The 52,334-nt window shown below is 33.2% G+C and overlaps 1 protein-coding gene across 9 annotated transcripts; it reads right to left on the bottom strand.

Moving 5' to 3' along the window:
- Positions 1-8,362: 8,362 nt before the first annotated feature.
- LOC18437506 (putative LRR receptor-like serine/threonine-protein kinase At1g53430) lies at positions 8,363-29,744 on the bottom strand. 9 transcript variants are annotated; one of them, XR_016054212.1, is made up of 25 exons: positions 29,672-29,744; positions 29,407-29,548; positions 27,578-27,743; positions 26,246-26,317; positions 21,847-21,915; positions 20,794-20,865; positions 20,645-20,716; positions 20,328-20,399; positions 20,181-20,252; positions 19,656-19,727; positions 19,466-19,537; positions 19,295-19,366; positions 16,359-16,430; positions 16,138-16,203; positions 13,721-13,783; positions 13,528-13,566; positions 13,354-13,403; positions 12,761-13,137; positions 12,318-12,513; positions 12,073-12,233; positions 11,598-11,716; positions 11,109-11,319; positions 10,766-11,003; positions 10,302-10,452; positions 8,363-9,053 (listed from the first exon to the last, which is right to left on the bottom strand). XR_016054212.1 is itself a non-coding variant. In XM_088864959.1 (25 exons), the coding sequence occupies exons 11-25, from the start codon at positions 19,483-19,485 to the stop codon at positions 8,622-8,624; spliced, it is 2,253 nt and encodes a 750-aa protein (XP_088721085.1). In that variant the 5' UTR covers positions 19,486-19,537; positions 19,642-19,727; positions 20,181-20,252; positions 20,328-20,399; positions 20,645-20,716; positions 20,794-20,865; positions 21,847-21,915; positions 26,246-26,317; positions 27,578-27,743; positions 29,407-29,548; positions 29,672-29,744; the 3' UTR covers positions 8,363-8,621. The 9 variants fall into 9 exon arrangements, 7 of the variants coding, with proteins under 7 accessions (XP_088721085.1, XP_006847778.2, XP_088721077.1 ...); XM_088864959.1 differs by having other exon boundaries at positions 12,073-12,219; positions 19,642-19,727; XM_006847715.4 differs by having other exon boundaries at positions 12,073-12,219.
- Positions 29,745-52,334: the final 22,590 nt, after the last annotated feature.

Genomic DNA, 52,334 nt, shown 5'->3' with positions numbered 1-52,334 from the left:
AAATAAAAGAGTATTTGAAGGGTTGAGCATTGATACTTTAATGCTGAAATCCAATATTTTGGCACTGGCAGCAAATTGGTTTTCTACACTTAAAGATGTTAAATTCATCCTTAAAAGCCAGATCATTGTTATTCCTAAGGCAGTCGCTAGTTTATCTTCTCCTAAATCAAGTCGAATGGGTGATGTTTGAACACTACCACCCGCTAATGCACACAAACTGAATTTTGATGGAAGCTCTTTTGGAAACCTAGGTGCAACGGGTTTTGGTGAATTGATAAAATACCATATGGGGCATATTATTCGTTTATATTTTGGCACTTGCAATGTAACTACAGTTAATGAAGCTGAAGCTAGAGGCCTTTGGAAGGCATGAAACTCTTACCAATAATTGAGGGAAAGAAGATCGTAGAAAGGGATTTAGCAAATATTATAGCTTGGAGTAACGACCAAGCTAATATACCATGGAGGTTAACTGTAATTTTTCATAAGATATGTGATATTCTCAAAACTGTAATTGTTAAAATCCACTGTTGTTACACGGAGTCTAATGTTGAGGCTGATTGTCTTGCAAAAGGAGTACACCAATTTTCATTGGTGATTACTTCCTTCCAGTGACTTTGTGTGTATTTTGGAACTTGCTTTTATTTTAATGAGATTTATTTGCTAATATTCCCCAAAAAAAAAAAAAGTGTTTCAAGCCAAGATTCTTTTTCTACTTGGGAATTGGAAGGCGTGTTTGTTTGGGGGGAGTTTCTCTTCCGCTGCATAAGAAACATAAGAAGAACTGGGGTTTTAGAGAGAGAGAGAAAGAGAGAGAGGTTCAATTCGTCCAATATTTCCTCCGCCATTGCACTCAAATATCAAAGATCAAATCATCATAAAAGTTACCTTTTTTAAGGAGAGACCTTTCTTAAGGCGAAAGACAATCCATCCAACTATTCGGTGCTCCATTTGATGGCTATGTTTTTAAAATTTCAACATTCATCTTTCAATGAGAGAAGGGAGGGCAATGGTAGGCTGGCACGAGAGGAGAAGCTTAGAGAGAGAGGACCCTTTTACCTCTTGACCGGGTGAGCTAGTGTCTCATCTATTCTCAAGATCCGGATGGGGATTCAATGGTGACATATTGGGGTCTTATGAAGTTGTGTGTGCGAGGGACTCATATGATCATTATTTTTAGTATAAGGAAGTCACAATCACTCTTGTTTGTGAGATTTTATATCAGGTGGTTGTTAATGTACCATTGAATAGGCTCAAAGTTTAAAAAACAAATTCTTAAGCTCCGCGACTCACTCCAAACCAGTGTTCGCAAAACCGGCCGATTAGAACCGGAACCAGCCGGTCAAATTGCTACCGGTGGGGTGGCGAGTCTGGTTAGGGCCGTTTTTATGGCACACTATGTATGAAAGAACTGTCAAAAAAAAAATTGGGACCAAAACCGACCGGTTTGATGTCGAACCAACGCTATTTAGATCAAATCGGCTAGTTTTTCTAACCGGCCCAATTTACCGTTTTAACACTGGTATAACGCCATTTTAACGCATCAAATAACGACCGTTATTTGACACACCCCCGTTACTTTTCATAGAACAATATTTTGCAGCTTAATTGTTATTCCATTTTTCAGTTGTTTTTTGTTTTTCAGTCAAATATTGATGTTATACACCTGAAAGTTTCTATAAATCACAGATTATTGAATCAAAAATCGAAAAACAAAGAGTTCTTAGTGGATTGAAATGGGGATTTTTTTAAATAAGAAATTTCCGCCATTCTATCAAATGTTGCTTCAATACCTCATAAATTTTCATAAAAATAAAGGGCTTTGATTAATTGTTGAATGATTCAATGTTTAGATATTTCAATTTTTCCAAAAAAATGAAGATTTGAGGGTCTTTTGGGTCCCAAGTACTGTTGGTCGACGAACTGTTTTTTATCCAAACAAATTGATTTTTGATCAATAAATTGAACGATTTTATCGAATTGATCACTGAAGTTTGATCATAAAGGCATCATCTATCAAATAAAATAGTTACTTTGATTTACTATTGATTAAATGTTTTTATTTTTTGCTGTGTTTTTTTCCTAAAATTTTCGTGAAGAGAAAAATCCGCCATTTTTTAAATAAAGATCTCACTAGTCAATTAATCTTCATGAAATATGAGGTATTTGAATCTTAATTGAAGTATCTATCATATCCCCAAGTCAATTTGTTCAAAAAATGAAAGATTTGGGGTTGATTTTGACTATAAATTTATGTGTTCTTTGGCTCGATTTTAGGGCTCTCAAAAAAATTTTTGTTGTTTTAATAAATTACGTTTTGTTTTTTAAAAATATGGTATTTGTGATGAATATGATAAAAAAAGAATATATATATATATATATATATATATATATTATATTTTTTGTGAGCTTGTTGGATTATTTTTTATGTTATATGTTTTTCTACAAAAACATGTTTTTTTGTGATGAATATGAGAAAAACAAATATTTCTTTCTTTTTAATGTTATATATTTTTAGTGAGCTTTTTGGATTGTTTTTTATGTTATAAATTTTTTTAATAAAAATATTTTTTTTGTATTGAATATGAGAAGAAAAAATTTATTTGTTTTTAAGGTTATTTTTTGTGTATGTTACTGTTGTCAGTGTTCTCAACTTCTTGTTTAGCTGTGACATTTTCTTCTAATTTGTTTTTTTATTTGTTACAAGCTATCTATCATTTGTTGCAACTTCATACTCCTTAAATCTATTTATTAGCCTCTATGAAAAAAAAGAGGTAGAAACTAATAAGTGTTTTACTCATCTCTCATGTTTCCACATGCTAAAATGGATAAAAAATTAAACTGTTTTTTTTTTTTTAAAATATGCATCTTGATTCTACATTTTAAAGTTGCCATCTTATATAATTTTTCTTTTTTTTTCATGTTAAAACTAAACTCAAAAGGTTGTTAAGTAAATGAGGTTTGGCCATTTCAAAATTGATTTGGCCATTTGCCAATCTACCTGGCCATATTTTTTAAAAATATGCGACTTGGCCATTTGAAGCAGTACTTAACACATTGACCCACACCCTTCATTTGATAACCAAGTTACCGAGTAAATGATGTGCTTTCTCTTAATACCTTGACTCACAACCTTTCGAAAAATTGGGAACATCATGATACAAAAAAATACGCTCTCAAACCCAATTCTAAACCATATTAAAGGGTTTTTCAATATTAAAACTACTTTTTTCAACATCAACATTAAAACAATATAGAAGCATATATTGTTGCATCATCCATTGTTAGTTGGACTTTGTAACTTCATCAATTGAATTTATGTGAAATTATAAATTATCTTGCATATCTCCATAATATTCAAATATTAAATTATATAAAAAGTTGTTTCAATTTTTTTTTATAAGGTAAATGTATGTAATATGATAGTGTATATTTAATCTAAGTTTTTCTTTTTTTTTTTTTTGGGGGGTGGGGGGGGGTGTTTTACCCTATTTTTTATAAAAAAAATCTACTTGGCTGGTTAGTCAGGTTAATTACTCCGGTTAGTCCGATTCCGATTCAAATCGCTCCCAGCCTCACGACCGGTTAACCGTTCCGGTTCGATTTTACGAACACTACTCCAAACCATCCAATTTAACATCTAATTGTTAAGAGTGATTGTGACCTCCTTCTAATAATGGTAAGTGCTTTCATAGCATACAATGCCATATGCGCCTACTAGTTTACAGCTATAGTAAACGCTTAACAGTCCAGATTGAATCATGCCCGATTTGACAACTACGATTATATTTTGTATTTAAATTTTAATACTTTTTCTATAAATCCAAATGATATAAAATTTGGAACGTCCACTCTTATTGTTAAGGTGAACCAATAAAAATTTTGAAAAAATAATTCACAAAAAAATAAATAGAACAAAATACCCCTAAAACTTTTAATGGTATTTTGGTTTATTTATATTTTTGAATTATTTTGAATATTTTTATTATTACACGTATTTTTAGTTTAGATTTTGTTTTCCTTTTTCAGTTTAGAATTTAAGTTGTAATATTTAATTTAACAAAATATTAGAGAATAATTATCTTTAATATATTTTAATAAAATTACTTTCCTATAGCAAAAAATCTCTTCCTTAAAACATAATTAGTTTTCTTTAGATATGCAAGTTAATTAAGGGTGAGTAAGTTATATTTATTTTTTCTTTTTCCACGATTTATTATTATTTAATTTTTTTATAATCTTATTAGGCCTAATTGGTTGCAAATTTGGTTTTTTTTTTTTAGTTTAGCTTTAGTGATTTTGAGAGAGATTTAGCCATCTGTTGATGCTTATAGTGAAGAGATCGTAAAATTCTGAATTGTAAACCATAATTTGGTTGGATCCTGATCCTTTTCATTGTTCATTGTTCAAGTGAATTTAATTTGCACCCAAACCAAAGAGGGTGGTTTCCGTATTTGTCTACTTGAATTTAAGTATAATAATAGCCAATGGATACTTGAGGGTTTACACTAGGTGGGTCCTAGGAGGATTTGAATCAACAGAATTCCAAGAGGGATTAGGCCGATGCCCGGATTTGAAGAGTTGGATAGGGCTCCTAGGGGCTAGAGGGGCATGGTAGAAAGAAAGTGGCATAAATTTGTAAGGTGTTCATGGCATTATTATTAAGATTGGACCAACCATTGAGTCAATGAGGGATTTGGTCCAATCAAAATCGGTCAAATACTGATCAAACTAGTTGGATTGAATTTTAGAGAAAAAAAAAAAAAAAAATATATATATATATATATATATATATATATATATATATATATATATATATATATTAGTTTACATTAAAATTTTGTCGAATTTATTTAGCAGGTTGAATTAGTTAAAATTGACTGGTCTGACCGTACCAAACCAATCAAATATTGATTTTATACCAGATCGGCCAAGCCACAGTCTATAATCCATCTGGTTGGACCGCAAGTTTGGTCCGATCTTGATAACTATCCTCCAAAGGTCCAAAAGTCCTTTTGGGTTTAAGCAACACTAGGTAGTTATAGACAAAGAATGGACTAAATGGCCATTTGAAAATGGTTGGGCTCATTTAGGCACATCCAATTGGGGTAATTAAAATCAATGGTTTTTTCATTTATTCCATTTGATATCTCTTAGAGACTGAATGGGTATTTTTAAATGTTTAAAACTCTATCTCTCTACTCTTGAAATCTATCCCTTGATATTTAAAATTGAGGGTGAGCACTTATTGGAGATTCGAATAGCTGAAACCTCAATTTAACCGATCATCGAATATCACACACTCAACATGAAATATATAAAATCGATAATCCAATAATAAGCTCAAAGATAGCGTGCAACAATTTAAGAAAAAAAAATTAGAGATGAAACTATATTCATGAAATGAAATAAAAAGGAGACAAACCACAGCACGAATTTAATGTGATTCATCATGTAGGGTTACGTCCACTGACAAGCCAGCAAATAATATCACTATCAAAAAAAAAATTTATAAAAGAGATACAATGTTTCTTCAAAGGAGAAAATCGATAAAATATATCACCAAAATACATTTCTTGTAATCATCCAAACTCACGATTTACTTCGTATTTCACGTCGGATGATCCAAAGACAAAAACAACACAAGTTCACACAATTTCTCCCATAAATAAAAAAGAAATTGTTGTCATAAATAAAAAAAAAATTATTGTTCGTCTCTTTTCCTTTTTCACCTAACTAAAAGATGCTCTGACCCGATAGAAGAGAAAAACCAAAAAGAAAGGATACGTGTGCAAAACTCCTATTTTCTTACTTTTTACAAAAGTCACTTTTTGTAGTGAGTAAGAAGACCCCCAACAAAATAGATAAAGAAATTCAATCCAAATTTTCTATCACCATTTAACCGTGATTGATTTTGAAAGTATTTCCCTTCTCGTAAAGAGGAAGTTGAAGTTTTGACCCACTCGCCAACTCTTTATGGCTCATAACCCGGGTTTTTTTGGAATTTTTAACTAGCGACGAAATTTCATATCTTTTAGAATTATTGTATAGTTGTGATTCAAGGTGATCATAATTAATTTTGACTATTAAATGTGAGATTGGGTTACAACATTTATTTCATTGGCCAAGTTCAAAGTTCAAAAACAAATTTTCAAATTTCTGGAACCCAAGCTACCTGATGATTATAAATAATTGTGACCTCCTTATATCATAGGTAAGTGATCTTATTGTATACAAACATTTATTTTATAGTTAAGGAAGTGAGAGGTTTCTAGAGGTTATTTTGACCGATCCATAATGTGTTTAAAACCTTTTTTGCCACGATGGGTCTTGGATGGAATTTTGGTTGACTTTAGGGTTTGAAAATGGCGGGTTTGGGATGGTTTTCGTTGATGAAGTTTTTATAGGGCCAAGGCTTTATAAAAACAAAATAAAGCTTCACCTTAAATCCTCATTTGGAAAGCACTTTCGGCATTGGAAGGATTCATGACGGCTCTAAAATTAATTTCCAACACCGACAAAAAAAATTGAAACTCAAAACATGGCACAGGTATTGTGGATATGTGAACACTTGTTGTTTGGGTGAAGTGGATAGTCTAAATGATTTGTTGCAATATACACTATCTTTAGAGCTTGAAATCCTTCTTTTTTTTCACAACTATAATACTCAAGCCGAGATGATCGATGCAAAGGTTTTCCAATACTTGAATTATAATTTTTTATGAGTTATGAGGTGAGTATTTCCTTATTTTGATAGGACCGCAGCCCTATCAAACCATTTTCCATTATCAAACCATTGGTAATTAGGGCTTAAGGTCAGTTAGGGCTTAGGGAGCGATCAAGGGGTGATTATGCGTTTTACGCTATTGGGTGGTCTCCCAATCTAATGTGAAAGGTCTTACGGTAGGTTAGATCCAACAAGGAACTTCTTTGTAGGCTACCTAGAAAAGTTTAGGCTGGCTATGTCAGTTTTAGGTTCATTAAATGTGATTTCCCTAATAATAGGCCTACTATGGTATTTTTAGGATGACATTAAGAGTACATAAAGCATGGGATTATGTAGAGTATAGACAATATACCCTAGAATAGTTTGGGATAGGATTAAGGTATTTTGGTGAGCCTAAAGGGTAAGTTTAGGGTTGATTTTGGAAGGTGACTAGATATGGGTCCCATTTTTTAAGGTTTTGTGCACCTAAGAACTCTCTTAGCAAATGTAGGACATCTACAAATACAGACCAAGAAATCCAGTTGACAATCCAATTTTTATTAAGATCGAAATCTGGATATTCAAGAGATGTGATAGAGAGAATTAAAACAAATATATAGAAAATGAACAACTTTTTAATAAACTCAGAGGTGTGATTTCACTTTTTTTTGAAGCATTAAATATCCCCAACTTAATGAAAATACCAAGGTGCAATCCGATTCAAGCGAGCTGACTCCCGGGATAAAACCAGTTAGATCAAGTCTCTAATTTTTCCAACTTCTGCAACTATAGGTTTGCAGTTGTACCCAATATATGAAACGGCAACCTTTATGTAATGGTGGTAAGAGAGTTGTATAGCTCAATAACATCGTGCATGTTAACCAATGGGATTATAAAGGAGGTACTAGTATTGCATATTCATGCATTTCAATTCAGATCTTCAAATTGCTCTCATGAAACCCATGAAATCACAACCACATGCATTGATTTGCCTTCCAAGTCAGTATGCATGAGCCGTTTCCGATCTAGTCTGAACCTTGCTGAAATCAGCAATACAGGCTTGGCCTTCTCTCAATGGCCAAAAACAGAACGAATGTTGTGGTGAAAAACCAGAACCTACCACGAGATCTCAATGCCCAAAAAAGGATAGAATGTCGCAGCGAAAAACCAGAACAACCTACCACATAAATGACAGTGCGGGTTTGCTTAAAAAGGCAAAGAAAGAGGTGAGGTAGCACTCCAAAGTGAAACATGACTATCCAAGGCGACACATAGTTTGTATGGACCACACCACCATATAGTGTGGTTCATAGTGGTCCATACAACCTAAAGGATTGTATACAACAAGACCATTTACTATTTACCATTGATACAGAGGTCACAATTATTTAAAACTATCCGATGTAAAATCTAATAGCTTGGGTGTGTCAAAAAATTTGAAAAAATTTATTTTGAGAAAATTTATTTTGATCAATGAAATAAATGCAGCCTCCCAATTTCACATCCAATTTCACATCCAATGGTCAAGAGTAATGTGACCACCTTGTATCAAAGGTCTCATTATATACTTTCCAAAGTAATCACTACAGGAATGATAACAAAAATACATTGGTGGGTAGTGAGAACATGCAAAGCCTCCAAAACTACAATCAGCCATCAGTAGAATTTAATACATATATTGACAAGGCAAATAAAGTCACAAAACTGGGGGGAAGATAAAGCATCAGCAAATCAAGGTGGGCAAATCTTGAAGCCCACCCAATCTGCACCATTATCACTAGTTCTTATCATTCTGACTAAACGCAACATTACAATAATAAACAACAAATTACATGTCCTACAAAATAATGATAACAAGACTAACAATAAAACTGAAAAAAGGACAAAAGCATTCAAGAGATTTCCGTACATATACCTAATCTCCACTAACATCTATAAGTTGAGGTAGGTGGCTTTTTGAGCTCACTTCTTCCTTGCTAGAGAGAGAAACAGTGGATGCAATCCATGGCCCAGAGTATCCACTTGTTGGGCCCTCCATCGACAAAGTCTGGCTCTGGCTCAAGCTCAGGCTCAGGCTCTGGCTCTGGCTGTCTTGTGAAATAGTTGTAAAAGCCTTGAACCTCCATTCCTCACTTGTAGCGCCAGGCCTTGATAGTGGGGCCCGCACATTGGCATTTCCTTCAAGCATGCTCACAACGGCTGACATAGAAGGGCGGAGCGTGGGAGAAGGGTTTGTACACAGTAAGCCCACATTTAGCATCTTTAGGGCTTCATCTTTGGAATAGTTCGACCCCAACTCTGGGTCCACTAGCTCTAGGAGGCTACCCTTCTCTTGTAGCACATAAGCCTGCAATTTACAAATAGATATCTGTAATCCAAAGTGGTTCTAAGAAACAAATCAATGTTTTTCTAAGAGCTCAACAGCATGGGAGGTCTTTTGTTTCTTCTCCCGGTGGGTTAATTGGGTTTGAACTGGTGCAACATTAAGTGTCTCCCAGTTTGAATTGTAATGAACCCCAAAACATGGGAGTCAGACGAGAACACTGAGAAAATTACGATGAAATAGCTCAATGAATGGACCATATAGAAATGTGCATTGGAAGTACTCAATTTCATCGTAAGAGTAAATTTCACAATCTGTCATCATTCATAAGAATTTCAATCATTTTGGAACAAATTAATCTTTGGAAATCTATTAATTTGCTTTCTCCTCATAAATAAAGAATGAATGTCATGATCTTCATCACTCCAAAGAAACAATGGTAATCCACTGATAGTGTCAGTTATGATAAGTTGAAATATCAAGGGTACTCCAATAACTTGTATTAGTGTGTTTTTTCATTTTTTTGGGCTACTCCAATAACTTGTATTAGTGTGTTTTTTCATTTTTTTGGGTTGAGATATAGTTAACTAGTTGTACTAATGAAGGACACCCAACTCATGTAGTTGCCCCATTTTGCTCATTTATAAATAATGATTATACTTTTCTTATGAAAACCGAATTTCTCCCCCAAACCATTGAGGTTTATTAAAAACCAAACAAAAATGAAAAGTTTGAATATTGATGTTATAAGAGTCGAGTCATTGTCACTGGAAAAGCCATGGCAATCAACTGACAACCCTGAATAGACATTTCATGGTGCACAACGGTAAATTCTCATCATTTCCAACATAGTCAAGGATTGAGCCAAGTGTGCAGTTCAAGTACCATGAAATAGCTTTCAAACCAATGGATTACAGATTTAAGTTCCAGATTAACTAGAAATGTAAAATAATGAAACTTTATGGAATCAAATCATATGCTGGCATTTTATGAACAAATGTGACAGAAGACATCACTATAATCATTTGGAAATTTGGCCTGATGTAAAAGATTTTAACAACTACTTGCGACTTGCACGTGAAAAAAGTAAACGTATAAAAGCAAAATAGAACATGTCGAAACTTGTGTGCAAATAATAAAACTTGAAACAAGTATACATTAGAGCAGGCAACTAATGTGAAAATAATAAAACTCCAAACAAGTATATATCTTGCATGTGTATGTGCATGTGTGTGCACTCTGTGAAAAGAACACGCTTCATAAGTTGCATACCCAATCTAAAAGATAAACACATTCCTCCTTTGGCCTGTAATTTGTGTTGCTCTTCCCACTCACTATCTCAAGAGCCACGATACCAAAGCTGTATACGTCTGCTTTGTCTGTTAGGTAACCTCGCATTGCATATTCAGGAGCCATATATCCTCTGAAAAAAAAAATGTAATCAAATTTAAATGAAATAATCCATGCAGTAAGAACCTACACGATATTGGATTCTATGAGGGATGAGCTTCCAACTTATGAGTAAACCGGTGTCACACCCCTGGACCATGGGCCACATTACATAAGGCATTAATGCTAAATGAGAAACACCAGAATAGCCATCCTCTAAGGAATCACTCCAAAGGTAAATTAATACCAGGTCACCTTTTCAACTTTACTATGGTAAAAGAAAATACCTTATTTTGAACTAACATGAGAAAAAAGTTACTAAGAAAAATTATATATCAGTTGCTTACATTGTTCCAGCGATTCTTGTGCTGATGTGGGTATTTTCCTCTTCATCAAGTTTTGCCAAACCAAAATCAGATATCTTGGCATTTAAATCCTTATCAAGGAGAACATTGGTGCCCTTGATGTCTCTGTGAACAATTTTCAGTCTTGATTCTTCATGAAGATAAGCCAGGCCTCTTGCTATTCCTATGCAAATCTTGAGTCGTATAGGCCAATCCAGTTTCAACCGGGACTCGTCTGGACCTGCATATCCCCAAATACACCAAATCAGATGACTAACCAAATCGGTTTTTTCAGCATATGAGCATAAACACACAATAAAAGAAGAGATAATGGAAACAAGCATACCAAAGAGAGCACGAGAGAGACAGTTGTTTTCCATGTATTCGTAGATTAGCAATAACTGATTGCCTTCTATACAACAACCATATAGCTTTACAAGATTTGGGTGTTGCAAGGCAGAAATCATGCCAATTTCATTGACAAACTCACGGTTCCCTTGCTTTGATTTAGATGAAAGTTGTTTAATTGCAATGACTGATCCATCTGGCAAGGCACCCTTCACACACAAATAGAAACAATGCATATAATTAAACCAGAATTTGAATTAGGACCCAAGAGGTAAGTCTCAGTGAATTAGTTTACAGCAAATTTTCCTCTATTTGCTAATTCTGGGAAAATTTAAAAGGAAAAGCAATGAGTGCAAGTAAATTTAGAAACACAAAGGGGAACAAAGAAAATGCTCAGTGAGAAATGGCTTGGAAACAACTTTAATCAATATTAGCAGCAGAGAGATTTCTTCCATTTTTCTTCTTTTCATAGCGATTGCAGATGTACCTTGTAAACCGGCCCAAAACCACCTTCACCAATCTTATTTGCAGGATCAAAGTTCTTTGTAGCAGCTTTGATCTGTTTTAAGCTAAAGTAACCTGTTTGAAGCTCAAGGCTTCTTAATTCTGTCCAAAAAGAAAACAATAATTGGTTAAATTAATCATATAACCTATAATTCCGACTTGTATTCCTCTTTAACACATCAACTAACACTTGGATCTTACGAGCCCAGCAAATAAAAAGGTTCAATATCCTGGCCCTTCACTTGTGGAACTCATTATCAGGCCATAAGGAAACAATGTAACATTCTCAGCATAGTTTTGGAACATATATAGTGCACATAGGTGGCACATTGACATTTCCAAAAATTTTAGGCAATATCTATTCCAAAACTACAAGTATCACAAAGGATAATATTGAATCCGTTGCTGTGTTTGTCCAAAATCACACCCATTATCCCTCAAACATATTCCCACCTTACCTTTGTTCTCTTTATCATTGCCTCCTAGATAGCCTTTCATATAAAGGACGGCCAAAATTAAGAAGACCACAAAGCAAGAACAAACCACAATCCCAACCATAGCTCCAGTGGAAAACTTGTCATCACCATCAATCTCTGGGGTAAAATCTAGAAGTATAACACTAAATCAGACGCTGACACTGAGAATATACTTGCCAGTGAAACCAAGAATGATGGTTAGTAAAACTCAAACAAGAGTGACTTACTAGGTGTCACTCTAATGGCTGACACGAGGGGGCCATAGAAACTTCTCCAAGGGATGCTTGTGGTCCCTTTTCCAGCCCAATAGAAGTGGATCTCCAGAGTGTGATCTGTAACATCAGTGATGAAGGTTCTGTTGATACCGATACCTGTACCATTTGCTTCCATCCTTATGTTGAAATCAGTCAGTACTTTCTTGCCCTACATTTCAGAAAAATTATTCAATGATACGATGGATAACAAAATAATAAACGACCCACTAGTAAGGGACTTATTCCTCCACACTGAGGGCATCCTCGAGAGCGAGGAATTTCGTAACATTCTGATTTTTATTTTGTGTTTTTAATGTTGTGCCAAATCTCACCTTATTGACACGGAAAAATAGAAATACAGTATCACAGAAAAAAAAGAGAAAGAAAAAAAAGAAAACACTAATGAGACATATTACCTGAATATACACATCAAATATGCGTTTCCCAAGGCTGCTAAAAGTGTGGCCATCAGTGAATTGTATTTCAGCAAAATAGAGGACAACAGTGTAGCCACCATTCTGGAGGCAAAGCCCATAATATGAAAGGGAAATGGCAGAAGCACGTGCCGTACTGTACAACTCAATGTTTTTCTGGGCTAAAAGATTGGACGTACTGCTGGGTACGTACATATCACCAAGAGTACCACCATTGTCCATGAAGTTCCCTGTGCTGCTAACAGCCCACTTCTCCCTTCCATCAAACATATTAGTGCCTTTTCCTACCAAGTCTTCTTCATATTCCTCCCCATCAATAGTTATTTTTCTGCCTCCACAATTTATAAACAGCTTGAAATCTGCCACGAATATAATGTCAGTAGCCTAATATCATACCCAACAGAAAGGAAAGACCTAAGTGCCATAAAAGCTAGCCTGAAGGAACTAAGACAACAAACATGTACAAGAGAAAGCATGCGCACCTGTGCACAAACACACATACACATACACCCACACCCACACACTGACATATTTATACAATATAAGTGATGTGAAGCAGCAAAATAAATGCTCACTTTTTGGTTTTACAGGACAAGGGAAACCTTTTTGTAGGCATGGCCGGATTCTGCAGCAAAGAAAGTATCTCAGAAATATATTTCCTTGATTGTCTATAAAAAATAACAGAATTCAATAAAAGCAGTGTAGTGGGGCTAGAATCTCAAGCATTGGTGAGAGGACAGTGAGCTTACAATTTGTCCTGTACGGAAGAGTAGCTTGCAAGCATGTTCCTGGAGAGAGAGAGAGAGAGAGAGAGAGAGAGAGTTCACAGCAGGAATGGTAGAAGACCGCCGAAGAGCTTTTTTTTGTTTCGATTTTGGTGACCAAAGTCAAACCAAAAAGAAAGATAAGGAAGAACTAACTAAAATTAGCAAGTATTCTTACGGGCCTGAGGGTGGACACATGGTTGACGAAGTAGCACCTGTGAAGTTGTTGTTAGATATATCCCTGCAGGAAATCACTTCATCTGTAAGTGTTTACTTTTAGCTTCCCATAGCAACAACTAAAGTCTAAAATTGAGAAATTCCTATTCATGAAAGTGACATCTGCAACCAGTCAGAACACCTTCTCTAGTAGGCTTAGCAGAGGCAAATATCAGCTGTAGTTGCCAGAAAAGATGGAGATATAACCATAATCCTTTCTAGTCATAATAAAGCACAACTAGAATTACAGAAAAGACAATAATGTCACATATTTTTTCAAGTATAATCATTGATTGCAAACCTCCTATCCTATGATTATAACTGAGAGTGCTGCATTAGTACATGATTTCTACCTACATTTACAACCCAAATACTCGATCAATCAGAACGATGAAATGATAAAATACCCACTTTCCTCATAATATATTACCTTTTCTTCCATCAAAGACTTCAGTTCTGTTGTAACCTTTCCATAGTGGAAGCACAATTGGCAGTTATTATGTTCTACTCTTATATGCAGAAATGAGGAGTGTTGCTGATGTGCAAGTGGAGTAGAGAGAGAGGATGTTGATGTGCTGGAAGCTATCTTTCTATGCAATGTGAGACCTTCTACAAGTAGTTTTGTGTCCAAGACAACATTTTACATTATATGCAAGGCCTCTAAAATTATCGAATGGACAAATAAAATCTTATTACAATTATGTTTGTGCACTGCATCATGCTCTCCAGATAAAAAATAATGCTAAATATTTATCTTAAATTAAATATTTACGTCTATAGCTATTGAATATTAACTTCACTCAACATTTTCTTTAATTTATTGTATTTAATATTTTTATATTTCATTGACATAAAAAATTATTGGAGTCTTGTGTTTTTTTTGATAAGTACTTATAGTTTTAAAATTTTGATTTTTTTGGTCAGTCAAATGCCATCCCTCCCAATTCTCTCTCCAGTTCATGTTACTGATAAGGGAAATTTATCAAATTAGACATTAGTGTTTGAACAATTTAACATCATCATTCTTTCGATCAAATTTGAAATAGACCATCAAATGACACATCAAAATGGTTTTGAAATTTATCAAATTACACTTTGGGTAAAAAGTTAAACAATCCAACTTTAAATGCATTTTGATAAATTTCCCTATTAAGAAAATAGATTTCAACAGCAAATGAGGGCAGTTTTTTAAGGGAGATAGATATTACCTTTTTTGCGAAGCAATTAGAAGTAGTGCATCTAATTGTAATGGCAACATGTATAGAGAGAGAAGTGCATCTAATTGTAATACCAAGATGTATAGAGAGAGAAGCGCATCTAATTGTAATAGCAAGATGTATATATATATATATATATATATATATATATATATATATATAGAGAGAGAGAGAGAGAGAGAGAGAGAGAGAGGGACAGAGAGGGGGCTTGGGGAGGGTGGTGGTTGTGGGGTGTTGTGAACCCTACTTTATGTATGTGTTAGAGATAGAGGTCTCTAGAAAACATTTTATGATGAGCGACCTACTTTTCATATACTTTTGAGAGAGAACCTACGAAGTTTGAGAATCTTAAAGTTACCGCTTAGAAAGATATTTTAGAAAAACTGGAGGATTTCAAAAGTTGCACTCCTATTTGTTCTCCCTTAGAACCTTATATGTTAACAATTGAAGCTACTCTTTTACAAACATGTCTCTATATTCAATGCCTATGTGAGTAATGCAAGAGCTTCAATAAGTACTTAATAATATGGAAATTTACATCCATACAGGTTTTTTAAACCGTGATAACGAAAAGACCCCAAAATAGGCCTTTATTACACGGAAGGATGGGCACCTCAAAAATTTTTATTTTTTGACAAATTTAGACCTCATTTTTTAATCTTTAAGGCAGTCCAAACTGCATTAAGGGCTCATTTTTTGAAGGTTTAAGGCGGTCTAATGTTGCTAACATCGAACCACATTTGGACCTCATTTTTTGAAGGTTTAAAGCGAACATCAGACCGCATTTAGACCTCATTTTTTAAGGTTTAAGGCGTCCGACGTTTCTAACATTGGACCGCATTTGGCCCTCATTTCTTGAATGTTTAAGTCGATCCGATGCAATATGAAGTGGAAATGTTTAGTACTTATTAGATATATTGTAGATGAAAAATCTCAGTGTCAGGTTATATAAAACTTCAAAGAATGCTCCAAAAGTAACTGAAAATACATTGAATTCTCTGTAGCCCCTCAAATCCAACAGGCCACTCTTCAAACAATATCTAGAGGCACTGAGGTATAACACCACAAAGCTAAACTACAAGAAGCAATTAATGATATTAGGGGCAAATGCTCCCAAGTTGTAAGATACACTAAAAATATGCATATAACTTGAAATACATACACGTCAGGATCAATTCTCATAATCCAATCAGGCACATCTCCAGTCAACTTGTTGCTTTTAAGGTACCTATCTCAAAATGAAGTATAAATTTTGTGTGAGAGATAAACTAATATCTAAACAATCACTCCAAAGAATAATCCCCAAGCTGAAATTGCAAATGAATCATAGACCACTCAGAAGCAGCACTAAGAAAGAAACTGAGTTTCCAACAGATTACTTACAATCTATCAAGGCCTTTAAAGTCCTTTAAAAAGGGAGGAATTCCACCGGTCAAATTGTTAAAGCTCAGATCACTGCAGACAATAAATAACATAAGCACAAATAAGAAGAAAGTTGTCACAATAAATGATATGTTGGTTTCCCACAACAAAATCTCTCATTGGAACAATATATTCGTCATATGCTAGTAATTTCAGACCTATGTCACTAATTCATATGAAATAATTCTCAACAAAAAGTTTGTGAGGTTTAAATATACCTGTGTGGATTTCCATGTTTTGGTTTTAAACCGCAGGATTAAATATATATGTTACTTTTGTCAATATACTTGAATCTTGTGTCTTTAGTTTCTTCTGAAACTAGGAATTTAGGGATCAATGACAGATTTTCTTTCAATCACTAAGTATCCCAAAAAGACAAGATGAGCTCTGATTGAAACTAGATTAGAGCAAGTTGAAATAACCACCAAGTAAAGAGCTGTATAATAGCATGCTAGTCCGGGACCAAGTTCGGATATGGTTGGCCCGAGCCTGGCAATCAAGAAAGCAGAGCACAGCCCAAACCAGCATTTTAAAACCCGGCGATCTCATCCGGATGGGAATCAGTTGGGACCGAACCGGTTCCTAGATAGTGTAAGTCCCAGCTCAGTTCCCCACTAAAACCTCCTATATATTTTTTTTTTCCTTTTTTCTAAGCTGATCTGATGTTTTCTCAGGTCTCTTCCAATTCCCAACCCATAACCCGCTATTTGATTCTTATTTTATTCCATTTATTTTTTAAAAGTTTTAGGATCATTGATTTAGACCCATCCAAACCCGATCCAGATCACTGATCTGATACAGATATGTGGGTAAATGATCTGCCCCATCGATCTGGATTTTAGAACACCAGCCGAAGTACATGACATGAATCGAAGAGAGTGCACATGACAGGAATTGAAAAGAGAGCATAATTAGCCCTGAAGGACCCGTTTGGATCCCTAGATTTTTCAATCCTAGGAAAAGTCAATCTTGGAATTGAAATTCCCTGGAATTGAGATTTTTTGGAAATGTCAATTCCCCGTTTGGATCGCATCTGGTAGAAATCAAGAAAATGCAAATTCCCTTTTGGATTGTCTGGAATATCTTCATCTTGGAAATGCAAATTCTATCTCTCTCTCTAAAAAAAATTTGAGTTAGTTTTTCTCACTAAAATTTTATTACACTCTCTTTCAAAAACTTAAAATTTGAAATAGTTTCTCTAAAAATTTTCAAATAGTTTCTCTCTCAAAAATTTATATACTCTCTCTGAAATTTGATATAGCTTCTCTCTCTAAAATTTTGAGATACTTTCTTTCTCTAAAACTTAATATTTGAGATAGTTTCTCTCTATAAAAATTTTGAGATCGTTTCTCTCTCTAATAATATTTCAGATAGTTTCTCTCTAAACAATTGCAAGTAGTTTCTCTCTCTAAAATATGATAAAGTTTCTCACTCTAAAATTTTAAAGTACTTTCTCTATCTAAAACATAAAATTTGAGATAGTTTCCTTCTAAAAATTTTAAGATAACTTCTATCTTCAAGAAATTTTAGGTACCTTCTCACTCTAAAATTTGATATACTTACTCTTTCTAAAATTTTAAGATGCTTTCTCTCTAAAACTTAAATTTTAAGATAGTTTCTCTTTCTAAAACTTTCAGGTAGTTCTAAAATTTTAATATACTTTCCCTCTGTAAAACTTAAAATTTGAGACCGAGGATTTAAGATATTTTCTCTCTCTAAAACTTAAAACTTGAGAATTTTCTCTCCCTAAAATTTTCAAGTAGTTTCTCCCTCTAAAATTTTAAGATATTTTCTATCTAAAAATTAAAATTTGTGATAGTTTCCCTATCTAAAATTTTTTAAATAGTGTCTCTCTCTAAATATTTCAATTACTTTCCCTATCTAACATTTATTACAGTTTCTCTCTCTAAAGTTTTAAGACATTTTCTCCCTCTAAAACCTAAAATTTGAGACAGTTTCTCTCTCTAAAAATTTTTTGGTGGTTTCTCTATCTAAAATTTGATATAGTTTCTAATCTCTAAAATGTTAATATGCTCTTTCTAAAACTTAAAATTTGAGATAACTTCTCTCTATTTTTGAGATATTTCCTCTCTAAAATTTAATGCAGTTTCTCTCTCTAAAATTATAAGATACTTTCTCTCTCTAAAAATGCAAGATACTTTCTCTCTCTAAAATTTAAGATTTGAGATAATTACTCTCTCAAAAATTTTAATATGGCCTCCCTAAAACCTTAAATTTGAGACAGTTTCTCTCTATAAAAATTTGAGATAATTTCTCTCTCCCTAAAAAAATTTGTATTTTTCTCTCTAAAAATTTTCGTATATTTTCACCCTTTAAAATTTGATATAGTTTCCCTTTCTAAAATTTAATATGTTTTCTTTCTTTAAAATTAGATATAGTTTCTCTCTCAAAACTTTTAATATTTTTTCTGTTCTTCAATAGCAAAGTAGATCATTTCCATGAAATGTCAATTCCACCTATTTGGTCGAATTGAGATTTCCAAAATATAGGCTCAAAACGAGCATTTAGGAATCCCACGGAAATTTCAATTCTAACAGATATATCAATTATAAGCGAACCACACACGATTGGCCCAGCTTTTCCAGGAAACGTGACTTCTGGAAATCTGAATCCAATGAGCCAAACGGGCCCAAAAAGAAAATTAAAATAAAAATCTGTTTTCTGGGCACAATGCATATGCATATAAGCTCAATCATGGCCATTTATGTAGTGGTAGCCAGCATTGAACTATTAAGTATTTCAAGTTGAAGATTGATTCAAAGACTCCAATTGTAGCATCGAGTTTCGAGAAAAGAAGACTCCAATTGTAGCATCGAGTTTCGAGAAAAGAAGACTCCAATTGTAGCATCGAGTTTCTAGAAAAGATATCAACTTACAGGTCTTTTAGATCCTTCATTTCTTCTATGTATGGTGGGATGACACCAGATATTGAGCAGTTTCTTAGAATCCTGAAGGGTTACAGCCATATCATATTTCATATCTGTCAAGCATTGTAACTAAAGGTCCTGTAAAGCCACGGAGCTAAAGAGCAACTCTCTTTAACTTACAGTTTCCCAAGCTTCTTCATTTTCTCCAATGGAGGGAAAGGAGAAGGTTTCCCACTTAGGTCAGTGATCCTCCTGCATGTCGAGATCTCAAAGCCAACTAATCAGGCCCAACACCAAGTTTGTGGTAAAAAAACCAAAGAAAAAATTAATCAAAGTGACTCTTGCATCAACATTACTCTTGATGTCTTACAAGTCCTCCATATCTTCCAAGGAAGAAATGGTTGTAGGAATTGGTCCTTCCATGGATGTACCACTGATTCTTCTGCAAAGAAATGATGGTACAGATGTCATAGGATACACTGTATAGATTCTACATTTTCAAATAAAAATAACTTGCATCAAAATCATAAATATATTGACGAGCCTAAAGGTGGCGATTAATCAAGAAAGATAATTAGTAAGACAAATAAGAGGAGCTAGCAATATAATGTTGCTGCGATCAACTTAATTGAAGACAGGGACTCACTGATAAATGATATGACTCAGCTTTGCACTCTATTTCTACGTAAGTGTAACATTACTGATTTTCTCTAACAAAATATCCAGATATTGTTATCCAACATTTGTTTTTAAACAATCTTAATCATCTATATTTTATTGACTCAAAAATAAACAATCTCGTCAGCATGTCACCATTCTTGTTGATTACTATTTCGCCAAGTTGACCAAAGTGCTAAAAAGAGAAAAAGCCGGAGAAAAAAAAGGAAGTGCTCACAATTTCTTAAGTTTCGTCCAGTTCCCAATGAAACCAGGTATGGTGCCAGAAATATTGTTCCCATTAATCCTACTGCAAATACAAATCCAACTGTAAGAATCTGAAATTTCAAAGAAAGAAAATGTACTAAACCCTTATTTTACTTACAAGTCTGTTAAATTTGTAAGCTTGGCGAATGTGGTCGGCAACTCTCCGGTGAATTCATTTGAAGAAAGGATACTGAAATTTTCACCCCAGGTGTTGTGTTTATAATCTAAACAAGTAAAACAAAAGTAATGCTCCAACAAAAAATATTGTTAAACAGTTTCGAATGTCATGAGTAAAAAATAATTATGAAGCTCGCATATTTTAAACAACAGTGAGCACTGACATTAACATAAACTACCCAAGGTGTTCAACCTATAGAGTAAACAAAGGGAAGAAATTCATCTCAATCATGTATGCAAGAAAAAAAGAAAACATACAGTCTCTCCAAATTGCTCAAGTGTCCAAGTTCTTCTGGAAGACTGCCTCCCAGCTGGTTTGCCTCAACAACTCTGCACATTGTCAATGTTTAGGTGGCCTACTAATATAAACAAAGGTATTAGTGAAACAATAATCAGTACAATCATACAATTCAGTAAGGTTCTTCATGTCTCCAAACTTCTTCGGGATTGGCCCAGAAAACCTGTTTCCCAGAAGGGACCTACAATAATTTGGGGGATTCAATTAGCACAAATGGTTGCACGGCAAGGAATCCTATCAAATTCACACCAATTCTAAGCATCCAAATCAAGCAAAGACATGAAAACCATGTTGCAAAAAACATACACAGCAGGCATCCACACATTAAACGATATATATACAGGTACATACGCATTATAAAGAGCCACAATTATGTGGGACTTTGTGTCTCTGTGTGTGTCTGTACACATGCAAATGCATATTAATAAATATACACAAAATAAAATCTTACACAAATAAATACACATTCACACACATGTAAATACGAAGATGCATTTCATGTCATGTCAACTTCACAGTATAAATGTTGCACTTTGTTAGCATAAGTACTTTTGTCTTTTAGCAAAAATTTAAAAGGGTGGAAAATCAAGTCACACAGATGCATACAGGTTTTCTCTTTATACCTATGTTTTCTCTACCAGCACCCATGTACATGGGTAGAAAATCTAGCCATTTAATGTTTTGGATATCCAACCCCTGACTTGGGTTGGCACTACAAAATCATTGGTAAATCTAGCAATGGAACCTTTGGACCTCAAAATCCCCTGCCCATTTGAACTCTACCAAATGAGTCCTTCCTATGTTATTTGTAAAGGATAGAAAGGATATTCCCTATGAAAGACCTGGGTATCTGTCGTCTTTGATCCTTAGCCATTAAGAAATATCCATATATATTGAAATGAAAATGTTCCTTCAACTTTTGACAAATAGACAAACAATTTACCCATTCAAATGTTTTTCACACCCCAACCCTTGACAAATAGACAAACAATTTACCCATTCAAATGTTTTTCACACGCCAACAAGAAGGGCACCAAACATCCAGAAAACCGTAACATGAAAACAAACTTCACCATATCATGAACATCTTAGTAACACAAAAATATTTCACTAGATAGACATCTAGATAGATTGACATGAAGCAACTGAAGCTTGAACTTACAACTGGACCAAAGGCAGACCAGACAAAACTTCAGGAATAAAACCATTTAGATAATTGCGTGAAAAATCCCTGTCAAGCATAAAAAAATTTCATAGTCAGTTCCAAAATTCTAGTCTCAGATATTGGTGTGTGACATATTATTTACAACGTTGAGCCAATACACTTGAATCACAAAAGGCAACCTCAATCACCATGACAACATGCTATTAAGAAAGCAGCAATTCAAAGTTTAACTAGCCCAAATTCGTCCAATATTTATTCATTCACTGATTTTTCCAAATAGACAATTTTTTCAAGATAATTTTGCATCTTTATGTTGGAGTAAGTAGTTCCAACCTTGAAATGGACCGAAACATTTGTTTTGAGTCTCTTGCGATGCCAATTATAAACTTCTTTGTAGTTGCTAGAGAAATGCATATGCATAGGAGAAAGATTTGACCAAATGAGGTGTTGAACATAATATCTGCTAGACAATCGTCAAAAATTATAAACTATGTTATGATAGTTCTTCACTACATGCTTTTGAATGAAGTGATGATATCTACCTCAATATTCTGGCGGTTTGTGCATTCACAGCATGGAATTTGAGAATGAGTACAGCTATTTAATTTATCAAAGAATATGCCCATGGCTTACTACCACCAAAACCTTTTGTAGTCATGAGGTACCTTATCAAGATTAACTCTTTTGAGTTACTATTTTCATAGCGAGAACAGCCATTTCTCTACTTTCTTTCTTGGCACAGTGACTGACCCTTTAAGCTTTCCTTTTCTTTAAAGGACTACGCACAATTTATAGGCACTACCAGATCTACCTGCTATGTGCCACTGACTACATTCTTTCTTGGCACGGTGACTGACCCTTTAAGCTTTCCTCTTCCTTAAAGAACTACACACAATTTATAGGCACTACCAGATCTATCTTCTATGGTGCCACTGACTAGATTATAACTCCTCTGAACTCTAGCTTAGTTGTCAGGATCTCAAAACCCAAAAATGTCAAACTCGCAGATGGCCCTTCCACCAGCCCCTAGACTCAGCATTGTCAGTACTTGTCTCTCTCTATTGTAACTCATGGTTACTAGTATCCCATCAAACAAATTTTAATATAGGAGTAGCAACAAACGCTGTAGTCTAACCTTATCCACAAAAATTTTATGTTGTTGAGGGCCCAAATATAAGAATGACAGTTCATGAAGGAGATGTCCTACCATCCTCAGTTTCGAGGGATATAACATAAAGACAATATTCCAGCAGCAAGAAAATATACCTCATTGAAATTGAGGTAAGAAGGTAAAGGAAATGGGCAAAGAAACTTCTTCCACGGCACAGAGGAAGAAAGGTCAGAGAAAGGTATCTTCCAATCTCAAAACAAATACATCTTGGATATCTTGCTTCAATGTGGAATGCTCAAATATCAAATACCAAAGAATCCAACTGGATAAAGACGCATGCCAACGGACGAAGTCGATGATACAAATATGTTTATTATGCTACTTGGGAGCCTAAACACCTCCATGATCAGATTAAACAATACCTTCACCATTGGGTTTATAAGAAGACTCATGAGTAATCTAACAGAAACAGACCTTACTTCACATAAAGAATTTTCTGATGCTCAGCACCTGTTTGGGCAGACCACTCACTTCTAGTAACTCCAACCATTATTGTATTTCATTTGAACTCCAGAAAAACTAGATTTTAGTCCGATACACTGTTTAAGAGTGTCACCAGTTCATTGATGCATTTACCATAAAATCCCCCTTTCCGATGCTAACTTAAAATCCTCTTAAAAACCCTTTTCTTCCTTAATTGGAATATTAACCAGCATCAGACTTATGGAAACATGCAAACATACACTCAAAGTGCAACTCAAGGCAGATAATCTCATGTTCAGTAGAAAGTCCTATGGATATCGCGATAATCAACATCATCATTATCATCAAAGCCTTTTTCCAACTATTTTGGTGTCGGCTAGACGAATCCTAGTCTACCATTTTGCTCTATCAAGGGCCATATCCTCAGTGAGGCAATAAGTCCCCATATCTTTTTTCACTACTTCCAACCATGTCCTTTGGGCCAACAACTTACCCTTTTCAAACCTTCCAATTGAACCAACTCACACTCCTTAACAGGTGCCATACTAAGTCTGAGCTACAGATGGTTAGCCCAGCTAAGTCTACGTTCTCTCATCTTATCACCTATTGGAGCCTCAACTAAGTTCTCCAGAATGTATCCATTTCGAATTCTATCCCTTCTTGTCTTGCCCTCATCAATATCAACATCCTCAACTCAGCTACATTTATCTTATGGGTATGTTATTTCTTGACCGCCCAAAACTTTGCCCTATAAAAGCAAAGTTGGTCCTACAGCTGACCCTTCAACTTCATTGATATGCGGAAATCACATAAAACTCCAGGTTCACATCTCCACTTTTCCTACCCATCTCTAATTCTATGCTAGACATCTTCGTCAATCTCTCCATTTTCCTTGATTATCGACCTAAGATACCGAAATTGCACTCTTTTTGGAATTTCTTGGCCGTCGATCTTAACTACTTTCTCGTCTCTACTCCTATTATTACTAGCATTCTATAGTCACTGTCTTAATCTAGCTAATTTTAAAACCTTTAGATTCTAAAGTATCCCATCAAAGTTTTAACTTTGTGTTGACGCCACATCAGGTCTCATCAATCCAAACTATGTTATCCACAAACAACATACACCACCGTACCTCATCTTGTAGGTGCCTAGTTAAGTCGTTCATAACCAAGACAAATAGGTATCGGCTCAACGCTGACCCCTGATGTAGACCTATCGTCACTTAAAACTCATTCGTCTCTCTACTGGCTGTTCACACACTAGTTAGCGCTCCCTCGTATATATATCTTACCTAATCAATATAGTATTTGGAGACTCTTTTCTTTTCCAACACCTACCAAATTAAAACTTGAGGTACTATGTCATAGGCTTTCTCTAGATATCTCGACGCTAACTTTCAAAGATGTCTAGATAACAAAGTCTACAACAAGATACAATATTTTCATGAGAAAAAGTATGAGGGCCTTGAAGATTGAGGAGGATGAAAAAATTTTGAAATTCTTTCTCAAAAGACATTATTCAACAGGATGACTTCTACCAGTGCTAAGATAATATGGCCTCATCAATTGTTCCAAGAGCTGGGATTAAACAATTAAAGCCACCACAATTGTATTATTATGACGAGTGCTACACACTTGCCTGAAATCATTGTTTCAAGAACAGGGAGATCATAGTGGGATTATAAACTTGTTCACGACAAGGAAGCAAGCAGACTTATTAAGAATGCACATATTTGAGATTGTCGATTTGATCATTGGAAGGAAGCAAGGAAAATAATCAAGACTTCATATCTCGAGAAACAACTAATACTTAGCAAAAGCATGGAAGAAACAACTTCAGTTTTTGACTCGCAAATTTATTGTCTGTTGCATTCCAATTGGCCATCATCCTATCAACTGCCAACCCCAGGTAAACCAAGGTAATGGAGAAGCTCTCCAACAACCTACTGTCATGCCAATTTTATTAAAGAAATGGGTAGGCCAGCTCAGCAGGACATTGACTTCGCAGTCAAACTACTACATTAAAGAAGATCCAACCTCCAAATTCAGAAGATCTTGACACATGAGAGGGCCTTGGACATACAATGAAGTCTAGAAATACATAACTTAGAAGAAGAAAATACCCCTATAGTACATGAGTGTAGTACATGAGTGGTGGTGAGGGTGAAGTTACACATGCTGACCAATAAACTTGCTGTCGAACTACCATGGAATCATCTATCTTCACAGGAAGCATAGGAATATAAGAAACTCTAGGATGACATAAAGAAGAAACGACTAATTTATGTAACAAATGACACTCACTTGAAATGCATATACAAGGAAATTAACTCAATATTAATACAAAAATATTTGCACACATGCCGAACCCACATTATCATGATTTAATTCCAGAAACAATTTCCAGATTCAGCCTTTAGCTCCATGAAAACTGCCATTCAAGGAGCCCCAGCTAACACATATTATATCAAGCCTTCTTCTTCAAGGGTACATGTACAAAAATAACACATAGACTTAATAGATGAAAGAAATGCATGACAAAGAACAGGTGAAAAGGATTCAAGGCCATTTCATTTCATTGTTGAATTATAGGTTGTTTGAGACCTAACACATGCCACATACAATGTAACTAGTTTATATTATCTAAAATAGACAAGTTATTCATTACCAATGACTAGTTCCTGAACTGAAAAGAATATTTCACATTCAAAGGATTCATTCATAAATATAACAACTTCGCATGTATTGATGCTATTTGAGGCCATTGATAAATACAAAGCTAAGGATGTTGAACACTTACAATACATTGAGGTGGGTTAGATTACCAAAGTCTTCGGGAATTATCCCAGATAGATTTTGGGCCTTCCAAAAACTGCCACAAAAATGAAAAAGAGCTTGAGGACAAGGATAATGAATCAACTAAAAAATCCAAAGCAAGTATTCTAAAACAATAGCAGGTCTGGTGGACTGGCCCCAATTAATCGGAATTGGCAAGGTGCAAAGTCGGCAAGTGCCTATATTTTAATAATATGACTTGTATAGACTCATTTGAGTCTGTACAGATGACTCAGAGTTCGGAACATCACGTCCCCAGTTCAAGCCTTGTTTTGAACATTGATCCAAAGAATCAATCACAAATGGCTTCATCAAACACTCTTAACAAAACGGACCAAAAAAACCATATTTCTTTAAAAATTACTAAAGGCAATCATAAATTCTTGTCAAACGAATCCCTCAAATATAAGAATTCACGAAAACTGCAGGCTTTTATCATCATTGCTAGCAAGAAACTTGCCTCGTGTGTGAGTTATACAAATCATACCAATCTTTTGTGCATGTGAAAAAATCACCTAGCCTTATTCTTCTTCCTATTTTCTTGTTGATAACATCCCATTCCATTTATAGTTAAGAAGCTGCTATTTTGATTTTATTTTTATTTTTTTAAAGATGAGCATATACCCTGAAAGAGCATGTTAAATGTGATGATTAGAAACCAAGAATTCTTAAAGGTGAATCATAATACACCTGTCCTATTGGATGTGACTAAATATGCTCAACCAGCTTTTCATTTGACCATAACAAATAAACCACTAATATGACACCCGGTTGGGCAGAAAGATGCAATAAGAACAGAAGTAAAACATGCAAACAGAAAAGAAGAAAAGAAATCAACTCCTTGAAGGAAAGGCTGGGATGTTTTGATCAGTTAAAGAGATATGTTGGTCGGACCACCCAAATACCCATATATCCATATGCATGAAAATGAATCTGCATTCCCAAGTTGATACTGCTGATCATTACAATGCCCACCCAACGATTCATCAAGAATTCTCTAAGTTTGAATTTTATGAAGGATGACAACAGTTTTCTGAAAAGTGTATCTCCGTGCGTGTGTGCCATGGTACCTAACAGATAAGCCCTACATTTTTATTTTTCTTTTCTTTTGGCTCACTAATAGTCCTACATGTTTTCAAGAATTGACATTCTACAGAATTTTCATTTCGTATTTTATCAAGTTAATCAGTAAATGACAATGTCCAGTGCTCCCAAAAATTGTAGGCTTCTTCGTTTCGACTAAATTGATAGTTCTTCCTCACTTGTGTCAAAATATAAAGAAAAGCATGATCCGTACATCATCTCAATGTGACAAACAGTGTTGCTCACAAAGGAGCAGTTGCATGTAACATTAGCCTCCCTGTCTTCTGTGGTACTAATCTTCCAGCCTCCACTGCTACACTGGTCCACATTGAAGTTCCCCATCATCCCTAATTTAGATGCAATTTGACGCAGAGCATTCACTGATTGTATTTTCACAAAGAAAAGAGTTAATACAAAGATCAAAACACATAAAAGTACCAGATGTCAATAAAACATTGACAAAGGAAAGGAAAGAGTGTAGGAAGTTCTCAAAAAGAAAGTGAAGCAAAAAACTAGAGAATAAACAATTTACACAAATCTAGATTGTTATAACGATTGGCACAATTGTCATACACTTTTAAGAAACAAATACAATGGAACCATCATAATAAAAAACTGCCCAAAGGCAACTTTTACTGCAAAGTCTAGTCTAGCCCTCGCAAAAGAGTTAATAAAAAGTTTAAGAGGTAATCCTAGTGCACTATAGATAGTAAAATTTAATGTGTATTTATGCATGAACATGAAGTAGAGCTCTCAAAAAACAGTCTGCTCACAAAAGGAATGGCAAATGAATTAAGCAAACTCTGATATATCAGGAACCAACGCCTAGAATTGAAGCAGCATAATATGTTTTCTTTTTTTGATTGTTGACAATAGTGCCATAATGTTTTTTTTTTTTCTTTCATCAATAAAACAAAACCAGAATCATAATGCTAAAACCCAAAACCCTTAATAATTAATAAAAGCTACCAAACTAACTGAGTACCTTAAAACACGAGATATCATCAGAAGTAATTATTTAGTAGGTGTTCAGATAAAAAATATTTTATATACAGTACCAGCGCTCCAAAGCTAAGCTAACTAGACACAGACACGGTGGAGTTACTTGCCCTTAGAACCCTACAGAGGTGAATTTTTCAAACTCGGGCTTACGAAATGATCTTACAAAATTATATCCTTTCTGCTCATATCAATCAAAGATGCATAAATATGTTTTCTACATTATTTCTATGTTTTTTATGATGATTTGTGAATTTTTTGTTTTATCCTCTATTTTTCTATTTTTCACTTTTTTGGATTTTCCTGAATTGTTTCAAGCGTAAAATTAATTTTCCAATATTCCATTTTCTATTTTATTTTTTTTATTTTTTTAACTTTAAATTCATTTTATAACTTCTTTGGCTTTTTGAGGCTTTTTTATTTTTAACATTTTTTTTGTAATTCTTTTGCGATTTTGAGGTCTTTTAGTGGTCAAAATGTACTTGCTCGAGTCCAAGCCTGAGCGGAGTTCACAGTGTATAACTCTAGGAAAGAACACTTAAGCCAGACTATTAGCAAGCTAAAGCAATCCTCTACAAAAAGTAACAATAGGATCTAGATGGGAGTAAAGAGCTTGTGAACTAAGTGCTTGACATTCAAAATGCATGTATTAGGAATTAACAAATTTCCGTTAGTTCGACATGATTTTCTCACAAGTGAACTGATGATCTCATATTTCCACATAAATCAACAACGAAAACTAAATTTTGCAGAGCATGAACCCAGAAATGCCTCATATTCAACAGATAATTACAGAAAGGGAAGTATATCATGGTAAATGTATAAAACCAACTGTAAGCTATATCATTCACAGAAAAGAAGTACATGCACGTAGTTCAAAAGCGCTTTTGTATCATAAAACTACTGATTCTCTCGAAAATTTCCAAAGAACAACAACAATAGCCAAATCAGAGCCATTCAAACCCCGTAAACCTCACATTCACCACAGTCACTTCACCATTTGAAGAAAAATCATTCACAGATACTTAAAAAGGAAAATCTCACATTCACTCCTTGGCAAACTTTGTGCCTCAGATCCGAGCATTTCCCAACAAAAAAAGGCGAGCAAAACCAGCAGAATCCCATTCATTATCTTCAAAGCCATTTGATACTCCTCCAACCAAACCTACCAGAACCAATCCTCCTTCTGAAACCACGCATAAAAATGAGTTCAATTATTCAAAATCAAGAGAAAACACAAGCACTTCCTCCATTTGAGCAATCAGACTTAAAAAAATGTTCTCTACAGATAATGCTCTTGCTACTTCACCTCTGAAAAGTCCAAACCCGGAACTAGAAATCCTAAAATTCCCCTCCTCCTCCTCAAACCCCTGTCGAAAATTGCGTAAAACTCTTCAATGGACACCTAGATATAGAAGCATCTCTTCCAATCTACCAACCGTCTCAATTTAACTGTTTTCCCCTCCATATTTTTTTTTTTTTTTTTTACCAGAGAATGGGGATCCATATTGATATTGATTGATTGATATTAAATATACTTTCCACCTTTGAAAATTCGAAAGGTAAAGAGGAGGCGGAGGAGACAAAAGCCGAAACGAAGTGAGAGCAGCCAACTGAGATCGTTGTAATAAATAATAATTTTCAAAGGTATGTTTTTCATTCATTCAAAACCGTCAACGTGCAAGTGGCATCCAAACCTCCACGATATCGTCAGAAGATATTTCATTGCGAGTGGTTAAGATACCCCTGCAAAAGTTTTGAATCCCATATTTAACCATGTGGCCATTTGTTTTTCTGACAATGCCATTTGTGTCCGAACTATTCCTATTGTGTGCGTGGCGGCTGCCACATGTAATCGACACGGTTTCTATAATTATTGCGCGTGTCTTTTTGCTATTTGTCAGCATTTCTTTATTCCCTCCCGAAATGGCAATTCCAGCCAAAGTGAAATGTGCGGTTTGTATAAGGCTGAGAACCTAAACAATCAAAGTAAGGTGCACCTTGAAATAGTATCGAAACATATTGTTTCACTAGTAAAATATTAATGATGTTTTAAAAAATTATTTTTTTCTCTAATTATAAAATTTAAAGCTTAAAAAATAGTATAGATCAAGTAGATTCACTTAAAAATCTTAAAATTTGATGGTCTAGCATTATTTTCAATATTTAAGATTTTTTTTTTTTTTTTTTTATGTATCTCAATGTGGAGATTATCGGATTTGAGAGTTTTTCAGCATCGAAACAACTTTTAGTGAATTTTTTAGGCATGCTTAATTTTATTGTCTAGAGCCACAACCTTATATAAATTTTTTTCATAGAAGCAATGGGAAAATAGAATATTATGTAAATAAAAAAATAGAATAATATGTGGAAAAAGTTTATATAAGGTTGAAATGTAGAATTAAAGATGCATCTCAAAATTCCATCGAAAAAATTGTTTTAATATTAAAAAAACCCTTTAATTGATCATCTCGACATCGAGATGTATGGGTATGAAAAAATAAAAGATTTTGAGTCCTAAAAATAGTATCTAAACCGTCCATTTTTAAGATTTTCATATATTTATAGATCTACTTGATTTTAAACTTTTTTAGATTTTAAAATTTTATAAGTGGATATAAAAAATAGATTTTCAGATAATCTGAAAAATCTTTTATACCAAAAATGCATGTTATGATAAAATTTGGAAGTGCATCTTAATTAGATTGTTCAAAGTTGCAACCTTATAAAAATCACACCTACTATATATATTTGGAGATGGCGATACATGGATTCCCTAGGGCAAAAGGGCAATAGCATACTGATAATGACGTTGGTCCCGCCAAATAATGTTTGGGAAAGAATCATTTAGAGAAGATGGGAATTTAACTTGTGACGCATTGTAAGTACGGACGGGTGACCTATGTGATAGATAAAGTTTTTACCTCTTTTACACATGGAATGATCGCCCCATTGACTCTAACTTTCCTAACATCCACCCCACTTATAATTTTTTTAAGTAAAATTGTTTCATATGGGCTAAGACTGTATTTCAACAATACGCGGTCCCAAGTAAAAGGTTAGATTGTATTTCTACAATATGCGGTCTCAAGTATAAAGGTTAGATTGTATTTCCACAATATGTGGTCCCAAGTATAAAGCATCTATCTTAAAGATAGAGACGGATACAAAATAGGTAATCCATCTAAAAACCGGTATAAATAACGGTCCCAAGTATAAAGCATCATCTTAAAGATAGAAATGGATACAAAATAAGTGGTCCATCCAAAAACCGGTATAAGTAACGGTTTAAATGTCTTTTTTGTAAAATCATTATTTTTATTTCATAAAATTTATTTATTTATTTATCTCCATGATCTTCATGTTAGAGATTACGTGTCCTTAAAATTGAGTATGAAAATTCATCTCAAAAATAGATTTTTAAGAGTCGACTCATTTCGACATTGACACATAAAAACCGTGTTCGCTTTTTAAAGCACCAAAAAAAATAAAAATTATATTGTTTTATATTTGCAACTATTCCCCAATTCAAAAGATATTCATTTGGGCCAAAATATCGCCATTTGGCCCATGTTTACAACACTCTGTTTTTCTTTTTCTTTTTCTTTTTCTTTTCTCGACCAAAACCTGAGTCCATATTGATCCAGCAAAAAAATATGACCGAAAAATGAGTCTAGTCAGGCATAAAAAAATATTTAGGACCGATAAAACAATGTGTTGGACCAGTCTGGCGCATTGAATTCATAGTATTAGATCGGCACTATGAAAATGTGGGTATTAGACAAAGAGGGGTGTTTTGTTTATTCACCTTTGATTAGAGCGAAAGTGTAAAAGAAAATGGTATTGGGTTTTTTCATGTTTTAAACAGTTGTTTGTAGGGAGGATGTTGAGAAAGTTGAGTCATTAACATAGTAGCAATTGGAGATCTCCACATAAACCTTAGCCGAGAGAGAGAGAGAGAGAGAAAGAGAATAAATTTTCACCCAAAATAGAAAATATAGGTGCAAATTAATTGTGGTTATTTGAATTGTGAAGATAAAACAAGATTGCTGCTTTTCAACACGGAACTTTAATGGCGATGTGATATACGAAAAGTATCCACTTTATTTTGGGGAGAATACCAAAAAAGGTGTTGAAATCCTCAATATCAGTTAGGTACCGATGTTCAAAAATTGGACTCGAGCCGAGTAATTGGCGCACGCGCTAACCCGAGTACTCACCCCAGTCAGACTCGGTAGCAGAAAGTTATTAGAAAAATATAAAAAATCCAAAAATCAGGAAAAAATTATAACAAAAGTAAAATTTTATAAAGCACAATCAATTGCGGTTAGAAAAGTAACGAAAAATAAATGTTAAAAAATGAGTTTGTGACCAGGTGAATTTTTTAAAATTTTCAAAAATATAAAAATAAGTATTTATGGCCAAAGTACTTTCCAATCTTTGTCAAAATGATAGAAAACATAAATAAACATGTTATAAATATATTCTAACTTTTTTGGGATTTTTTTTTTAAAAAATTAAGATTATCAAGTTGGACCTCCAACTCTAGACAACTCGGGCTCAGCAAGGGCCCGATCCTGAGTAACTCAGCTAAGTAGAAACTACTAGGCCAACGTTTCAAATGCTGTTAAGTACGTCCTTAAAAAATATTAACAAAATTCCAAATTGCTCATGTTGAGAAGCCATAACATTTAAAGATACTTTGATAATTTTCTCCTAAAAAGAGGTACTTCTGTCATTGCATTAGAGTTTCTTTTATTTTTGACAAACACTCCAAATTTTATTAGATCATACTAAATAAAAGATATTACATAGTTAGATAACACAAAGAAAGGTAAAGACACCCCACCTTTGGTGAGGGAATCCGTAAGAGCATTTGTTTCTCGAAAAACATGAGAGAAAGAAACAAACAGGGGGAAGAGACGCCCAGAATTTCCAGCCTGATTGACCGCAATTTCAACGGGATACATAACTCCTTGTTGCACCAACCAATAGCATTTAAAAAATCCCCTTCAAAGATACAGCTATTGTCAATGTTGCTAGAGATAAACAGCTTTATCATTTGCAACAAAGAGGCAAGTTCTGCATTGTTAGCTATGGTAGAGCCTAATGGACCCGCAAAGGAGAAAATGATCACTCCCTGCCCATTGCGTAAAACACCACCAATTGTTTGGGCTTCCCAGCACTAAACAAGAAAATTTTAAGAAATTTTTAACATTTTTTGGAAAATGTCTTGATTAATATACAAACTTAAAAGCAAACCTTCTAATGTAATTTGTAATTTTTTTATCCGCTCTATTGTAAGGGCTTTACACCCACCAAAAATAACTTATAAACCAAGCATTCTCATTGGCTCTGGTGCTTCATGGTATAAATTTAGCTCTCTTTTTTGTAGTATTGCCTTCGTTTCCAAGTAATAAAGCTAAATATAACTTGTGCACACTGGTTCTTGGTTTTGCATGCGGTTTTTTTATTTTTTTTGTGCATACTATGTTCCTTATCATCCATTACACCTCTTACAATGAGACCATTTACCTTTTACAACATAATGTCAAAATTATTCCTAGACATTAAATGTCAAATTGGATGGTTTGAGACGGTCACAAAGTCAAATAATAAAATAAAATAAAATAAGAACTTCGAGACTAATTAATGACACTCTTGTAACCACTTGATTTGAAATCTAACAAAGAAAAATGATTGGGAAGTCCTTATACCAAAAGCTAATGGTCTTTTTGTATATTTTTTCTTTTGGTATAAATATTTCCTTTATGTGCATCTTACCTTAACTCATGCACATTATCCCTATATGAGATTTTCTACAAGTATACCATGTATCTTTTGTATATGAAGGTCACAATCATTCATACTCATTAGATAGAAATCTAATATTTTTTTTTTTTTTTTGAAGCTTTGTGTCTATTTAGTGACACTCTTACAACCACCCATTTTAAATTTTAAAAGGGAAAATGATTGTGATCTCTATGTACAAAAAATAAATTGTAAAAAAGAAAGAATTTATAGATATCCCCTAGATTGTACTTTTTTGCATGCCCTTCAATATTTTTTATACTTTTTAGGAATTTTTTAGAATGATGTATGCTGTTGGGATCGCATCTGGTAGAAATCAAGAAAATGTAAGTTCCCTGTTTGGATTGCGTGAAGTATATTTTTATTAGAAATGCACATCCTTTCTCTTTCTCTTAAAATTTTAAAAATGTTTTTCTCTCTCTAAAATTCTAATACACTATCTTTCAAAAACTTAAAATTTGAAATAGTTTTTCTCTCTAAAGTTTTTGAGATAGTTTATCTCTTTAAAAAATTTATATACTTTCTCTCTCTAAAATATGATATAGTTTCTCTCTCTAAAATTTTAAGGTACATTCTCTATCTAAATCTTAAAATTTGAGATAGTTTCTTTCTATAAAATTTCAAATAGTTTCTCTCTCTATAAAATTTAGTTACTTACTCTAAATTTTGATATAGTTTCTCTAAAATTTTAAGATGATTTCTCTCTCTAAAATTTAAATATTGAGATAGTTTCTTTATTTAAAATTTTATTATATTTTCTCTATCTAAAATTTATATAGTTTTTCTCTCCAAAATTTTAATATATTTTCTCTCACTAAAACTAAAAATTGGAGATTATTTTCTCTCTCTAAAATTTTAATGTAGTTTCTCTCTCTAAAATTTTAATATTTCTCTAAAACTTAAAATTTGAGATAGTTTCTCTTTCTAAATATTTCATGTACTTTCTCTATCTAAAGTTTAATATAGTTTTTCTCTCTAAATTTTTAAGATATTTTCTCCCTCTAAAATTTAAAATTTGAGATAGTTTCTCTCTTTAAAAATTTTCTGGTAGTTTCTCTATCTAAAATATAGTTTTTAATATTTAAAATTTTAATATGTTCTCTTTCTCTCAAACTTAAAATTTGTGATAATGTCTCTCTCTAAATATTTTGAGATATTTCTCTCTAAAAAATTTCAAGTAGTTCCCCTCTCTAAATTTAATGTAGATTCTCTCTCAAAATTTTAATATACTTTTTTTTTCTAAAAATTAATTTGAGATAGTTTCTCTCTCTAAAATTTTAATATGGCCTCCCTAAAACTTTAAATTTGAGATAATGTCTCTCTCTAAAAATTTGAGACAAATTTTCTCTCTAAAAATTGCATATTTTCTCTCTCTAAAAAAATTTGTATACTTTATCTCTCTAAAATTTGATATAGTTTCTTTATCTAAATTTTAATATGTTTTTTCTCTGTAAAATTTGATGTAGTTTCTCTCTCTAAAATTTTAATATTTTTTTTGTTGTTGAGCAAAGTGGATCATTTCCATGAAATCTCAATTTTACCTAATTTGGTGGAATTGAGATTTCAAAAATTTAGGCTTAAAATGAGCATTCAGAAATCCCACTGAAATCTTAACTCCAACCAAAATGTCAATTCTAAGCTCACCAAACACGATAGGACCAGCTTTTTCAAGAAAAGTAACTCCTAGAAATATAAATCCAATGAGGCAAACGCGCTCTAAGGGAAAAGTGTGATGTAATTAAGTTATGGGTTTATTAGAATACAGTTAAATGTTTCAAAATGTAAATTCCAGCTTCCCTCTTTGTCAATTTTTCATTCCTTTTCCCCTTTTCTTCAATGTTTACTACCTATTTGTGAGCCATTTTTCACACAGCTTCCCTCTTTGTAAATTTTTCATTCCTTTTCCCATTTTCTCCCATGTTTACAACTTATTTGTGAGTCCTTTTTCACACTAGCTCAAAGGCAGCCAGCTCACACTTATCCCAGAGAGTTGTAAAATACTTTTACAATGCAGTTGTAGGGTATATTAATGGGGAAAAAATATATAAGAGGAATTTGTCAAATATAGTATTAATTATTTAATATTTTATTTACATGTTTTGATTTAACTTTAAAATGCCCCTCAAAATACACATGATTTTGAGTTGGAATAGGTTCAATAATTGGAAAGTAAGGTGTTTTTGATAAATTTTTGATAAATCATTTATCCATTTATTAAGAAGTTCATGACTTCTAACCTTTAGATAAAACATAAACACCTGGGGTTTTGCTATTGATTGTCCTCGTCCAAAAATAGTTTTCTCTAATTTGTGACAAACCCATGTAGCTGTCTTATTTAACGGCAGGGAAGGTTTTGACATTCTTGTACAAAAGATAAATGATCTTAAATTCTGTCATCTCATTCAATATTTATCTAATCCAGGGTAAAGAATTTAGCTCAAGTATCAAAACCTATAACACACTAGTTCAATGAGCCATAAAACTTAAAAAAGATGAAAAAATATACAATGAGACCATTTACCTTTTGTACTTGGTGATAATTAATCTTGACCATTGGATGTGAAATTAGATGGTTGCATCTATTCCGTTGACCACGTACCAACTTTAAAAAAAGGAAAAATTTGAACTTTGTGACACACCTAACTATCAAATTTCACATCAGATGGTTATAAATCATTATGACCTGCTTGTATGAAAGGTAAATGGTCTCATTGTATATAATCCAAAAAAAAACCCCTCAATTTTAATCTTTACACCTCAATGTCTCTCATTGTTAGAAAAACCAAGCGATCTAACTGCTAATCGTCCCGGTTAGATTGGAAGCCGTCATTGGTCGGTTCCGGTTTTGGGGGGTTTTAACGATCGACTGATATTTTTTTAAAAAATCTGAAATATATATATATATATATATATCAAAAAATAAAGAATTTGGTTTGTAATGTATTTTTAATATTCTTTACATTGTGGTAAAAATTATAAATTGTTTTGGCCATTAATATTCACTTTAATTAAAAAATTGATTCGTTAAAATCTATTTTTTATTAATTTTTAACTTCATTTGAATGTGTTTTGTTTTAATCATTCTTTATATGTTTTTCATAATTTAATAGATTTTTTTTTTGTATTTTTTTCTAACCGCCTAAGACTTGCTTGATTAGAACGGTTAAATCGGCAGGTTTATCAGTTTGGTCAGTTAAACCACTTCCGAGCCCATGTCTGGTTAACCATCCCACTTACATTTTACAAACACTAACCTCTTCCTCTCAAATAGATTTGTTGGTCTGACCTCTCTCTCTAAGCCTCCCCCCCCCCCCCCCCCCCCCCCCCCCCCCCCCCCCCCCCCCCCCCCCCCCCCCCCCTCTCTTAAAGAAAACCCCAAAAAATGGCAATGAAATTTGGTAAAAGACCGGCTGCAAATTTGCTCCTAAAAAAGGCCTAAAAATTTTGGAGATCAAAGATGCTATAAATAAGGGATTTCTATTAAAAAATAGCGGAATTATCCAATGATTTGGAGGCTTTTTTTGGAATGTTTTTTAATAGTCCAAAAATGACGATTTCGAGTTAAAAATTGCAAACCCGAGGGTCGTTTTTTTGAAAAAATATTTTTTTTCAAGGACTTGCCCGAGTTCCCGATTTCTAGAATTAGAGTGCTTTTCCTGTAAACAATGCAGAAGATTTGCGTGGGTTACATGCTCATACTATTCATGAAGAAGGACCGCACAGAGAAAATGGTGGTAAAAGGTCATTGTCAGTTTTCTCATGGGCATGCGATCATGAGCGTGATAATGTTCACTCATCAAATGAGAGCATTAATTTAGTCGGATAGGGTCGTAGTAAATCGGTACGACAGCTTTCATTGTGTCCTATGCTATGAATTATGCATCAATGGTCAAACTCGAAAGGCTTTGAAACTTCGTCGATTTGGGTGGGGAATCATTAGTAATTTAGTACTATTGAAATGAGTTGGTATTTAATTTTCTTGCTAAATTGGGCCGGGTTTTGGAATTTACAAATGATTTAAAAAACGCATAAGTGATCAGGATCATATATCGTGAAAATCGGTCTGGATCGGTGAATCGAAAGTCTTAATTGCCGTTTTATTATGTCAAATAAATAATGAACTAACAAAAAAATACATACAAAATAATGAACCGGCCAATCTGTTCGGATCAATAAAACGACATTGTTATTGTAGCAAACCGATATTTTACTGCAGTAAATTGCCAATTCTCTTCTAGATTCGGACGCTCTCCTATATAGTGACAAAAATCGAGGGATTCCGTGCCGACTTAACTTTATTAAATCACTAAGAATTGAGAATTGATTTATTTGAACTTAATTTCTTATCATTATATTTTTATTTTAATGGTGCCGTATTTTTTTATGGAAGAGAATCAACCCATCTTAATCATAATAACTTATCAAATTTGATATAGGGAAAGATGGTCCACTACTTGATTCCGAATTTTAAAACACCACCCAATACCCAATTATTAATATAAAAAATAAAGTACTGATAAATCAACACGTATTGTAGCATACACCACATGTGACATTTAGGATGTGGACCGGTGTGTGTCAAATCCAAAGTTCAATGATTCGGTATATGTGAGTATGTATATACAGTACATAAGTTAAAATGTGTGTAATTGACAAATGTGGCATGCTCGCCTCCCATATTATCGAAACATTTTATTATTATATGATGCTGCTGATGTTCCCCTCACAACGGGCGTAAAATTTCGTGTTCTATTATTCTATTAATAAAACGAACAAGGGCTCGTCATCCTCAGTAATTCATCTAAAAAATAATAAGACTTGGGATTATGGTTTGATTACTCTAATGCTCAATCCAACCGTTTTTAATATAGCATGAGATGAATTTAATGAGTAAAAAATTAGTTCGAGCACCAAAATGTTAACTCTCATTGGTGTAATACTGATACGTATCACGGGTCAGACTCTTGGAAACTGATTTACGGGCATCTAAGCCATATTACTGAAACCGGGTAAATTATCAACTAAAACCCAGTTTAGTCATTGTCGGGGGTTATTTTTAATAGGTGCGGTTTTGTATAGAGCTTAGGCTCTAAACAATTAAATTAGAGCCTACCTTCAAATAGTGTCGAGAAATGTAATTTTAATATTGAAAATCTTTGTGATAGCCTTAAAATATATTTTTATTTTTATTTATAAAGTTTAAAGCTTAAAAAATAGTATCGATCAACAGATATATGAAAATCTTGAAAATTGACAGTAAAAAATTGTGTTACAAAATGCACTATTTTCAAAACTTGAAATTCATTTTTTTCTTATGTCCATATACTTGATGCCGAGATGATCAATTTGAGAATATTTGAACATCAAAACAACTTCTTCTAATGAAATTTTTGAGATAAACTCAAATTTGATCGTTTAGAACCTCGATTGCTCTACAAAAACTTATCCTTTTTATAATTGAACTTATGACAAGACAAAAATGGCTATGGGAAATGTGTGGCGTCAAAGCTGGGTCCACCTGAAGGAGCAGCCGCCAGCACATTTTGGATTGAGGTATGAAGTCTTAGATTAATCTCTCTTGGACAATGACTTTACGATTCGCATATATGACGTGGAACATTGGATCCATAATTTTTTTACAATATTTATTTTTACAACTCAATGAATTAATGTTTTAAAATCAAGATCAGTGGGGTGGATTGGTTTATCAGTAATTGGAATCGGATTTGGATTAGTCTGAATCGGTGATAAAAATAAATTAAAAAAAAATATAGATAAGGGTTTATAGGGCGGGGATTTAATGGGTCAAAAAAAAAAACATATTATACAAGCTTAGAAAAATAAAAGAATACATATAAGAGGAGGGGTTTTAGGAGAAAACGTGGCCAGGACATATTATACGGTTCAGTCCCGATTGATTCCCATCTGAATGGGAGATACGTATAAAAAATCGCTAAATTATACAATACTGCAATGGATATTTGCATGCCAAACCACTCAATTTTCCAGCATTAATCTTTCTGCCTTTTTGAAATGGAAGTATTTTCTAGTAGTGGGTGTATTCAGCCAGGCCCAAGATCTATCTGGGACCAAATAGGGTTGGGTAGGCTTTGGGTTACCTTCGACTTGGTTTGTGAATCAGGTCTCAGTTCAATGATCTAGACCCAACCTGGGTTTATGTTAGGTTGTGTCCAGGTCCAACAAAAACTATTTTGGATGTTGTTATGATTTTATCTGGGTGTTGAAAATCTCGACTGTCATATAAATCTTTTTTTTTAAAAAAAAGAGGGAGAGAATTTGAAAAGTAGCCAGCTTGTCTTAAACATTTATGGGGCGTTTAGTTTAGGATTTATTTTTATTTTTTATTTTTTTTTATTTTTTATTTTTTTTTTGCATATTATGCCATTTTCATTTAGGCACAGACTTGGAAACTCAAATGCATTCGGAATGACTTTGAGCATTTCTCGTATCTTAAATCCATAAAAAATTATTAAAAACCCAAGGTGGACTCATTCCCAATAAACTTTTCCTTGACTGTGGAAATATATTGGTTTAGGCAATGATCAAAATTTGTAAACTTCCTGTAGGCTATCTTCTAGAATATTTGTATTTATTTTACTTTCTCAAATATAAACTACTGATAGGTAATTTTCCTACTTTGAGCATTTCCCATGTGTTTTATTTTGGTATGTTTGATTCGTGTGAAAATAATTTCTAAAAAATATTTTCACAAAAAAAAAATTCATTCATATCGTTAGATGTGAAAGTATTTTCACAACAATCGATCCAAATGAATCCTTTCACATCCATGTCTTGAGTAGATTAGGAGCTTTCCATCTATATCCCTAGGTTGGTCCATATCAAATGCGTATTATATAAATAAATAAATAAATAAAAACAAGGGACAATCTATCAAAAACACTGTTGAGCTATTTGAAATAGTAGAGGCATGGTTTGTAATAGTGAACCACTTATTAATTAAGCCCAAGCCCCATTCCTAATATATATCAATGAATATTTGAGTTCTTGACCTGGGTGGCAATCGGCTCAGTTCCACCGACTAACCTCATTGTCGAATCAACCCTGGACCGAAACTTTGCCCCCAAATCAAGTGCAGGTACAATGACCTAGAATCGAATTGGGTCGGGGTCCACTTAGGACCCAGTTGGGCTGAACCAAATCCGACCCAACTAATTTACATCTCTACAATTAGGGTGTGGTTTTGTAAAGAGCCTAGGCTCTAAACAATCAAATTAGAGGCTACCTTCAAATAGTGTCGAGAAACGTGGTTTCAATATTGGAAATCTTTGTGATAGCCTTAAAATATATTTTCATTTTTATTTATAAAATTTAAAGTATAAAAAATAGTATAGTTCAACATATCTATAAAAACTATGAAAATTGACGGTCAAAAAATGTATTACAAAATACACTATTTTCGAAACTTGAAATCCTTTTTTTTCTCATGTCCGAGCATCTTTATGTCAGATGATCAATTTGAGGATATTTGTGCATCAAAACAATGTCTTCTAGTGAAAATTTGGAGGCAGGTTCCAATTTGATGGTTTGGCGCCTCAGCTCTATATAAACTTTTCCCTAACAATTATGAACTGTAGTTTTCAAAATCTGACATGTACATCACATTAACCCAATCTTGTTAGATTCGCTTTTGGGGACTTCTTCATTTTGGTGAGAAAAAATGAAGCATTCTCGCACTTTAGCTGATTTGGGGGAATATTTCGGATTTTTTAACAATTTAATATAAATAAATTAGATATTTTTATATAAAATAATAAAAAATAAAATAACAATTTTAAAAAATAAAAATACTTCTATATTTCTTTGCTTGGGCCGCAGAGGTCGAAGAATCTCTGAATGTGACCGAAGCGGCCCGAATCTAACTGAAGCAGCTCGAATCTGACAGAAGCGGCCCGAATTTAACTGAAGCTGCTCGAATTTGACCGAAGCAGCAACACCACTATATAAAAATAATGAAAAATGAAAAATGAAAATTTTCAAAATAAAAAAAACTTTCATATAGATTTTTTTTTTTGCTTGGGCTAAAGAGGCCGAAGCTTTGGCCGAATCTGCCCAAAGCATACCCAAATCGACTTGAAGCGGCCCCGAATCTAACCGAAGTAGCAACACCAAATTTCACGTCGCTGTGGTCTAGGCCTAAAATTTGAAAGCATAAGCCGAAGCAAAGCGAATTTGACAACACTTCATTAACCTAATGCTGTTAGATTTGCTTCGGGGTCTTATTCGGTTTGATGAGAAAAATGAAGCAATTCGCTTTGATTGATTTGGGGGAGACTTCGGATTTTTAAAAAAATTTAATATAAATAAATGAGATATTTATATATAAAAATATATATAAATAATGAAAAAATTAAAAATGCCAATTTAAAAAAATTCTTTTATATAGTATTTCTTTCCTTGGGCCGAAGAGGTTGAAGCATCGGCCAAATCTGACGGAAGAGACAATACTAATATATAAAAAAAATAAAAAAATGAAAAATAAAAACTTCAAAAAAATAAAAAAATAAAAACATACTATTATATTGATATTTTTTGCTTGGGCCGAAGATGCTGAAGCTTCGGCCAAATCCACTCGAAAAAAACACAAAGCGGCCCTAATCTAACTGAAGGAGCAACATCAAGCTTCAGTTCGCTTCGGTCTAAGCCTAAAATCAAAAGGGGCAAATTTGACTACACTTCATTAACCTCTCTCTCACTCTCTCTCTTCAAGTCCCATTATTTCCATTATCTATCAAAATTAATAAAAAATAAAAAGCCTGAATATCGATAATAAATCGTTCACTTTAAAAATATAATGAATATTGCATATATAAAAACATCTCACGCGGTATATCTCTTATCACAGGACTTTTGCATCCATTATCGCCATATACGATTCACTTTAAACATTATTTTAATAGGAATTAATTTATTTTACTTTATCGTTTCATATCCAACAAGTTTAGAAACAAGCCTATATCTTTATACATTAAAATCAGCTCTATCCGATATGCGTCACACTGCAAGTAGCTATTTTGAACATAGGTTACAGCTATAGTTGTCAAAACTGGACAGAGGAAGCAATTGTCCAATCGAATTGTTAACCCATACCTTGACTGCTCTGGTTGAAATTAAAAAATAAATTTGATCAAACTGATCCACTCGAACCCAAAAGTTTTCATTGATAAAAATCCAAAAAGTAGGCCACATATTGCATTATATCGGATTTTCTTAATAGATGAAGAACAAGGAAAAAAAGGGGAAAAAATCATGAAATATCGGTATGTTTCTGGTGTGAATCTTTTATTTTATATTGTTAAAACAATAATTTCAATCAACAATCGATGTAAAATTTTGAAAAAGGCAACAAAAAATCAAATTAAATCTTCAAATAAATAAAACCCCCGACTTTCTGTCGAATATAACAGACCTATTAAAGATAACAATGTCCTAGAATATAACACACGTGAAAACAAGCAGTATAACATAAAAACAGGTTTTAAAAAATCGATCTGATTAGGTTTAAAAACCAGTAAGTTAGGTTAACGGTCGGTTTGTGTATATACTAGTTTGGGCCATACGTTTTTTTTTTTGTGTAGCTTTTATATGTATCTTGTAACCCCGAAACCGACTTTAACCAAACTTAAAACTGTAGCGGATCCGAGCGAACTGGTCAGTATCTGTTGTAACCGGATCACTACGCAGTTGATTTGGTCAGTGAAAAATTTGAGGGGACTCCAACTTAGGTTCTCTATTTTTTCTAGGCATTATCCGTAGATACTAATATCGGTAGAGGTTCTGATGAGGTATTTGACCTCTTTTTGGTGGCATTATGTGTGGATGGTCCCAATTGTGATTTGATTGAGATGTGACACATGTACGTCCACTAAATGCATGAGAAACCGCGTCGATCCCATTCTCATTCCGACAGCGAAGTACGTGGCGGAGGACCGTTGACTGGACATTATTTAATCATGTTCATACGCAACTAGCAAAGTCCGTCTACAAGAAAGGGAGTAAGGACTTTGGACAAAATAAGTTATAAAAAAAAAAAAAAATCAAATTATTTAAGAATAGTGAATAATTTAATATTTTATTCATATTTTTTATTTAATTTTAAAATACCTATAAAAAAAATTGTGAACTTGAGGTAGGATATTTGAAAAGAAGGTATAGTATGATATCATTTACCTTTAGTATAAGGTGGTCACAATTAATCTTGATTATTGGATGTGAAATTAGGTGATTGTGTTATTCTATTGATCAAGTTCAAACTTCAAAAGATTTTTTTTTGAATTTTGTGACACAACCAAGCTAACAAATTTCACATGAATGGTTGTAAGTAATTGTGACCACTTTGTATCAAAGCTAAATGGTCACATTATATACAACCACATAGTAAAATGGGTAAAATATTACATAGTTCATCTCTTTGATAAATTTTCCAAAAAAAAGATAAAAAAGAGAGGAGGGAGACAAGTGATCCATAATTGGTGAAACATGAATATTTATATGTGATCTAATCGATGTACATTCCTTTGTAATTTAGTTTATGGAAGTATTTGATTGCCTGCACCAAATATGGTGGTTTCACCTGATCAGTGTTCAAGGACTTGGCTGAGTTCATTTGAAGTTGGCTGAGAACTAGGCTTGGGCCAGGGTTGAGTCCAAGGACTCAAAAGAGGTTAAAAGATTATCCCTGATAATCCATCAACATCCCAGACATTGCAAATTCATTATCTCGATCATGACCTAATAAAAAACAATAGATTGGGACTTTAATTCGCTTATATTTGCTCCAACTTCAATTTTCAGACTAAAAACTATTGGAACTTTTTTTACAAAAGAACGCAACATAGAGGAAATTTATATGATTTCCTTTAGAAACGAAATAGGAACTTCAAACTTTTATAAGGCAATATTTGCCTCACATTTATGAATTAATGGGAATCTGAGTTCTCCAGACAAATTTACGAGGACAAACCATCTTGCTAAGACAAATAGTATTTTGATGAATCAATCTGCATCTAACTTCTCCAAGCAAATTTAACCTTGAGATACAAGCATAAACTATTTTGCTGATACAAATGCAGTATCTCAAGATCTAAAGATAGAAAAAAAAAATATCTATAACAGGAAAAAATACAGTACTTTAAGATCTAAATATAGAAAAAAAAAATATCAAAAAAAGGATAAAGTACAGGAATGAGGAAAGTACTCTTTTACCTCCACCTACTATAACCATTCAATGCGCCTATTAAGAGCATATACCATATTTAAGTATGATTTTCATTACTTCATTGGGAGTTTTTGTGCACCATCGATATACAATAATGTCCCGGGCACTTCTAGACAACGTCCCTCTTAAAGATGGACATTTGTGGACCAGCGGGCTCTTAAGTCCTTTGACTTACATAAAACTTTTCCATAAACGTATAGTCTAAATTTTGTACTATATTACATCAGAGGTCTTATTTTTTTGAGTTTTACTATTTCATTTTATCCCTGTTTAGGAACGGTTAACTTTCGGTTGAAAATGTAATCTTGGATTCACCCAAAATAAAAATAAAATATTCACATTTGGGCACCATGCAAGGCACCCGAAAATTTATTTAGGCAGTTCAGAAGTCCGACTTCAATAAAACATAAACATGAAGTTATGTGTTGAGCAGTTTGAAAGTCCAACTTTTGAACCACCTAAGTGCGAATTCAATTTGAGCAGTTTGAAGTTTTGAACTATCCCTGACACAGGCAATCTAAAAGTTGAACGGTTGAACTTTAAAAAAATATATCAATTTTTTTTTCATGTTTTCGCGATTCGAAAGCTACACTTTCAAAATAAAGATAAGATATGAATAAAAAGTCCCAAAGAATTAAGACATCAACGTGAGCTCAAATTTGGACCATATAAATTTTTCCATAAAAGAAAGCTAGGTGTAACCCTCTTTCATAGGTCTCATAAAAAGAACATAACATCATTCCATACAGTCATACATGGAAAAACCTTTAGGGCCTGTTTCGTACGCATCAAAATACTTCCGTGAAAGTATTTTCGCATGGAAAAGCTATCTCATATGATTAAGTGTCAGACTTTTTCATGTTCGAAAGCATTTTTCATACTAATTGGCTACCAATTAATGTAAAAAAACTCACACCTAATCACATGAAGAAGTTTTTTCACATGAAATACTTTTGTGAAAATACTTTCATAAAAGTACTTTTATAGGTACCAAACATTGCCCATATGTACATATATTATCTTGCATTGTCCCATTATGCATGAGATTCAATGGTTTACAAATTTGGTGTTCTTGACTCAATGAGCAGCTTGGACGCGTTCTAATTTGTTCAAGGAATGGTAGCATCCAACTTTGCATTTATCCTCTTCAAAATTACAAGTGCAAAAATAAATCGGGAAAGAGGCTGGTAGTAATAGAAACAAAATTTAAATAAGATAGAAAAATGTAATACTCTTTTATTTAGAGGGGAGAATGTAATAATATAGGAAAGTGTATATTACAGGTAACAAGCTAGGAAAATGTCAATTACACTATTATATATACAATAAAAGAACTACTAGAAAAACTTTGTGTGGGGCACAATTATTTTTTCAAAGAGTTCCTTTCTCTAAAATTCTTTATAGTATAGAGCAATATGTATCTTTCTCTACCCTATCAAGAGATTAAGCCCATCGATCAACAATCTCTCTCCTCGAAGTAAGTCCTCAATTCTATTCTCTATCGGCTCTCTTCTTTACTCTCTCTCTCTACAATTCGTCTCTTTCCCTAACATCCAACCCTCACTTGCTTTTTACATCTTTGCTTCTCTTGCATGTAAGTCTCCTTACATATTATCTTCTTTTTATTTTACATCTTCGTCTCTTTTCCCCAACGTTTAGACGTTCTCTCTCTCTACCTCTCGGTGGTCTTAGGGTGTTTGATTTTGTATAATTTTGTGATAGCCATTCGTGTTTTTGTGGTGCATTGAAGCCTTAAAATTGAACGTGTTGTGCAAAGTTTTTAAGTAGTTGTGCATAACTACAGAATTGACATGACTTTTTTTTATCGAGATATTGGGGTGCCTCTTTCTTAGCCACCAACACTTTTTGCGTTTACATGATGATTAATCATGTTTTTCATGTCTGGATAAAATACATTGAGTTGAACTATCATTTTATGTGTGAAAAGGTAGCTCTTAGTTTACTTATTATTCGATTTGTTTCCTCTTGTAATCAAGTAACTTATATCTTTACTAAGCCTTTGCCATGAGATATTTTTCGAGATATTTGCTTCAAACTCAAGCTTCAACTGCTTCCTCAACCGAGTTTGAAGGAGATTAATCGAAACAAAATTCAAATAAGATAGGAAAGTGTATTACTCTTTCCTTTTGAGAGGATAATGTAACAAGATAGCAAAGCCTATATTGTATGTAGATAGGAAAATATATATTACACCATTATATATACAATAAAAGAACTACCACAAGAACTGTTTATGGGGCACAATTATTTTGTCAAAAAAGTCCCCTCTCTATAATTTCTTTAGGTAGCACCTCTACACTCTAGTCACCATATTGTCGTTTCTATTCCCTCCACTAATACCATCCCACTAATACCTTTAAAAAGCTAACTCCTAATCTACTTAAAAAAAAATAAGTAGGGCATATCCTCCCCATTGAATAGAGCTATATAATCTTGACCTACTAGCACCCTTTAGCAGTTTGAGACTTGAATTCCATCCGTAATAAGCAAAAATTCTATTTCATCAAAAATTGTGAGCTTCTGAGGAGTCTGAGCTTCTATCTTACACCATTTGATTACATTCTCACCCTCTACTGAGTCCACGGCCCATGCTTCTTTCATTTACTAACATTTGCATTTTCACCCACTTCTTGATGCCAAATCTACCCGAGCATTTCACTCTTCCAAACAAGTTAAAATCTTTCTTCTAAAATTTTTGATATCACACTATTAACAATAACACTATTTTTCTTTATAACCATCCCAAATTAAAAAAATTAATTTTAAACCAAAGTACCCCTACTTTGATCTATGTTTTCGAAACATGATGCCTAACTTGCATCGTTTTGACACAAAAGACCAGCATGTACTGGTCTGACCCAAAAATGTGCCAGACTAACGAACAAATGTGCTGGACCAGCACAAGTTGAATGTAGAGCCAGTCCAACACAAAAACTGTGACAAATTGGCTTAAAAAGAGAAAGTGGGAAACATGGCCAAAAAGATTAAAAAAAAATCAACTTTGGGAGTAATCATAAAAAAAATAGTATTAGGGTTAATAATTCGATATAAAAAATTGTGTTTCTTTTTTTTTTTTTTGTAAAAATCAACTTGGAGAGTAATTATAAAAAAAAATTAAGGTTAATAATTAGGTCTAAATCCTCCTGAAACTCTCTTTGGCCCATTCTACTTAAAACAAGCTCATGTACGTAATCTTATTACGCAACCTCTCAATGAAAGCCGGCTTTTCTTATCGGCACGTTTACCATTTGATTTCCACGTCCCTGCCCTTTTTTTTTGTTTTATCTACGTTGCTTTCCTTGAACCTTGAAACGTGTCAAATCCACTCGTCGTCACAGATTCAACCGTAGTCGTCCGATTCAAACTTGCAGACCAATGGCATCCAATCACTTGTAAAAAACAAGTGCTTTGTGAAAAGCATGAACCGTCGATTGAAAAGCATAAAATTCTCTAGATACAAAAATATAGAAAAATAATAAAATATATAAATGGATACAATGCTCAATTCAATTTGATTAAGTGAGAGGAAATTTTGTGAAGGTTATGAAATATTAATATCGATCACCTACTTATAAAGTTAAAATATAATTTAAAACTTATAATTTTTTTTATTTAAAGATATGATTATAGAGGAAAATTTTGTAAAAACCCCTAATTCCCCATCGTATTTCATGACAGACCCTTTTTTTATATTTCTTTCAAGCGACATAAAAAAACCTTCAATTATTTCAACGCACCCTCTCATCTCTTTTCTCCAACACTTATTCACTTTTGGCCGCAAAAACTGGCTCCAACAAATTGTTTTATTTCACTTCAATCCAAAAGCCTTTTTAAAAACTGTAAAATAGGGTTAAAAATGCTTTTGGATTGAGATGAAATAAAATAATTTGTTGGTGCTAGTTTTTGTGGCCAAAAGTGAATAAACGTGGGAGAAAATAGATGTGGGAGTACGGTGAAATACTCGAGGCTTTTTCAAGCCGCTTGAAAGAAAAATAGAAAACGGATCTACCATAAAATAAGATGGGGAATTAGGGGTCTATACGATATTTTCCCTAATTACAATGTATAGGGATTATTTATAGATTAAAATTTTATAAATATTGGAAAATAATAAGCAAAACCTCTTCAAATTTCTTTAAAAGAGCCAAACCTTTTGTTAGTTGAAAATGAATAAAAATAAAGAATTAGGGGCCGTTTGGATCAGAAGAAAAGATTGTTTGGAAAACTATAGTTCCTTTAAAATATATTTCTTGAGAAAAGTATTTCTATGAACTAGATTTCTTTTGTTTGGATGATACATATATGCATAATATTTTCATTTTTTTTTTTTTTGCTTTTTTGTTAAATGATTTTGATTGTATTATTTATTATAATATCATTTTTCATAAAATTTGAGATAGTTTCTCCTACCCAAAATTTTGAGATAGTTTGTCCCGCTCAAAATTTTGAGATAGTTTCTCACTTTAGAGTTTTAAGATATTCTCTTTAAAATTTAAAATTTGAGATAATTTATCTTTCTAAAAATTTTGACATAGTTTCTCTCTCTAAAATTTTCAGTTACTTTCTCTCTCTAAAATTTTATATACTTTATCTCTTTAATTTTTAAGAGACTTTTTCTCATTAAAATTTAAATATGTGAGATCGTTTCTCTTTTTAAAAAAATTTAGATAGTTTTTCTCTCTAAAATTTGATATAATTTCTTTTTTTTTAAATTTAACATACTTTATCTCTCTAAAACTTCAAACTAGAGATAGTTTATCTATCTAAATTAAATATAATTTTTCTCTCTAAAATTTTAAGATACTTTTTCTCTCTAAAACTTAAAATTTGAGACATTTTTTTCTTTCTCTCTCTCTATTTCGTGGGGGTGTTTTTGCGGAATTAATTGTATTTTTGTAAAGTGGGCATCTCCATGATGATAGGGAAATATGACTGAAAATCAATTTATGGGGGTAAAGATAAGGATACATATTTCTTTATTTTTGGCTTGAAATGAGAAAATTAATTTCCAACATAAATATGTTTTTCTCCCAAAATTTCAATTCAAACACCGGAAATATGCCATCTCCATGAGAAAAACATTTTTGAAAATGTATTTTCAGATATCCAAACGATCCCTTAGTCATTCATAAACGTTGAAGCAAATTTTATAGACAGATAAGTATGAAAGTTTTAAAAAATGGTAAAACTTTTAGAAATATTTTAAGAATATGGTTAAAATTTTTTATAAACAGATAAGTCTGAAAATTATAAAAAAATGGTATCTATCTTTGTAACTTTTAGAAGTATTTTAAGAATATGGTTAAAATTTTCAAAAATTTCAGTCATACACAATTTTTAAGGGCATCAATTTCATAAAGAAATTTGTTTAAAGCTCATGAATTCTAAAATTATAGTCACAAACAATTTTAAGGGCATGAATTTCATAAATAAATATATTCAAATCTCTCGAAAAGAAAACCAATATATGAACTTACTAAGAAATACAACTTATTTTTTCAGTGAATATTCATGCAATCTTTATTGCATTTAAAAAAAAAGTGCAGTTTGTATAGAGCCTTATTCATGCAATCTTTATTGCTTAAAAAGGGGTGCAGTTTGTATAGAGCCAAGGCTCTAAACAATCAAAGCAGAGTGCACCTTTACATAGTGTCGGGAAGTGTGGTTTCAATACTGAAAATCTTTGTGAAAGCCTCAAAATATATTTTCATATGTAATTATAAATCTTAAAAAATAGTATAGATTGAGCAGATCCATGAAAACTTGGAAATCTTGAAAATTGATGGCCCAAAATGCATTACAAGATGCACTTTTTCCAAAATTTGAAATCAAATTTTTTCTCATGTCCATGCATCTTTATGTTAAGATTATCAATTTAAGAATATTTGGACATCAAAACAAGCTCTTCTAGTGAAATTTTTAAGAAGGGCTCTAATTTGATTGTTTAGAACCTCGGCGCTATATGAACTTTTTCCTTTAAAAAGCCTTTAACTACAAATTTTGAAAAACGGGTCATAAGTAAGTTTTAAATGCATGAAAATTCATGAATGGAAGTTCTAAATAAAATCCATGAAAATTGAGATCAGATTTCAAGGTATAATAATCATGAGGTCCATATTCATTTAGTACAAAGTGCAATAACATAAAGTAAACCCCCAATTACAATAGCTTGAAAGTAATATATCAAATGATAATGTCACGCCCCAAGAATTTACAATGTTGATATTTCTGAGATGTGACAGTCAAAACATATATACATCTCTTGATAGGACAAATTTTCAATGGTGAATTCTTATAGAGTAGCAAAAGAAAGCTTAAGCACAACAACAATCTCTTCCAGAGTTGATCCTGACGAACACTTAAATTGAAACCGCAGTTATCCTGAAAAAATGTTTATCATAGTTTGATGAGTTTGGTTACTCAGTAAGTGATCATCATAATCCTAAAAATAATCATGGTTGAAAGATATCAATATTTTCAAAAAGGAGATCTATTAACAGAAATGCATTAACAGTTTCACTTTAAAAAATACATAATTAAGTATAATCCGAATAATTGAAATGCATATAACATTTGAACGGCAATGCATAATTCAAAGGATTTCACAAATTACCCTACTGACGTCCCAAGTAGGTCACCTATATACCTCATCAGCGTCCTGATGGGTCCACTTAATCCTTAACGGCCTCATAGATAGGTCCACTTAATCCCTACAGATCCACTTATACGTCACCAGCATACCGGATGAGTCCACTTAATCCTTACCGGTGTACCAGATAGGTCCACTTATACCTCACCGGCGAACCGGATGAGTCCACTTGCATACTCAAAGTATTCTAAATCTCTTTAAACATTCGAAAACAGCAATATCATGTACTCAACA

Source organism: Amborella trichopoda, chromosome 1 (assembly GCF_054954075.1).
Source record: "Amborella trichopoda isolate Santa Cruz 75 chromosome 1, AtrichopodaSantaCruz75HAP2 v2.0, whole genome shotgun sequence".
NCBI lineage: Eukaryota > Viridiplantae > Streptophyta > Magnoliopsida > Amborellales > Amborellaceae > Amborella > Amborella trichopoda.
Note: the sequence above shows the minus strand (reverse complement) of the source record. Positions and strands in the feature narration are given on the sequence as shown.

Excerpts from the sequence above, each read along its gene's own strand:
- LOC18437506 (XM_088864931.1), bottom strand. The coding sequence starts at position 29,506 with ATGGCTTTGAAGATAATGAATGGGATTCTGCTGGTTTTGCTCGCCTTT. Across the intron at positions 19,367-19,465 it reads ATGAAGAAGCTTGGGAAACT|GATTCTAAGAAACTGCTCAA; the intron begins GTAAGTTAAAGA and ends GTAACCCTTCAG. Across the intron at positions 11,717-12,072 it reads CAATGATAAAGAGAACAAAG|AATTAAGAAGCCTTGAGCTT; the intron begins GTAAGGTGGGAA and ends CTTTTTGGACAG.